Below are 72089 nucleotides of genomic sequence, written 5' to 3'. Positions count from 1 at the left end.
CCTGAAAACACTTTTCAAGTCTGCCTGATCGGAGCATATTTGGTCCATCGGCCATCTGAACAGAGCCTCTGGTCCACATTCACATGTCAAAGGGTTAGGGTCATCAGTCTGTGAGGGTGAACAAACACTTGACCCCAAGTGTAAGTCCAGTTAGCTTGACTTGTGTGTTTGCTGAATACCATGGTTTGGCTTGCTTGAACAGATTTGCCAGAGCCAAAGAAACACCTCAAATGACTGAACCACAAAGTAAAGGTAGGCATTTTGAATGAACACTAGTGGTGGAAGAGTAGTGCAGGGGTTAGCAGTGGCTCTTCACAGCAAGAAGGTCATGGCTTTGAATCCAGAGACAAGCTGAGGATTTTCTGTCTGCACGTTGTCCCTGTGGTTCTCTACAGGTACTTCGACTTCCTCCCACAATCCAAAGACATGCTTGTTTATTATTCTAAATTGGTTGCACGTGTGAATGAGTGTGTAAATAATCCTTTATCCCTCGGTTTTAACCCTGGGACACATCGGAAACCTGTTGAGCGTGTATTCCACCTTGTATCCTGTGACAGCTGGGAAAGCCTCCATTTAAATAAGTCAAAAAGTCCTTGATTTTGCATGTTTCTCCTGTTTTTTTTACCATATAATCTCACACTCTTTATCCAGCTGGCATCTGCTAGTTCTCGGTGGTTCCTTGTTTGTTCTTGTTTTTCTCTTTGTTTTGTTTTGTTTTGTTTTGTTTTTTTTTTGGGGGGGGGGGGAATGTAGAATTTGGACCCAAAAAAAAGTTTTATAAGTGGTTACGTTTTTTTGCTTTTTATTTTTAAATCTCACCAATTCCTACCACAAAGTAAATATAATCATGAAGTTCATTGTGCTCTTTTAGAGTTTTTCTTCAAAAACAAACCATGTTAATAAAGTGTCATCTCTGTAATGAAAATCAAAGAGAGGAGCAGTGGAGTAAAATAAAGAAGAGATCAAAAAGACAAACTGAGGCATGTCCAGAAGCTTAATCACAGTGTGAGCGCAGGCCAGCAGGCGAGTGGCGAGAGGGAACAAGAGAATCAGCCCAAAGTGTAAATACACACAAAACCTTTTATAACTACCAAATAGAACTTCAACATGTAATAAATCAAAAACAGTACAACAGGCTTCTTCTAGAAAGCCATCATCAGCTGGAATATTTGTGCATTAATGATACTTTTGTCATGATCCTGGGCCATGTTGGCCCAGCAGTCTTAGTATTCATGTCTTTTTGTATTTTGTTCCTTATTTGATTTCCCCTTGTGACTTTTATCCCCTGTGTGCCCCTCTATGTATCTGTGAGCCCTCGTCTCCCCTCGTGTTTCATTCCATGTTTCCCCAGCCCACTATGCCCGTGCTCTCTCTCTCCTCCTGTCTGCACCTCTGTGTACTTCCTGTTTTACTTTGACAGCCTCTCGTCAGTATGCGTCATGTTGTGTTCACTCCTGCCCTGTCTCGTTACGATTATCTGTGTTACCTGTGTTCCCCGTGTGCTCCCACTTCCCTCGTTAACCCTCTGTGTATTTGTCATGTCGTCAATGTCTCCTCCCCGAACCTGTGTGGCTTTCTGTGTTCCCTCGGTCTTCTGTTAGTATTCCCAGTTTAGTTCTGTTTCGTTTTAAAGGCCTGCAATAAAGCAGTGATTTTGAGTTCAGTTCCTGTCTCTGTGAGTTTTGCGTTTGGGTCCTCATCTGCCTCCACACAGCCAGTTCACGACAACTGTTTGTTCTTACACTTGGAACAATTTGACTGAACCCTTCACAACAAGGGGGCAGCATCTTACCAGTAGCTGTGCTGGGATATTTTAGGATGTGTGCTGAATTTTGATATGTCTTTTAAACTACCACTGTTTATTCAGGATGATTTTCCTTTTGCCAGGACAGTATTATGCAATAATAATGACTTGTGGGGTTAAACAAAGGTTATGCTGATTTGCTGGGAAATACTCGTATTATATTCAAGTACAGCCCTATTCCAACTCCATCTAATGTCTCTCCAACACAATACACAGACATACTGGTTAAAAGACACAGGCAGTAATTCTTTATGTTCTGTTGGTAGTTTAAACAGTTAAGTATCTTTAATATGAACAAACATGATGTTTTCTCCAGTTTAAGCTGTAAAAATGCCAATGGAGTACTCAGGTGGAAATCAAGGCAATCCTGACTGCTTGTTATTGTCCTGCTCACTGACTATGACTACTTTAACTGTCAGTCAGTCATCACAACAGAGCAGGTGTCCAGTCTGTTTGGTAGCATATCGATCAGATCAGAATATTTACAGTATAGATAAATAACATACAAAATCAAAAGGGTCTAAAAAGTATTTTTGTAGTATTATGCTTTTTTTTTAATGCTTTTTTTCTATTGAAACCCCTTTCTCATGTTAGATCTTTTGCCCTATATTCTCTCTATTCCTTTTTGCACGCAGCTGGTGCATAACCAGAATAACATGACGTCTGTGGTCTAACTGAGTCATCAGGACCCCTATGAGCTTCCGGGAAAACCATAGCTTAGTGAATGACTGTGCTCTCTATTTCCCCACATAAATCTCAGGATGAGACAGCTCCAATCATCCGGCTGAATAACAGGAACACAATGAACAGTGTTAAACTCCAAGATAAGACACAGTGCAGCTCGTTTTATGTCTCCAGTCCTTTGACTTTCAAGTGTGATTACCTGGATATAATATATAATACAGCTCTTGACAAGGCGATGACTTTAATCAAGCTTCAAAGGCAAGGCAAGGCATCATGCTGTGGCACACACACGCACACAAAGAGAATTGGCTGATTGTTTTTCTCTTAAAACATGAAAAATGTGCCAGTCAGAAGGCTTTGCTTAGATGCTTCACATGTTGATTGTCTATGTTTGGGAGTCATTGTGAGCTGGTGCCCGTGTAGTGTTCTAATAAGTGTGTGTGCCCATCTCTACTTTGATCAAATCAAAGTGAAAGTTATGAATGTAGTGTTGTTTTTAATTCCCTATTGTGAAACTTTAAATTAACATTTCATAGTTTCCAAACATTTGTAGCCCTTTTAATCTGCAGGGGTACCATGTGTGCTTCTGTGGACTCAGTGAAGCCACACAGCAGTTTGTGAAATAGTCACAACCTTTAATCAGTTGACTTGTGTTTCTGAATATGATTTTCTTTTTCATGTCCTGAACAAGGTTTTAAATTTCTTCAGACCTGTTTTTACTGATTTCATGTTCACATAATGAAATTAATATTTTCCCTTATTAAAGGGGGGGGGGGGGGGGGGGGGGTCCATATTTGGTGGCTGGAGGGATTGGAGTGACTCATTACAGTTTGAGTCATAAATGTCACAGATTTCGAGACAGAATCTCCCATTTCACCGCATCCCGAAGGTGCTGTGTTGGATTAAAATCTGGGGACTGTGGAGGTCATTTTAGTGCAGTAAACACATTGTCGTGTTTAAGGAACCAATTTGAAATGATTTAAGCTTTGCAACATGGTGATGATGTGTACACTGTGGTCAGGGACATGGTCTGCAATCAATCCCAATGTTCAGCTGATACTAAAGTGAGTCGAGAAAATATATCCCACAATATCATACCACCATCAGCCTGAACCCATCCATGTTTTAATGTTTATGCCATGTCTGTCCCTGTCATCTGATGTTGAAACAGAAATCAAGATTCATCAGACTACCCAATGTTTTTCCAGTCTTCTGTTCTCAAATTTTTGTGAGCATGCACAAACTGTAGCCTCAGTTTCCTGTTTTTTCCTGGCAGTGGTGAACCCAGTGTGGTCTTCTGATGCTGAAGCTCATTGTGGTGCTGAAGTTATTGTTATCTTACTATAAGGTTAAAGCACTCTTGCCATTCTCCTCTGAATTCTAGCATCATCGAAGCATTTTTTTTACAAAGATCTGTCACTCACTGAGCATTTTCTCTTTTTCAGATCATGCTCTTTAAATCCTTGATGTGGTTGTAAGAGAAAATCCAGTAGATCAGCAGTTTCTGAACGACTCAGATTAGCAACCATGCTACTAAATGCATCGAGTTGCTGCCATTTGAGTGGCTGAATAGAAATTTGCATTAGGAATGTAGATTGTTTTTTCGCAACCAGGCTGGTGGAAGGAAAGAGCAATGTACCATGCGCCCTGCTACAATGACGCAATTGTGGTGTCATCCAGTGGTTTGTGAGCCAAGGTTGATTTGTGTGGGTCTGCTTCGGAGCACAGAGTTTCTGTGTTGCTGTCTTGTCCTTTGAGAAGCAGTTTTCATAACCTGGTAGACACTTGATCATGTAGTTATATTGAAGTGTTAACTAAACTAACTTCAATTTCAGTCGGGACACTGGGACTTAAAAACAGTAAAGAATCACCAGGATTTTTTTGATGCCTTAGCTGCATGGGTCTAATTGAACACACATTCTAGCTAACATGCTAATAAAAACTACATCTGAACTCAGACTTTTTGAATGGTTTATACATTGACTGCATAGAAAATGTTATCTGAGATTGCTGCATTAAAATGCAAAAGGTAGCCATGAACAACACGTTCTCATCCCAATGTGTAACATACCGACGCATGTGACAAATCGTCAGTATGTTACGCATTCAGGGGCATGGGAGGCAGTTGCAGTGAACCTATACATGTAAATGTGTTTTACGTTTTGATCATGAATCACTTTGGAAAACACTATGTGATAGGGTTAAGGTTAGGGTTAAGGTTAGTGTTAGGGCTGGAATGGACGGCTGGAGCCTCTGCCCTAAGCGTATGTTCATGCCGCGGACGGCATTCTGTTGGATTCAATTGAGAACACAGAGCATCTTATAAAGATGCAGAAGGGTGCCTTTCGCGTTCCTATGAGACACCGATACAAATCGTCGGTATGTTACACATTATGAAAGAGAATGCACTGCCATGAACCATGAACATGGTCAACAGATTTAGTGAAGTGGCTCAAATTACATTACATGAGACACAGCAGAAAAACAGTTGCTATAGCTGCTTATTCCACCACTCACCTGTCAATCAAAGTAGCCACACCCTTAATTGTGCATAAATTTAAGCTCTACAATTTATTTTTTTTTAAGGTTAATTTTTTTTTAAAGGCACTTACCAGGGGAGTAAAAAAGCCACTCAAATTCCTTTTTTCCAGGCTGCGAAGTTGAGGATTTCAACATTGGACTCTATGGGGACTGACTCTCTTCTGGAACTAGCCTAAAGTGGCCATTAGGAAAACTGCAGTTGTGGAGGAAATGGCTAGGTCGTGCTTTTTGTTCCATACTGAAACATCTGAACAAATACTGAATTAAAATTTGTTGCTTCATAGCTTAATTTGCAAATTTGAATACCAAATATTTGTACTGATTGGCATGAAAACTGCTACAGACATTTACGTCTCTCTCAGGATGAACTGTAATCACTTTGCTGAGCCCCTGACTTTTCATCCAATACCTTTCGTAACATTTCCACCATCCTCAGTTAAACCTTGTGTTAAAGGCTCAACAAATGTCTGCATCATCACAAAGATTAGTGCTGACACTGTGTGTGCATGGGATACTGCTTCTGCCACCATCACATATTTAACTACAGCAGATCCCACCTGTTCCTTAGTGATTTTAATAAAATCCCAAAGGATATTACAAATGCATTTTTAAAGCTGCTGTCACATCCTAATTTGTGTTTTACAGGCATTAGATGCATCAGTGTGTGAAACTCCGGTCACAACATGAATTCAAAGACACAGACTGTTTCTGGTCCCTTGATATAAATGCTTCAGTAGTCTGGTGTCTGACTTTTATTGGATCACCAGTCACTGTGTCCCTGTGGTTATGTGAAACCAGCTCCTGCTCCCAATTACCAAATCCTGCTCCAGAGGCGTGTGCTGCCCATTATTTTCTTGTGGGTGTAGTAACAAAAAGCTGGGTATGCCAGAGAAGACTGATTTTTTTAAAAATCAGAAATTGTCCAATTATGCCAATTAAATCGTAAAAAACACAGACGCTAACCATCTCACCATTGTTGAGTGTCTGCAAGCACGCTGAAAACAGGGAATTAAAAATTTGAGGCTTTTAAAAAAAACGACTTAGAAAGGGTATAATCATTATGTCCTAGACATATTAAATATTTTATTGCTAATGTTCAAATCCTTATTTACAACAACATATTTATTTTTAATGAAAACAAGGAAGCTAATCGAGGCTGAGACAAAATTACTTTAAACTGCTTTTCCCATTCCACAGACAGCAATCCACATCCCACCAAGCAAAATGCACAAGTTCAAATCTGAAAAAGGAAAACCCTCCCTTATCCGCCACTTTATTGGGTACACTTTGCTAGTACTGGTTTGGACCCATCTTTACCTTCAGAGCTTAATTATTCATTCGCCTCTGTCAGCCTCTGTCAGTGCGCCCAGGGTGGCTGTGGCTACAATGTAGCTTGCCATCACCAGTGTGTGAATGTGTGTGTGAATGGGTGGATGACTGGATGTGTAAAGCGCTTTGGGGTCCTTAGGGACTAGTAAAGCGCTATACAAATACAGGCCATTTACCATTTTTACCATTCAGCGAGGAACTGGAAACATTTGCGGTGTCACACAGTTGTTGCAGATTTAAATCTTCAGTTCTAACACAACCCAAAGGTGCTCTATTGGATTGAGATCGGCTGACTCTGAGGACATTTGAGTCCAGTGGACTTATTTTCATGTTCAAGAAACCCCTTTGAGATTATCTAGGCTACAAAGGCATGGTGCATTATCCAAATGGAATGGATGTAGTATAAAGATTGTGGGTATGGACATGGTCAGCAGCGATACTCTGGTAGGCTGCGGCATTTAATGATGTTCAGTTGGTACTATAGGAGCAAAAAGTGTGCCAGGAAAATATTCCCCATATCATTACTCTACCACCAGCAGCCCGAACTGCTAATACAAGGCTGATTGTATTGCTGATTCAGTCCATGTACGCAAAATTAATGCTTCACACTCTTAAAAGACAAAAAAAAAAAAAAGGCAACATTTTGAGGTTGGATGGATTGTTGGTGCTGCTCACACCAGAGACCCAAGTCAGCACATGAAAGATCTTCACACATAGTTCTTTTATTTTCAAATACATTATTGATTACTGCTTTGGTTGGGTTTAAGCATTAAAAGCAATTTGGTTGGGATTAGAAAAAGATGATGGTTTGGGTTCAATTCAAACTATAGGAAACATGCTTCCCATTGAGATACTTTGCCTGATGACTGGGTCATGACCACGGAGAAATACATGGCTTTTCACTGACTACTTATCATTTTCTCAGGGGACTGGGCTGGAGATACAGCACAAGATGATTTCCAATCTTCTGATGAGTTTCCTAATCTTCATTCGATACTTTTAGTTTGAAAGGGGAACCCTCCGCCATGATTCAGATCTAAACTTTTTCAAATACTAGCAGCAGCATGGAGGCAAATATTAGTTGAAACAGCAAAAACCTGTTTCCTTGGAGTCTTTTTTCATCTGTCATCAGTCACACTTGTAACCATGGCTGTAAAGGCCCTGTGTGCTCAGGAAAACACCAAAACACCTGGGTCTGCTTATCAACGAGTGCATACATGCATGCGTGTGATGCCACGGAAGAACACACACGCAGACATTCAGAGGGAATCAAAAGCTGATTCAAAAGTCTGATTGTGTTGCCTTGTGGGAAAGCTTGTGCCCACCTTCACTTTGAAGACAGTGAAAACAAATGTGTAACTCTCAGTTGTGAACGTAATCCGCAGCCTTTGCTGAATAAGCCCGTGTTTACACTACACGGTTCGCAGGTCCAGATGTTTTTCTGTTATTTTAAAGTAGGAAGAAGGCGATTACTGCGAGCTAAGCTTCTGAACTCTACAGTCATCAGGTTTGATTGTTTTGATTAAATCTTATCTTACATGGAACTTTTTCAGTTTGACCCTGGTTACCATGGGAGTTTTCAACGTATGTGAGGCTCTTTTACACTGACCTTGTCTTGCCAGTTAGGGAAAACATGAGATCAATTTTGTTACACTAAGCGCAGCAAAAAATAACAAATTATCAAGTTCCACAAAGGCAACAAGTGTTACACAACATAGAGGAACAAAACCCCGACTACAGCTGCAGCTTTTAGTGAGAGACTGAGACATCCTGGACCGATCTGCTGCCAAACACGCCTCACAAGTAACACACAGCCTTGAAATTCCACCACTTTTGAAACACAGAAGTTAAGAGTGTTGATCGATGCTACAAAATCAGGATTCCTGACATATTTTCAGTCAGCCAATATGTGCTTAATCTAGAGGCTTTCAAATGTGTCTGATGATTTACTGATTACTTATTTTCAAAAGTAATTAATTACTTAGTTACTTAGTTACTTAGTTACTTTTTAAAAACACGATTTACAACCTGAATAGGTGATAAAGCGATAGATCTTTCAGCCCAATTCTACTTTTTCTACATAATCCATCATACAAAATGTAATCAAATGGAAAAGTCTCTTTTTAAAACTTGTTTAATTAGTTTTAACCTTTTAACTTTATGCATCAAGCAAAAATTTAATTATATGCAACATTCTCTGACTGGAAGAAATTTGTTTAATATTTAAACCTATTTTCTGCACATTCCAGCACATAAAATATATATTTTTTGTGTTTACACTCACTCTTTCAAATAGATGCAAGTAAAACACAGCAGAAAATAAATAACATCAAAGACTCAGCGGTCCTGTTGCTCTATTTTCACCTGTAAAGCAGGAGTGGCGTAGGCGGAGGTTTACCCTGGTGCAGGTGTGCCGCAGCGGTCAGTGGAAGAATCCGCGAGTTTTTCTGTGAGTTTCCCATTACGTCGTAGCGCACTCGGTGCTTGCTTGGAAGTTTGGGGGGGGGGGGTTTCGCTTTAAAAAGAAGTTTTCTTCCCACACACAACGGACACTAATGTTTTTGTCACTTTTTATGGAATCAAACTCAAAGTAAGGTCAGTACTTCCAAGCTTTAAACGCTGCACGCTCATACTCTCTCCCGCACTCGATATATGATGCACTGTTGATCTGCACACAGCTGTTTTCACAAACGTCGCACTCGCTTATGTCACTGTCATGAGACATTCTTGCAAAAAAATCACGGTTTTAGTAACGCAGTAACGCAGCGTTCCTACAGGAAAGTAACGGTAATCTAATTACCGTTTTTGCAATAGTAATCCCTTACTTTACTCGTTACCTGAAAAAAGTAATCAGATTACAAGTAACGCGTTACTGCCCATCTCTGGGCGTAGGCATTCAAAAGGGTTTGTGGTTACGACCTACCTGTGGTGTACATTTTAATCCTAGAAAATTTAAGTACACATTACTGTCGACCAAGGCCCACACTCTTATAAATGCTAGCAACAGCATTGGTGACTTGCATAAGCTCTGTTGTAGGATCTACATTGACTCACTGGAGACGTATAATTTGAGCATGAAGGCCCAGTCATGCAGACATAGAGACCAATGAGTGAAGCCCTGGTAACCACTAAAATGAATCACTAGGAGGAGTACAACGCTGCGCTGAAAGTCTGCTTGTGATTGATTTGATCGTTAGCAGGTTGCTTTGATCACCTGCTGTTTGTATGCAAGACGCCGACTTATCAGCTTGCCAGCCGTAGCAAAACAGCAAAGAATACAATGCAAACAGTTGGGCCTTTTAAGCAAAAGTTGCCCCTTTTAAAATATTATTATATTTAAGCAGCAAGACACAAATTTTACTTTGGAGATGAAAGTTATCCAGTTCTGGTTTTCGCTCCATGTTTGCAGACAAGTCAGCATCTTCCATGCAAACTACAGGCAAACGTGGTAATCTGTTACTAACCAGTCCAGTCATGAGGTGGTTTTTGGTGCAACCACTTTCATTTTGCAACACCCAGAACTGCTGTCCAACCACTCACCAACCAGTCAGGAAATACAAATTTTTCCCCAACAACTGGAAGTTGCCACAGGGTCACTGTTCGGTCTCTAGCCCTGAGTGACTGAAGCTCTAAAGGTTTTTCTTTCAGTGTGGTTTGTAGAGGTCCACAGATCAATGGCAATAAAACTAATCATAATGTCAAAAAATTAACCAAGCATTGAAACAATCGAGACAAATTCAGCTTTCTTATCTTTACTTTAGTGTCTGCATAAACTGCAAATTAACAACACACTATTTTACCCCAAATCTCAACTATGAGCAGAAAATCCCAACTCAGCCTGCTGCACATGCTGGAGAGTGTAACCATGCCAGATAACCAGCAAAATGTGGACCCTTAATGATGCTGACGTTTATCTATTTGCATCATTTCTAAGCCACAATAAATAAATAAAAACAATTAAAACAGCAGTTAGCATTATGTGGAGTCATTTTTGATTGTGTTTCAGACTAACATTACACTGGAATATAAGATTAGGAGTAGCAGAAGTATTTGGTTGCTGTCTTATCTTGTCCCCCTTTACAGAAGCCAAATTAAACACGTTGACACGCAGGGGTGTGTCGAGTGTCTTGGGACATTTGATAACATAACCAACTATACTTCCATTTTAACGGCTCATGTTGAAGGTCATGAAGATATGCAAAATATGCCAAGTAAAATAGCAGAGCAGAGATATTTGACTTTTTAAATATCAGAGAACATAACAGTATTATCTGTGGTGCATTTGCATACATCAGATTGTCACACTGTAAAAGGTAAACACAGGACTCCAAGTAGACAAAGCAGACAAAACAGACACACGTGCGAGTCTTTTATTGGACTGAGCATCATCATATCACCATTGGACTGAGAACAAAATCCAAGAACAAGACCTGACACAAGAAACACAAACAAACAAGCAAAACAAAAAACAGGATTATATATGTAAACATAGGGCTGACTGAAGGATGAAAACCAGGATAAGAATGAGACAAAGGTTAAAGTAATTAACACAGGAAAGAAGACTGAGACAGGAAATAAAAAGTAATGCAGAAAAAAGCTGACCTTCAAAGTAAAACAGGAACTAGCCAAAATGTAAATATTAAACACAGAGAGAAGACTCACATTAGACGTGGTTAAAAAACTAAAACATCTATAAGGATTAAATACTGAAACTCATTAAAAGGGCAAAGTAAAGACAGGATTCAAAGAATCGATAATGTTATAACAAAAAAATAGTAAACCTAAGTAGACAAAAAAAGGATTTCTAAAAACAAGTCTAAGTTTTTAACTTTTGTTAGAATGCTATAAACTTTCTGTTGTGTTTGACAGGGGAAGCGCCAGTTTCACACAAAAGGTGTTAATAAGGTGCCTCTGTCGATACCTTTCTCAGTACTTTCCCAGTCTGACAGATTCCTTGCCAGATGAAATAAGTGTGTGTGTGTGTGTGTGTGTGTGTGTGTGTGTGTGTGTGTGTGTGTGTGTGTGTGTGTGTGTGCGCGCATGTGTGTGTGTGTGTGTGTGTGTGTGTGTGTGTGTGTGTGTGTGTGTTTTGATACAACTTGAAACAACTTCTAGGGTTTCACAGCTAAATGTGCAGTTACTGTACATGATGAATGTGATTCTCTGTGTGTTTTACTAATATGTAAATACAGAATAATAATGTTCACTGCAAATAAAAAGGAAGTCACTTATTAAAGGCAAAAATGGGTGAAGCTTTTGCATGTTCGTGTGGTGGTTCATGCTGGGAAAAGTATTTGGTACGAGACCTTCTGTGCTATCTGCTCCTGTGAAATGCTTATCAGGCTTTGAATGAGTCACACCCGTCTGGCTGACGGTGCCAGTGCTTTTTATTTAGTTCACTATATTATAAGACACTGCGCACTCACCAGTCATTTTATTGGGGAGGTTTGTTAACGCAAATATCTGATCAACCACATGGCAGCAATTCTGTGGCAGAAACACAAAGCATGTAGGCATGTAGACATGGTCAAGACAACCTGCTAAAGTTCAAGCCAAGAATCAGAATGGAGAGGAAAGGTGATTTAAGTGTCTTTGTATGGTGCCAGATGGGCTGGTCTGAGTATTTCACAAAGTGCTGATCCGCTGAGATTTTTCCTCACAACCATCTCTCACAAAATATCAGGAAGTGTCACGTCTCCAAGCAAAAAGAGCTATTGTACTTAATGGTTATACTGCTTCAAGGTGATAGCAGGGCAACAGTAATTCAAATAACCATTTGTTACAGCCACGGTATGCAAAAGAGCACTTCTGATCTCTGAAGACCACACCAGGTGCCACTCCTGTCAGGTAAGAACAGGAAACTGAGGCTGGAATTTACACAGACTTGCTAAAACAGGACAACAGAAGATTATCTGGTCAGATGAATCTCAATTTCTGCTGCAAAATTCAGATCAGATCAGAATTTGGTGTAAATGAAATGAAAGCATGGATACATCCTGCCTCGCATGAGCAGTTGAGGGCTGTTGGTGGTGATCTAACAGTGCTGAGGAATATTCAACCTCCAAAACTAAGCATTGTTTAAACACCACAGCCAACCTGAGTGTTGTCGCTAGCAGTGTCGATCTATTTATGACCAACTGTGGTCAAATGTGCTATGTCACGAAGCTCAAGCTAGTTTCTTGAATATCACAATGAGTTCACTGTATTCAAATGGCCTCCACAGTCAACAGATATCAGTTGAACATACTTTTATATTAAAGTGCTTGAAAGCCACATGAAGATGAACTGCCTTGAGTGTTGTTGCTTGAGTCAGCGTTGGCCTGATGAGCAGACCTATCACTGCTCATTTTAGCTGTAAGCTAGCATCTCAAGGCTTCACTAGCTCTGACTGAGTTGCACTGTGGGTAAAGCTCGATTTTTAAGAAGAAAATGTGAAATAAAGATATTTCTACTTTTAATTAGCGTTCACCTACACATGCTGGATCTGACCTGGGGATGCTGAGCAGGGCTGAAAGACAATTCAAGTTTTTTTCTGTCGTCATCAGATTGTAGTAGCTCTTTCCTTTTCACCACACTAATCCAGTAGAAAAAGAAACTTATATCTTTATTATTATTTGCTTTAGTCGTGCTTCTTTTTTATGTACTTCAGCCATGCTGGATCCATAGTGTAGTCATTATATGTTGTGTCTTGAGTTACGTTAAGAACAAAAATATTATTTTCAAGTTGTGCTGGTGATATTAGCTGTTAGCTTTTTAAACGCAGACTGCTGTGAATAAAGCAAACACACTCAGCTGCAGGTGTCCTGGGAGTCACCGACCTCAGGTGTCGAGTCACTCCCAGGGGGTCAAGGCCTGCATTAGCAGTTGCAGCAGATGGCAAACCGCAGACAATGAGTGGATGAGACAGACAAGCCAGGTACAGAAGAGGGAGGAGGTTGGATGGGTTAATCTTCAACTGCTCATCTGTCAGAGGAGTGACTTGAAACCTACTCATACCTGTGTCGGTGAATGAACGGGAAGGACTCCTGTATTTGTCATACAGGGGCTGGATTTACACATACACAATCCTTTTGTTCAAGTTCAAGATTTAATGGATGGGGATCAGAATAAAGCTTTCCAAACCTCTCCAGCATTGACCTGCAGTAAACCCTCCTCTTACGTACTTTCATTGACACAGCAGAGCTTAGCAATTTACCTAAATAGGCTTACTTATCAAACTCTTCTTCCTTCCAAGCTCCACCCTTACTCGTGCTCTTTCTCACCTTTTTGCAAACACTTAGGTTGCTTTGATTTGCTGTCATTCAGCTGGGTCATGCTTGCTGGGCTGTGAGACATCTAAATCACTATGCAAAAATCCTTAACAGAGAGCCGTTCCTGTTTACTTTGCATTGTGCTTCAATCACTAACACAACAGACAGTTGACAAACCGTCAAAAATGAAGATAACTTAAGCATATTAGCTAATTAACTCCCCGGGATAAGCATCATTCAAGTCAGGGAACGATGCTTATCCTGCAAACTGACCAACAATGATTGTCACTGGATCCATTTCTCTTTCTTTCTTCCTGACAGACATTCACCTTGTAATAACGTATCTATAATATGTATATAAATAATGATATGTACATAAACAGTAACTGTGTCTGCATGTATTTTATTTCTGTGTCAAAATTTACGTTAAATACATTAAATAAATTATTTTAGGGGTCTAAAACCTATGGCTCCTGAGACATATTTGGCTCTTTTGGTGAGCTCAAGCAGCTCTCTGTGACTTTGACATAAAACTAGATGAATAAAAATAATTGGTTATAGGGGGGAGTTTTGATATGTGACAGACATAGGTGCATACACATAATGATTTGTCCCGAGTTCTCCAGGCTGGATAAGGATGAAGATAAAACTTGATAATTTCATAAATGGAACAAAAACATGGGTATTCATCTACTTAACATGGCTGTTTTGTTACTGTGGGCTTAGAGTAGTTATTACCTGTGGGTTACTGGGAATTTCTCTACCATTCAGGACAAGTGTGGCTCTTAAGCAAGGAAGAAGAAAACAAGCATGACACCATCATTTTGGTGATTTTATGTAAATATAACCAGTGCAACTGAAAATTTACTATATGTTTTAAATAATAACTTTCCTGGAACAGCTGTTGCACTCCAACCACCGCAGTATTTGTCCTACTGCTTTGTGTCCTCAGCTCAAACAGCACTTACATTTATCATTGTTATCATTATTATTATTATTATTATTATTAATCTCAATGAAAGGGTATATTCTAACGTAAAACAAACTGGCCTTTTCTTGACTTATTCTTGTTTAATAAGTCAACAGTGTTGCTAATCAGGCACTTATGTATCATCTAACGTGCCAGACATAATACTACACATTTACAGTGTTATGGTCGGCACGTTTGCCATGCTATTTAATGAGAAATGTGTCATGCTTACACAAAGGTTCTGTTTTTATCTACTGGCATTCACCAGGCCAGGCATGACATGACAAGTAGATCAGCATTTCTTAGCATTCTTATTAGCATAGTAAGAATTAGATTTTAGCCTCCAGGTTTTGCAGAAACTTCGAATGCATGGAAGATTTCTGCACAGCTCCACACAAAGACTCAGACTTTCTGTTGCAGATGAAGGTGAGATGGGAAAAGATTCCAGCTTTACGCCGACTTTGTTGCTAAACTTAGACACATGTGAGATGCTACATAATTTATTTCGGCTTATGCTGCAAGCTCAAGAAAACTTCCAAACTTAACTGTGTATGTAACATTTACATGTTTTTCTGCACTTATATTATCAAAGGTTTAAGTCCTTATTATATTCCCTAGCTGTTTTTTGTTTTGTTTTTTTAATCCTGCACTATTCATGTTTTCATTAGTTGTGACAGTGCAATATGTCATTAAAACTTTAAAAACGTCCCTCCTCTTTCGGCCCTGTTTTGGTCTCTGAGTTCGTTAGTTGCTGATGGTGGTGTGTTCTTTAAAGAATGACACCGGAGGTCCATTGTGAAACCTGTTAGAATGACAAACCAACCTCTAATGGCCATGTAAATAAGGGCATGTAAGATGTGTGTTGGTGTCACCTTTAGATGTGAAGAGATCCACGCACATATTAGGAAATCTCATCTTCATGCTTAATGTGTTTTTGTTTTTTATGTAAACCATAATCTTTTTCCAATCTCCCAAACAAGTAAATTCGCTGCCTCAGCTTTCACTTTGACTGCATATTTGGTGAAAAAGCGAAAGACCAAGTGAAAGTAAGTGGATTGCAGTTGTTTAGTAGAAAAGTGGGTGTGTTTCTACCACCACTCTCCCCCAAACTACTCCAACCCCACTCCCTATGACTCCCTGATGCAGACTTTCTGTTGTTTGAAAGTGGAAACACTCCTGCAGAATAGGGACAAATGACCTTTAATGCTGTTCCAGTTGGATGACTTGTGTTTCATCACAAGGATGTGTTCATGTCACACAGTGATGCTCCAGGAATGTGTTTCCATGTGGGGATTCAGCCAAAGCAGGCCCTTACTGGTCGACGCTGCATTGCACTGATGACCCTCTGTGGCTCCTGTGTTGCTCCTTCAATTGGCATCCCTGCTGTGATGACAGTGGCTCCATTCAAATAAATGGGATGTCTGCCTTTTTTCTGTAGGGCTGGAAAAGGTGTGAAAAATTCTCAACTTTCTTTTATTGGAGCAGGTCTATTTGTTTCTAGATAAAGTATTTACACTAAAAATGTCTTCCTGCTGCTGCTGTTGAGATAATAGTAAAGTTGTCTCACTTAAAACCAGAATAATAAGCAATCTGCACCAAATTCATTAACTTAAAAAAACTACCACTCAATTTTTAATCTCTCACTAACAACAGAAAAAGTATTCAAGCTGAATTTCACTAAAATAAAAATAAGCATTATAGAGTCATTAAACTCTTGTTTTTTTCCTTTCCATTTAGATAAATCATATTTAATTCAGCTTCCCTTACTGATTTGCTCGGCTCCTCATAGTTTAAAGATCAAAGCAAGATGTCCAGTTCTGCCACCATCTTGAAAGGACTGCAGCACTTTTTTGGAGGTTTTCTGAGGCATGAACTAATTTAACTTTGATTTCAGTGGTTACTGAAACATGAAACATACATTTATAAAGACTGTAGTTGACAAAAACACTGGAAAGGTTGGGTCACTTTTTCCATAAATACGATTTTTAAAAGTGTAAACGTTTAACCACCGTCTTTACTTTTGTGAGATTCCTCTTAGAGCTCATTCAGGATAACTGCCACGTTCCTCTCTCATAATGTCTTAGACAGGGTGACCAGGTCTCCCGCTTTATATTGGACTGCACAGTATTTTTTATCCCTACCCTCCCCCCCGTCCCACATATTGAGACAATGTCCCACATTTTTACTGGCTGAAGTTTAGCAAAGTCAACACTGCGAGTCTCACGGGAAACGTGTGGCTCAAAAGGAGATATATTGAAGATGCATCCTCACTGAAACCCAGTGATGATTACCAGACAGAGTAGCAGCTGAAATAACAGTTTTAGCAGTTACTGTGATAGAAAAAGGGAACGCAAGTGTGCAAAGACCAGAAAAACAAGGCAGTTTCCATTTGTGTTTAAACGAAGTCACAAAATACATTTTTCCTTTTGTATGACTGATGCCAAACTTCCATCTTGCATAGCTAATGTGTCCCACAGAACCATACTCACATTTATGTTGTGGACTCAGATTTGACCCACAGTTCATTCTAAAGCATTAGTGCTTCTAACAAAAACTTTTCAGTTCTGCTGCTATAAAGACAGATATGTAGTGACCACCTGTCATTCCACAATCCATGGATTTATTTGTTAGATTTTTGTATTATATTGAGAATTTTATTCAGCTGTGGTGATGAGCAGTATGGATGAAGTTAGGTAGGAATATCCATGGATTATGACATTCATAGACAACGCTATGATCCACAGTGGGAGGGAGGGATCGAGGACATGTGGAGGTAAGCTCTGGAGAGAAGAGGAATGGAAGTCAGCAGATACCAGAATGCATGAGAATGAGAGGACGACAGGTGTAACAGTGAAGATGCAAGGAGCTGAGGTAGTGAACCTGAGGTCCACATTTCTAAGCAAGACAGTGCACAAGGGGTGAAGAAGAGAGCAGGAAGCAAGCAAGAAGAGGAAGGGTGGAGTGGGTGGAAACAAGTGTCAGGAGTTATTTGTGATGGAAGGATAGCAGAAAAACTGAAAGGGAAGAATTGAAAGATGGTAGTGAGACCTGCTATGTGTGGATTGGAGACACTGACAAAAAGACAGGAGGCCGAGCTGGAGGTGACTCGATTGAAGATGTTAGAGAGTTTTCACTGGGGATGACCAGGATGGACAAGATTAGAAATGAGTGCATTAGAGGTACAGCTCAGGCTGAATGCGTTGGAGACTAAGTTAGACAGCATTTGCAGAGGAGTGTTGGTGGATATATTGGACAATGAATTTTGAGGCCATCCAGAGGGTTGAAGTGAGAGATGAGGATGCTGGGGATAGGGTGAGAAGGAGGCAGATGATCTCCTGCTCCTAAAGAAAGCAGCCAAAAGAAGCTCTCCAGCTCTGTTATTTATTTTTATTTCACTTCTTTTGTTACATTTCAGATAATTGAGTTACTTTGTCTTGTTATTTTTGTTACTATTTTATTTAGTACATCTTAAATACATCTTATGTCAGAACGCTTTAAAAATGGCATTGATAGTTTTACGAACCAGAATAAAACAACAAAAAAGTCTGACAACACTGCTTACACGCATGCATTTTTTTCCTTCATATGTAAAATGGGTAATTATGGTTTTCCCCTTAGCTTTTATTTAATTATTAAGCGTTTAGTTTTGCACATTCAGCCTGTGTATCGCCACCGCTCGGAGCCATCAGTTCACGGCGCTATTGTCACCGAGCGAGGCCCCGCCCTCGGCGTGACGCGGCGGGGAGAGCGCTGAGCCGAGAGAGGAAAGCAGCTTTAATTGCACAGCAGCGAGAAAAGCCAGCGATGGCTTCTCTCAGGCAGGAGCACCAGTACGGGCTCTCCTGTGGAAAAAACAACAAAAACAGCCCCAACAGGACGCTGTACCATGTCAAGCTCACGGACACGGCTATCAGAGCGCTGGAGGCGTACCAGAACCTCAAGGTACCTTTGTGGTTTGTTTGTTTTCTTTTTGTGTGTTTGGATGTGAATTCATGCGTCAAAGTTTCTCTTTTATCTTCTTTCTAAAAATTTCCACTACCTAATTATTGTTAAATTGTTTTTCTGCGTTTATTTAGCTCACGCTTTTAATTTAGTGTGTGTTGAGGTTGTGGCTCCGGCCAGTACAGTTACTTCTGACTGAATCAGTTGGCTTCGTGGCTGGGTAACATACCAGAACTAAACCCAGTGATTGTCAGGAAAGACGAGCCCCTCAGCTGTTTGCTGGGAAACCTTCCTGGTGCTGCTTCAAAGTAAAGCAGAGAGGCAGCACTCTGCATAGTTATCTAATTGACAAGTAGCCTAGTTTGTGTCATAATTGGCTCCAGTGGAGATCATTAACAGCACACAGGCTTTATTGATTGTGTAACTTGTGCTTTAATCTGTTTAAATGTAAGATAAATTATATTTACTGCACTAATTCAGATTGCATAATTCTCCAAAGACACCTATATGCAACTACAATAGCCTCATTTTCTTTTTTCTCATTAGGGGTCTTTATCAAGTGAGCCATCAATATGTTTCAAAGGGAGCCAAGGGGTAAGTGTGATCATATTTATTTGTTTGTTTTCACATGTGCACATAACTGTATTTTTATGCTTCTGGGATTTCAACCCCATTTATTTGTTAACTAAATTGAAAAAGCCTGCATTGTTGTTCTTTAAATGAATAAAATAGCAACATTTCTAAAAACAGGAGCAAATTGCTCCTTAAATTCTGCTGCCGAGCTGTTGTCTCCTTCTGACTCACACTCTCCACCATGCTGCCACCCTCGGAGCGCTCAGATGGGAGCTTATAGCTGGTCTCCTCCAGCAGATAGGAGGCATGCAGGTTACTGGGTCAGGCTGTGGAGAGGCTTTGTTGGGTCAGTGCTGGGGGAAGAAGGAGGGGAGGGAGAAGTGCGCAGTACACTGACAGAGCCAGAGTCAACAGTGGGGAAAGGAGTTATTATGAGTCAAATGAGGAGCATTAATAGATACAAATTAGCCTTGTGCACCTTGTTTCTACTTTGTAAAAATGCAAGTTAATGTTGCATGTGTGTCGCTGGACATCAGGACAGCAGTGCATTAGCAGCTTTCTTTGGCTCGTGAAATTCAGCCATAATCTGCAGTAAGCAGCCTGAAGTATGCGTGTTTTGACTCAAGTCGGGAGCAGCTGTGTCCTTGGGGAATAGTTTCTTTTCAGGCAATGCTAATTGCACAGGCTGGTTGGAAAGAGTTGAACCCCCCCCCCCCCCCCCCCCTTTCCTGTCATGACAAGATGAGCTGAGTGGTCCTGAGCTTTATGAGGGAGTGGGGGGGCAGGGTATGGATAACCTGTAAAACCTGTAAATGTGAATAGTGGTGGAACGTTTGCTGCTTCTAATTTGTGTATGTGTGTGGGGGGTTTTTTTGGGGGTTTTTTTAAGTTTAAGAGTAGTGAAAACAATCTTTTACTTTTCTGACAGTAAGGTGTGGTGCCTGTCGTTTTTGTAACTAGTCCAGGATTTTTCTAACCTGCGTCTGACCTGACTCGAGCTGTCACAGAGGATTGATTCACATGTCGGTACCTCTTTGCAAGAGTTGGAGGTAAAGAAGCGGTCAGTCGGTTCCTGTTTTTGTTTGTGTTGTGCTCTGTACGGACTGCAACTCCCATTAGACAAGGCAATGATACGAGTACGTATGGCAGTAATTTAGAAAACGAATGCTGCAAATCCGAAGCTGATGGCGTGCTGAGAAATGCCTGCAGTTAGAATACAACCAAAGATGATAGTTGGATTCCCTGTTTTATTTTTTTTTATTTTTTTTAATAGAGAAGCTGTTGTGCGTGAAAAGTGAGTTTCATTAATTTGGGTTTGTCCTGTGCTCCATGCACGAGGGAAATGGCAACTGACTTTATATGGAAGTTTTGCTCAACAAGGTGGCGTGTTGGTAGTGATAGAGTACTGTGCAAAAGGCTTAAGCCACCCCTAATTTCTGTTTATTTTGTGAGGAAAATTGGAAATAGGTGCTTTCATCTATTTAAACATGTGGAAACATACATGGAAATATAAACGCAAAATACAGAGTTTGAGAGTCAGTATTTGGTATGACCACCTTTATTCTACAACGTAGTCTTTTCTTGCTACTTGTGCAGTTACCTCAGATTTTTCAAGGACACACTGCACATCATGACGAGAGATGCCAAGGTTTCTACTAACTCTTAACAATGGCTATTAACGCTGCCTAAAGATAAAGTTTAGGATTGGTTCTTTGTTAAGTTGTCTGTTGTGTGCAGACACTTTTCATCCCTTAAGTGCATAAGTTACGTGATTCACAGGGCAGTGTTAAGTGGATTACCAAACCAAAAATAATACAATGAAAAATATTCTTCTGAAAAGATACAAGGACTGGACTTAAAATGAGTGAAAAATCAGACAGTTTCACAAAGAAAAGCTGGAGAACTATTGCTCAAGAGCAAAAAATTGTGAGAAAGTCTGGCTCCTTAGAAGCAAAATATACAGAATTGAGGGGTGGCTCAAGACTTTTACACACTGGTGATTACTATTAGTAATACTACTTGTAGTCTTCGCTATTGTCATTAATATTACTATTGTTGTTATTGTACTGTTATTATTTTTAATATACATTTATAGCAGCTTAAGAACATACTTTACAAAGTGCTTAGACAAGCAAATTCACATGTGTTACTCATAAAAAAAATCCAAATCACAAATATCCATTACTTTGCTAATTATCCTGCATCCAGCACTGGTAGCTTTGTTTTGTTCAAATCAGCTTTGCTCTGATTATACTAATGCTTGGGTATGCACTGGTCTCTGGTCGCTGCATTAGTTACAACAAAGCAGTTTAGGAGAGACTTATGTGTGTCTCATTGCTGTTGACATAAACTCAGACATGATGTGCAACAAAATGCTGACTATAGTTGACTTAACAGCCATGACTGTCATTAACAGTGATTTTCTGAAAGTTAAACTGAGCTCCTTTTAATGTAAGGAATGTGTTGAATACTCTGTCATATCGGGAGATCTGAGTGAGACATTATTTTTTTCCCTGACAGTTCATCTGCGCCTCTGTCATTGTGATGGCTCAGGGATCGGAGAGAATCTGGCACTCCTCCCAAATATACGGCACAGATTTATAAGCGAAACGAATGTTTAGAGGTAATTACAGGAGCTGTAACGCTCTTGATTACAGCGTGAGGCATCATGACTTCAGTATGCATTAGCTCTCCCTGTCTGCCTGGCTCAGACGTTGATAAATGTGGGGATATACGCGTGTGTGTCAGTGGCACACTTTTGCTGAAGTAATAGCTAGGTTAATGACATGAACTCTGACCTGCTAATTTTCCCGTCCCATTACAAGTTGGGAGTCCTACTTTTTCTGTGTGTGCCAGTAATTGAGCAGAGAGATCACACCTTCTGTGTTAAAGCGTGTTTTAGTGATGCAGTGAATGGCACATGTATGCACGCGTTAGTATGTGTGATATAATTTTTTCTGCTTGCTTTGGCCTGGGTGTTGGCAGGATGTTTTTGATTTGGGTTGGTGTGATTGTTTATCCCTTGTGTGGTCTACAGACATGATTTATTCATATCTGACCTCCTCTTTCCTGTCCTGCCCCCCTGTGCCCGGTGTGCTGCAGTCGTTAGCCTGGCAGGACCAGCGTCGATCCCTTAAGGTCCATCTGCATGTGTGCCGTGTGTTTGTTTGTTTCTTTTGCCGGAGTGAATGAAAGGAGAGGATTTTGGCACTTATTTTTCCACAAGTGTGTGTCTGTGCGTGTGTTTAGCCTGCCTATGCTGAGTTCCCGAGAGTCCCCTCTGATTGTGTGCCGTCTCCTCTGATTTGAATAACAATGAGCGGGGGAATGCAGGCGGTGTGTTGTCACCCTGCCTGGATCACCCAAAATGAATCAGGTTTTTCAGACTAATGTGTTACAGTCGGTCCAGATGTGTTGTGGCCTGCCCCGAGGGTTTGTTTGTGCCCAGCGTGATAAAAACTTCCCTGCTGTGGATCTAATGGAGTGGGGAGTAACACAGCAAACAGCTTTCATCTTAACCATTTAGTTATTTAACCATGACCAAAATATAAAAAACATTGATGGTACTTCTGTCACATCATTACTGTGTACTGTATGTGGATTATCTAAACAGTTGCCACAAAGGCACTGAAAAGTATGTGTTCTGCCCAAAAAAGTCATCTTGAGATATGATGAAGTTGCAAACCACTGCAACTAAGCTGGGAAAATCTGTCAGGCATTTTATAAATTATACATATAAATTTATACATTATACAATACTGTATTGTATGTGGCACTGATTATATATTTTTTCCCTACAGTAGAAACAAGCATCATATTTATTGATATGCCTTTATTTAAACAGGAAACGTGGTTGAGGGGTATTTTACAAGGGAGATTAGAGGGGTTGTACTACAAAACAAAATTAATGTGTTAGCGAGCTTAGATTTATGAAGGTGTCTTTCTTTCTACGTGGGTCAATCTCTGTGTTAACTTGTGCTGAACACACAACGTGGTCTGGAGCAGAGTTTTGGTCTAAAATCTAACATCGAAACTAGAGCAGGGCGATATGGCCAAAAATATTTATCTCGATATATATTTGAAAATTTGCGATAACGATATAACTGACTATATAATTGATGCGAGACAAAATACAACTCCACAACTTTACTAACGCAAAAACCCATCTATTTATTTTCACTTAAACAAGCAGCTGTTTTTTATGTGCATTAAAGCTATATAAAGATTTAACAGTGCAAATGCAAATTCCTTGCTGAAACTTTAACCAAAAGACATTTCCAGTTGAAATGGGCTGACATATCCTGAGCATAAACATGTATAATATCCACTAAAGTTAAAAAGAGGTGCCTTGCAACATTAAACTGCAGTGTGCCAAATAAAAAAAGTCAAATACGTATTTTTCGGACCATAAGGTGCACAGGATTACAAGGCACATTAACCGAAACAAAGCAGTCGGATAAATCAAACTTTATTCAACTCATTCTTCTTGCTTCCTCCACTTCTGTACCATTGATTCATTAATGCTGTATTCTATCACAGCTGCTCTATTCCCATGTTGTTGCAGTATATTAATGACTAACCTCATATTGTGGATGGATTCTCTCAGTTGTTCTCCTGACTGAAGTTTGGTCCGTTTACAGCATCCTGCCATGCTATTGCATTTGTCCCTAACCATCAGGAACCTTCACGTTAACTTTTATCGAGTGGAAAAAAAGTTAGCATTCATCCTCCAGCTTTACTGTTTATGTTATGCTAACATAGCTGTGTCGCTAGCACATCATTATATACCACCTAGTCCAACTTCAGTAACCCTACAAATGTCACTGCTATTTAGTTTTCAGTCTTCATTGATGTTGGAAGTGATAGCATAGCTGTACGTTTGAATTATTTCAGAAATCTCTCAGTCAGAACATGCTATATCATGTTTAGGTAACTAGCGAAACTAGCGAGCTAACTTCCGCTAACTTCCTGCTAACTTCTAACTCCGTTAAATGTAATAAATTCTGTTTTCATGGATGCCTGGATGTTAAACTTAATCGTTACACCTGGTAAAGCAGCAATGCTGATCAATTTATTAAAGATGAAAGAATTTAGACAGTTTTTAACTATTAGTGATGCTGCAGTGTTCGTTTGACTTTGGCACCTGAAGTGGACAGAGTTTTGGTCCCAGATTACTCCCAGATTTACGAGCACCTTAGTCCGTCAAATACAGTAATAACGACGGCCCGCTAGCATGCTCTAGCAAAAATAGTGCTTTGTTGTGTATCTGACAGACAAAAGCTAAACCAGTTCCACACCACTGAAGTTGCACCATTTTTACAAACCAATTCTGGTTCATCTGTTTCACTCAACAATCCGCTTTGCCTCTTCTCATTCTCCGTTGCTGCCATGCTTTTCGGCCATGTGCGCATGAAAACAAAGGCACTGCGCATGTGCATTTTACCCATATTCTATTGCGATATTTTATTTTCTTATCGTTGCCCAACATTCTACCGGTATTACCGTGAGCGGTATAATATCGTCCAGCCCTAATCGGAACTTTTCATAATTCTTTTATTTACAGTGTGTTTAAAGTTCTGTGTTCTCTGGGGAAGGAAAAATGTTCATAGCATGAAGCTTTTAAGCTGCAAGCCTCAGTCACACATGTCTGTAGACTAATCGGTAATGACCTCTAGCAACTACAGGTTTCTATTGAAACGTGAGTATTCCTCAACCATTCGGTGAGCGGCTGCTGGAGGTTTTGGAGGAGTTGGTAGGTGAAATTGGCTACAAAGTCTGTGGATAACTTATTTAGCACGTCACAAATCCATAATAGTTCCAGTAAAGTAAAAGTAAAAAATTTTTGCAGTTTTACTACAGTTTACGTTCATTGGCACCATCTTGGGTTGTTCCAGATACAATTCCAGATCCAAATTCCATCTGGGAGCTTAGAACTTCCAACTTATTCAGCAAAACACACTGAGGCAACCTGCTGGCGACTAAAGCAACTGAAAGTACATGTTAGCAGTTTCACCTAGCGACACCAAGCAACAGCTCACCAACCAGTCCAGGAATAGACATTTTCCCTAGCAACCAGAGGTTGGCAGGGGGTCACCAGCCTGTCTCTTGGCCTGTATGACTTACGACTTGCTAAAGCCACTGAAGGAAGCCCAGCTATAAAGTTTCTGCAGCACATACTGCATTGTCAGTGGAATTTACATACTTTCAGTTGGTGATACAGAACATTTGTAGTGTTTTCATGCTTGGCTTTAATCTAGGGCTGAACGATTATGGAAAATAATCTAATTGCGATTTTTTTTGCCCCAATATTGCGATTGCGATGCGATATGCGATTATTTTTTAAGGTCTTTGTCTTCTGTATTATTAAACAAAGACAAGCAATACATCATATAGTATGGCCAATACTATATTACATTAATTTTAAACTGTTCTTTCCTGGAAGACAGACCTCTGTTATGATGACATGAGGTGATGCATGAATTGATGACTGACATTTTTATTTAACTTCTTCAATCACAACAGTATATTTGAACATACACAATAGTTTATTTTTAGCTTACAAACATCTGAGCATAAAGTGCTGACAAGGAACCCTGGTGTAAACATTAAAATGAAAGTCAGTACAATGTGCAGATTGCAGAAATATACATAAAAAAAATCAGTGGCTTTACCACACTCAGTTTTTCGACATCTGTGAACTACTAGACAGTCATTAAATTAAAAAATAATATTAAATAAATAAAACTAATAAATAAAAAATACACACATCTTACTGATCTCTGCAGTCAGTAACATTACACATAAAGTGCAAACATAATAGCAATTGTATAAACACACACACAAACACGCCTTTAAAATTTAAAGGCGTGAAATTGGACGGTCTAGTTCTGATTAGCGTCACCGCTGTCTCGGTGGAGTTTAATAAACTTGGCCGTCTGCTTCTTGCTATCTAAAATATAACCAGACACTGGTGTAAATTCTCGACTGTCTCATACTTCTGTTTAATAAGTTTTCTGTTTGACGTTTAGTCAGCTGTGTGAAAACCAAGGAGGAACCCACCCGGGGGATTAATAAAGTTTTATTTTATCTAATCTAATAACTTTAATCTCAGCCAAACCGATTTACTCACGAACAAACAAAACACTGAAAAAAGCCCAACAATAACATTTTTAGGTTGTCTAAGTGACTTATATATTACGTTTAACCCGAGCAGCGAAACTCCGCGGTGATCTGAAAATGATGTGCCGGGAGTTGTGCCGTTCTCGGCCGCATCAGTAACCCTCGAGCTCCCGGCTAGCTGTCGAGCTGGTGGGTAGCAGACGCCTCTGAAAACGTCGAAGCACTTTTGCAAATATGGGATATCTTGATAAACCGAGCAGATATTTGATGTTTACATAACTACTTTCTCGCCTGAAAATATGTTAAAAGTTTATTTTGTGACCCTGAAAGATTAGTATGAGTAATTTTAAAACTTAGTAGCGGCCGCCATTGCTGGAAACTGGAGTTTGGCTGGGCCGCGCTATGAATTCTGGGATATGGTAGTAATTTGGACAGCCTTCGGCGCGTCGCTGTGACGTAATCGGTCTACAAATGCGGCCTCAGGAGGTGCAGCCCATGAATTTGGACATGTCCAGAGTATAATCGCAGCCTTTGCGGTTAGAAAATTGCACTTGATCATGTCGCGATATTATCGCAAATGCGATATATCGTTCAGCCCTACTTTAATCTCCAACTCCAAGAACAGCAGCTAACAGAGGTTAGGTTAGAAAATTGATCAGTTACGTTTATGGCTATTTATCACCAGTGATACCTATTTAAGCAATAAAATTTCCCTTTGATCTGACGACATATTAAAGTGGTTTGAATATCTAATTTATTAGGATGATCACCCTAAGTAACCTGACTGACTATATTAATGTTTAAATCCAAAGGTCGATGTGTAGCTGTTGTCTTGGGTGGGGAATCAAATAATGTGCCAGGCGCACCTTTTAATGTGAGCATGTCCAGATCCTGAAGCAGAAAGTCTGAGTTAACAGAGAAAGTCGATTACCACCGTTGTGATACCAGTTATCTGACTGAGCTTTTAAGTTTAGTTAAGGGAGCTGAGATGAATGAAGTCTGGCTGTCTTGAGCTTGCTTTGTAGTACATTGTCTGTCCAAGCTAGCACCCATGCCAACTTAAAGCATATTTTTTTAAATGCAACAAATACAACATAAAATACAAGATATACAAAATGCATATGAAATCTAAACACCCACAACAACAAAATACCAGGCCTCTCAAGAAAAATGACTGCACACCTCCTTCAGCATGTTTAGAAAATGCTGTCTTCTGAGGGGGAAAAAAAATCAGTGCTCTTTCTTGTGAATATTCTTATGTGCTGACCAGATTATTTATGTGTTGGTGAGGTTTTTTTGTTTTGATTTATTTTAATAAAAAATGCGGGCGTTCCTCTGAGATTCATTAGCTCTGGAAAAGCGTCCTCTGTCCAATCAAGCAGCTCGGAGATCCAGAGCACATTTTGGTTCACTTATCCCGATTCCTGTCTAATTCCCTTATGTGAAAACTTCACACACAAGTTAATGAGGTGTAAAGGGCCACTTGTCTCTCCCCGCCCCTGCACACGTGCATCATGGTACGTTGGGTAACATACCCTTCAGGGGAGGATCCTGCTTAGTTTGGAGGGTGGAAGGAGTGACATTTTGTCAGGAACAGTGACCCACAATTTGTTGAAGTTGGCAGTCTGGCCCTCGGGCACCTGCCAGAGATGTATCGTTCTTGGCATTATAGGGGGGAGAAACCTCGAGGGATTCTTGTGGCGCAGCACCACTTCCTCCTTTTCCTTCATATCAGCCTCTTCCGCCCCAGTGCTGGAGCTTGCAGGTCTGGCAGCAGCTCTGCCCCTCTGTGAAACTGCAAATGAAAAGGAATGGAGGGTGATTACAGGCTGGGGCTTGATTACATGCACTGTCTCCCACTCATGGCAGCCACATTAATCACGCAGTGTCGGCATGTGGAACTCGGCAAGAGAGAAGACACAGTATAGCTCCAAGCATTGACTGATTGACTGTGGGATCATAAACGCACGCCTGCATAAAAACACTCAAAATCACTGGTTTCTCTCTTTGTATGTTTCTCTTCGGCTCTGCCACCCCCTGCCCCCTCTCCTCCAAGCAGCCTGAAACACAGACACACATTGTGTTTTGTATCTCTGTCCTCCATTGTGGAGGGGACTTGTCTTAAATGGCATGTGTCAACTTGTGGCCCTGGGAACGATTCGGCCCTTTTGTTTGCGATGAGATGATGAGAAGTAGTGTTTACTGAAGTGTGGTGAGGATGAGGGTGGTGGTTGGCTGGCTGTCTGAGCGTGTGTGTGTGTCTGTCTTTAAACCAGTGGTGGAGATGTTTGGCTGATAGCTACACTTTGGCCTTTCTCCCCCTTCACCCTTATGAGTGGCAGTAATGCTGATTACGCCCCGGTGAGACGAGCTGGAGCTGAGCCTCTTTGCTCATGCTGGATTAGCACAGACACACATGCACAGTTTGCATTAGCAACCAGTTCAGAGTGACTTGCCTCCTGCTGATAACAGACAGTGGTGGTGGCGACAGGTTTCACTCCCTCCTCCACCTTCTCCTCCTCCTATCAACCAGAAAGGGAAGCAGTGCCATGGCATCTCACTCTGGAGCCGGGGAGGCCAGGACAAAAGACGGCCTGTTTTCAGAAGGCCATTACTCAGGCTGCAGAGGATGTGGAAACAATAGCCTGCATGAGATCTACACCCAGACCCCACATTCAACCAAAAGCTAGCAGGAAACATAAGCCCTGTGCACCGACAGCAGTCTCTCACAGTTTTTGTTCAATTGACTTTATAGTTTGATAAAGCCAGGAAAATGAGCCTTTCCCGTCCTGCACCTTCAACATGTGGAGACATTTATGACAGTAGAGAGTGAACTGTGGCTCATTAAGATACAGTCACCACAGAGGCTGACAGACTCAACTTTTACTGTGTCAAAAACCCAGCAGCTGATTCTTTTCCTTCAGGAACAGCTGTGGGTTGCATGGGGACTATTTTTCAGGTAGAAATTAAAAATCTTGTGTGTGCAAGTGAGTGGCTTTGTCTGGGATGAAAGTTGTTCAGTTTTGAAACTCTGTCTAATTAAAATGGAGGTTTTGCAAGATTGTGCAAGCTTTACAAACTAAGATTCAATGTTTAGATATGCTGGAAAGAAGCTGTCCAATGTCTGCAAACATTGTCAGTGTCCCTGGTGCATCAGCTTGTTTTTGAGGTTTGAAATCTTGCAAATGCGGACTTGTGAGGATGTACATTTGCACTCATTCTGCTCTCGGAGCAGTATGTAAAGACAGCCACTTTTCAAAGATCTGCCCACACACTTCTGAGCTTCCAAGTCATGCAATTTATGGCAGCGTTATCTCTCAGCTGTGGTCTAAAACTCAGAAACAGACGGTGTGGGGAAAAATAAAAAGCTGGCATTGTGGAGGCAGGGGTACTTACTCATAAACTATTGTTTGCCTTCAGCTGAAGTACAGTGTATTTACTGCGTTAGGTGGGATCAACCTCGAAGGATAACTCATTTTGAATAAAATTAGGGTGTAGCTCGTTGTATACCTAACTATGGTGGGTAAGAGTTATTGCTAGGGTTTTTTTTAAGAATTAAACAAAAAAAGATTGCATGGATGCTTTAGTGATCAAGCAAGTCTGAATCTGTAAACTGGACCGAGCCAGACAGCGCACGGAGCCATAAATCCCGCTCACGTGCCCGTCATTGGTGAAACAGTCTGTCAGTCGCACCTAACCCAGTCATTATGATGTGCTTAGACTATAGTTACACATGCACTGAAGCCGTGAACTTCTCTAGACATTACTCATCATCTGTATGCAACAATGCAAAAGTCTGATTAGATGAATAGACCTTAACCTGCCAGTTCTTAACCTCCCACCCTTTAATGTCCAGTGAAACACGTGTAAGGATAGCACGGGTGACTGCAGCCATCCTACTATGAATACTTTCCGAGGTAAAGGGCTCTTGGAGTATGTAGGGTTGGGTTGACAACATTTCATTTAAAATAAATCAGAACTGCGTCACAACACCACCGTAGTTCACCTGCTATGTCAGCTTGCTGCTATGTGGCAGGTCTGGCTTCAAAAGTGAGTCGAACCCCACAGACTGAAAAAGCCCGACTGTACAGCGTTAAAAGGCACGTTTACATCCCAGTTTAAGGAACAGCTTTAGCCTCTATAGATTACTCTATAGGGGGGTTTAATGGATTTTATGACTAATGACTTGTTTTATAGTAGAGACCAGGCAAAAGCTTTGCGCTTCAGTTTTGGTGAATTAAATTGTAGTGGGGGGGTTATTTTCAGTCTTGTTTTCCGCAGTAATTAGCAGATATCTATCTGTATGTTACACCCAGCTGTTGGACTGTTGTGCTCACTGGATTGTGCTGCAGTTTGCGAATGCGGTTTTTTAACCAAGCCTGCCAATGTTGGTGTTTGCACTCCACGCTTCGTTTAAAATAACGGAGACTTGAAAATCTGTAGTACAAAACCAGTGAGTGCCATCACGGAGGCCACGTACATCTTTTATACTGCCTGTGGCCTAAACCACACGAAGCATGTAGCTTGAATGCTTTTGAAGTGGATTATTTCCTGCTGTGTGCTACGTGCAAGATGTCTCTCTTTATTCTCCTTGTTTGTTTCCCGTCACATGAACCTGAAAATACAACTGCTGTCTCATTATCTGACAGTATTTTGTCCTAAAACTCATTAAACAAATTTAATTCTTGCCAGGATTTGACCATCTGTACATGAAGTTGCATTATAGATTATAATGGGATAGTGAGTAGCACAATACTCTTCAGCAACAAGTTGCAGCTTGTATGGAGGTGTACAAATGCAAAATTTTGTGTAAACATAAAATATGTACTTCTATTTATTTATTTTTTTCGTTTGTTTGCACAGATGTGGCATTCAGCTCAACATTCAAGAAACCGAGAGAAATCCAAGTATAGATTTCCCAAGCCTTAAACTGCTGCTGCGTTCCCTTACACAGTCCAAGGGGGTGAAAGTTTAAATGTCTGCTCATTTATTCGGCCTAATATGTAACATGATAAATATGGAAAGATCATGATTAAAACTGTTGGAGGCCTGAGGGAATGGATTTGTGTGTGCAATAAAGGGAGTGACCTACTCTTGGTGCAGAAACTGAGATCCGGAAAATTACATTAAAGTGAACACTGCAGTTAAACTCGGTGCTCATTTATCACTGCGTGGCAATGTTGGGTTTCTTATTTGATGGGCTGGTGTGATCACACAGGTGTCTTTATTTAATTAGGCAGATTTAGATTTGATTGACTGATGTCTCTTTCCTATGAGCTTGCACATTTTAGTTGGGAAAATGGCACCTTTTACGACCATTTTAACCTGATTTTAAATCGTTAACAGTTGAAGAACACGGATGAAACGGAAAAGCTCAAAGGAAACGAATGGTGAAACCTATGACAATGATGAGACACAGACTGACATTTGGACTTTGTACCACAGACCCGATTTAGGAGAGGCATAATATTTGATGGTGGGGGAATTAGTGAAAAGGCAGAAACTGGAACAAGGCTGCCCAACTGTCTAACTTACAATAAAAAAGAATGATGAGTTCTGTTATCTCTCGATTTGGGATAACAGAAACATTTGTCAGATTCAGGCTCTGCTTGCTTTGCCTCTTTGCCTTGTGGCCTCTGGGGTCACCGAGCATTACTGAGGTCAGAAGTCTCTTTCAAAGCAATTTTTATTACAAAAATTTCTTAAGACGAGACCTTTGTTAATATTTGTAGAATACCTAACCGTCCTGATTACTTGCGCCCTGTTTGGTTAATCTGGTTTTCTTTTTGCCTCATTTAAAAAGCACAAAGATCAGAAGCAACCCCACAGATTCTTTGGATATTTCACTTCAGAGGAAGACAATAAATATTTCATTATTCACGGTCAGTTGAACTCTTAAAGTGCCCAGTCCTTTTGTTCGAGTGCCTCTCTGGGTTTGATTTGCAGTGTTTGTCTCTCAAGAGAATACGCTTGGCTTTGGCATGGGCCCCAGTGGCTGGGAACAAGAGTGATTGTTGTAGTTTGGACGGTGGGGATCTAGATGTCTGCCTGTGGAGCAGCCAGCTACTGCTCCTACGTGCACTGCGTGACGGGGCATCTGTGACAGCTGTAGTCTTGTGACGGCACGCAGCACAACAGTCCATAAATTATTGAAAGTTACTGTGAAAACATCCTGTAATGATGAACTCCTGACTGAAGAAGCGGCAGCATCCAAAAGTGGATGCTCTTGGCAATTACAGACTTCTAATTTTCACCTAGAAGTGCCTTACATTTGCAAAGTTTTATGTGTGAACTCAGCTGTAAGCTGACAAAAACATATGCTGCTAAAAAAAGAAAAGTTAATGTGCAGATTTTTAGTTTGTTTTTTGTTTTTTTAAAAATACCACCAGTATAATTTCTTCTGTCCTGTGAAGTGTGGTGCTTAGTCACCTTCCTGCTGTCACATATCACCCATGAATGCTTATCAGGCTTCACGTGAAAGTCAGATTACATTGGAAGTCATATTCAAATCAAGCAGCACGACTCATCACCATCTAACTCACATGAACACCATGTTTCTGTGTTTATTTTGAGTTTTTATTATGCAATAAGACAGAAAATGTTTTCTGTTGATAAAATATATTGAAATGGCAAAACTACAAATTTAGTTCCGGGTGGTTAGGACTGTCACCTCGCAGCGAGAGGGCCCTGGGCTTGAATCCACTTTGGGGCTTTCTGTGTGCAGTTTGCATGTTCTCTCCAGGTGCTCCAACTTCCTCCCAAAGTCCAAAGACATGCATATTAGGTGATTCTAAGGTGGTTGAGTTTCAGGTTGAATATGCAGATCGCAGTGGGTTGGAGAATGTTCTCCACAGGTCAAGAAAGTAGCTTAAATCGGTCGTTCAGGGGTTTTGTGTGCTAATTAGCGAGGAGGTGATCTGGTCTCCCCTCCTGCAGTGAGGGCTGTCTATGTATTCACAGAGTGGTACTTTAACTTTATGACTTTAAATACTTCATTATTTCATTATGTCATTTGCATATATGGGCTTTTAAGAGTCAGGTGATTAAATTACGATCAAACAAAATGTATCATGAACTAACACAATTAGCAGAACGATGTTTGCGTCTTGTTTTCTTGGTGAATCCAACGTTACATTGGTCTCTAAGCTGACAGAGATCTGCTGTGTGATGCCCTGTCTGAAGGACTGTTGATCAGAGGTTTCCTTGAGTTGGGGGCTTTGACTCTACAACTGTAGGATCTATGACATAATGGTTTGCTGTTAAGCTGAAGCTCGTGGGTGGGGCCAATGTTTAGAGATGTAAACGTGTCTCATGATAACACAGTCAGAAGACTTTATTTATCCCCAAGGGGCAAATAAGAGACTGACCTTGCCGACCGTACATACAATACACAAACATCACATTGGGGAGACCGGTCAGGCTAGGTAGCTGGCCGGTCAGCCGCACGAGCAGCGACCCGGAACTGAACAACAATGGAAAATGCACAACATGAGAAAAGACGAGGAGAAAAAAAGAACTCCCCCCAGACTGAGCTTCAACAGGGAGATCCATTTTTTTCCCAGTCAGCAGCCCATTGGAGGCAGACTTTAAACCCTTTCCTCTTTGTGGGATGTTGATTTCTTTTTTTCCTTATTGATTCTTCCTTGTCTTCTTCAGTCAACACTAGCAGCTCAGTAATGTACGGGCTTATGACTGACTTAGATTTAGGCGCTGAATCATTGTAGAGGCTTCAACCTAACTTTCATGAATGGCCAACGCTATTACCAGCTTTGATGCTTTTACGTGGTGTTTTATATGTTAATTATCTTCTGGCAATGTCCCGATGTTTCATATGTGGTACCACCCACATACAATTAAAACGTGGGGACTTTTTCCATCTTTGAATGCTTCTCTTTGTTGTGGTTAGCATTTTAAATTTTCAAAGAATATTCAGGCAATCATTTGTCCCTCTGGGTTTTCGACTCCTTCGTACATTATCTCACATCCATTCTGAAAGTTTTTGCATCTCCCTCTAGAAATTTGCTGACAGCAGTGAGTTATTATATTGAAGCTATGATGATTATTTTGTCACTGATTAAATCCAAAACCTGCAGTGAAAAAGTAGCTGCACAGGAGTATTAGACAGTACTGAACAGGCCAATCAAAACAGCTCTGAGCTGTGTTAACCCTATGTGTAGTTACATTTCCAGGGAGGTGCACATCAGGTTACGGCATAAGTTATGTTGTAGTGTTTCTGGGGTGTTTTTGGTTACGAATGACCAAAGTCATACATTTAACACAAGTATAAATTTCCTGTTACGTGTGCTAATATTTAGCATAGTATTTTCTGTGTTCTTAAGTTTAGTTAAGCTTGTTAGCACGCTAACAGAGTACCTCTGAAGGTTTAATTTAAGACTTTAATACCAATAATACAATTTTACTTTTTCATGTTAAGAGTGACAAAGAAGTACAGATATCAGATTTACAGTATCAGAATTACTAATGTTTGTATTTGTTTGACTAATGTTTAGCTATCGTGTGTAATAGATAGAATAGATGCTATCCACATCCAGATGTTATCCAGAAGTCCCTAACTAGAGTTGCAGGAGGTGATGCAGAGAATCAGAATCGCATTTATTGGTCAAATATATGTGCAAACACATAGTAGGATTTTGGTTCTGGTCGACGGTGTCTCTCAAGCACAGCAATGTAAAACACACAATATATGAGCGACAAAAGAAGAAATAAACAATATACAGTGGGGCAAAAAAATATTTAGTCATCCACCGATTGTGCAAGTTCCCCCACTTAAAATGATGACAGAGGTCAGTAATTTGCACCAGAGGTACACTTCAACTGTGAGAGACAGAATGTGAAAAAAAAATCCATGAATCCACATGGTAGGATTTGTAAAGAATTTATTCGTAAATTAGGGTGGAAAATAAGTATTTGGTCACCTCAAACAAGGAAAATCTCTGGCTCTCACAGACCTGTAACGTCTTCTGGAAGAAGCTTTTCTGTCCCCCACTCGTTACCTGTATGAATGGCACCTGTTTGAACTCATCATCTGTATAAAAGACACCTGTCCACAGCCTCAAACAGTCAGACTCCAAACTCCGCCATGGCCAAGACCAAAGAGCTTTCGAAGGACACCAGGAAAAGTATTGTAGACCTGCACCAGACTGGGAAGAGTGAATCTACAATAGGCAAGCAGCTTGGTGTGAAAAAATCAACTGTGGGAGCAATCATCAGAAAATGGAAGACATACAAGACCACTGATAATCTCCCTCGATCTGGGGCTCCACGCAAGATCTCATCCCGTGGGGTCAAAATGATCATGAGAACGATGAGCAAAGATCCCAGAACCACACGGGGGGACCTGGTGAATGACCTGCAGAGAGCTGGGACCAAAGTAACAAAGGTCACCATCAGTAACACACTACAACGGCAGGGAATCAAATCCCGCAGTGCCAGACGTGTTCCGCTGCTGAAGCCAGTGCATGTCCAGGCCCGTCTGAAGTTTGCCAGAGAGCACATGGATGATACAGCAGAGGATTGGGAGAATGTCATGTGGTCAGATGAAACCAAAGTAGAACTTTTTGGTATAAACTCAACTCGTCGTGTTTGGAGGAAGAAGAATACTGAGTTGCATCCCAAGAACACCATACCTACTGTGAAGCATGGGGGTGGAAACATCATGCTATGGGGCTGTTTTTCTGCCAAGGGGACAGGACGACTGATCCGTGTTAAGGACAGAATGAATGGGGCCATGTATCGTGAGATTTTGAGCCAAAACCTCCTTCCATCAGTGAGAACTCTGAAGATGAAACGAGGCTGGGTCTTCCAACATGACAATGATCCAAAACACACTGCCCGGGCAACAAAGGAGTGGCTCCGTAAGAAGCATTTGAAAGTCCTGGAGTGGCCTAGCCAGTCTCCATGTCATGGTCCTGGGCCGTGTTGGCCCAGTATTCTTAGTTTCCATGTATTTTTGTATATTCGTTCCTTATTTAGACCATGTTTTCTGAGTTGCCCTGTTGTGTTGTTCCCTAAGTGTTTTCCCTTCATGGCTTTTACCCCCTGTGTGCCCCTCTGTGTATCTGTGAGCCCTCGTCTCTCCTTATGTTTTATTCCATGTTTCCCCTGCCCTTTATGTCTAAGTTCTCCCCGTGCTCTCTCTCCCCCCTGTGTGCCCTCTATGTATTTATGAGCCCTCGTCTCCCTTTGTGGTTGTTTCATGTTTCCCCAGCCCGTTATGTCTGTGTTTTCCCCGTGCTCTCTCTCCTCCTGTCTGAACCTCTGTGCCTGTACCCGTCAGTGTTATGTTCACCCCGCCCTGTCTCGTTATGGTTATCTGTGTCAGCTGTGTTCCCCGTGTGTTCCCACTTTCCTCGTTAACCCTCTGTGTATTTCTGTCTGCGTCTTCCTCTGTTCGGCGTCGCGTTCTCCCTCATGCCGTGTGTGGTTCTCCCCGTGTCTTCCAGTATATGTTACTTTAGCTTTTCCCAGTTTAGTGTAGTTTTGTATTGCTTTTTGTATCATCGTTATTGTTTATCACTTATCAGCAATAAAGCTGCATTTTGAGTTTATCCCCCGTGTGTGTGAGTTTGCAATTTGGGTCCTCATCCTGCCTGCCACACGGCCGAATCATGACAGAAGAACGCGACCACGATATGGACCCAGCAATTCACAACCCCTCCGCTGACCTCCGGGAGGATCTGATTTATACAGTGGAGTACCACTGTCAGGAGTGGGTGGTGCTGCCCGAGGGTGAGTACCGGGAGACCGTAGCCGTCCGCCTACAGCGGATGGTGTCCGGACTCCCGTGGCTATTCGGCGCGCTCCACCCCCACATCCAGGACTTCCTCGTCTCCACTGTAGGCGTCCTCCCGGAGCGGTCGCTCCTGTACGAAGAGCCGGAGGATGTTCAGCCCGGCCCGCTGACGGATTCGCGGCCCGGCTCGTCTCCTCCCCCTTCCCGGAGAAAACGGCGTTCACGTCGTCGCCGTTCCCGAGCAGCGGAGCAGTTTTCACCCCTGGGAGAGAGTGACCGTGTGTCACACTCTCAGCCCGAGCCTTCGGATCCCGGACTTCTTAACCCGTGCACAACTGTGAGTGGCTCTGTTTTTTTAACACCGGGCTCGGATAATTCTGTCCCCTTTTGTTTGGACTCCGGAGACACTGTACAACGACGCACCACCCCACAGCCGGACACTCGGACTTCCAATTCACCTGCTGTGGTGAGTGAGGACTCTGTGTCTTTTCCAGACATAGTGACTGTTCGCTCAGGGGCTGTGTTTTGTGTGGCGGATGTCGACGCGAGCTGCTTATCGCCGGCGCAGCCACCCTCAGTTCAGTTAGCTTCCTCGCAGCCACCCTCAGTTCAGTTAGCTCCCTCGCAGCCACCCTCAGTTCAGTTAGCTCCCTCGCAGCCACCCTCAGTTCAGTCAGCTACCCTCCTGGAAGCCCCCGCTGCCTGGTATTCTCAGCATCAGCATCTTTTCCCGTCAAGATTTATCGCTAAATCATTCGATCCTCCCTTGAGAGAGAGACTGCATCCTCGCTGCCTTCACCCCAGTACACCAGTGTCACCCCCGGTTCAGTCCCCAGTAGCTCCAGTGCCGCCTGTAGCGCAGGCCCCAGTAGCTCCAGTGCCGCCTGTAGCGCAGGCCCCAGTAGCTCCAGTGCCGCCTGTAGCGCAGGCTCCAGTAGCTCCTGTAGCCCAGTCCCCGATAGCAGTACGGTCCGCTGGTCAGCCTAACATTCAGCCGGGGGTCTCAAATCTCTCTGGCTCTGCATCAACTCCTGCTGGGAGCTCGGATGAGCTCATCCAGGACTCCGCGGCTCCCACGCCGCCTTCTACCTCGTCAGCTGGAGGGTCCGAGGGGCCCGTTCAGCCTCCTGTCTCCGCTGGAGGGTCCGAGGGGCCCGTTCAGCCTCCTGTCTCCGCTGGAGGGTCCGAGGGGCCCGTTCAGCCACCTTCCTCGTCAGCTGGGGGTTCGGGAGAACCGCACCAGCCTCATGCCACGTCAGCTGGAGGGTCCGAGGGGCCCGTTCAGCCTCCTGTCTCCGCTGGAGGGCCCGAGGGGCCCGTCCAGCACCATGCCACATCAGCTGGAGGGCCCGAGGAGCCCATCCAGCCACCTTCTGCTACGCCTAGTCCAGCCTGTGCTTCGCCCGCTGCAGCCTCAGAGCCTTCGCCCGCTGCAGCCGCCTCAGAGCCTTCGCCCGCTGCAGCCGCCTCAGAGCCTTCGCCCGCTGCAGCAGCCTCAGAGCCTTCGCCCGCTGCAGCAGCCTCAGAGCCTTCGTCAGCTGCAGCAGCCTCCGAGCCTTCGTCAGCTGCAGCAGCCTCCGAGCCTTCGTCAGCTGCAGCAGCCTCTGAGTCTTCAGCCTGTGCTTCGTCTGGTCCTGTGCCCACCGGGCCATGGCCAGCACGCCTGACACTGGAGAGCCGCCGCTGCCTTCCGCGCGGCCGGCCCCCTGAACTGCTCCGTCGTCTCCTCTGCCGCCGCCGCTGCCTTCCGCGCGGCCGGCCCCCTGAACTGCTCCGTCGTCTCCTTCGCCGCCGCCGCTGCCTTCCGCACGGCCGGCCTCCGGACCAGCTCTGCCACCTGTGCTACCCGCCTGGTCGGCCCCCCGACCGTGTGACCCGTGAACTCTTGTGCCTGTGGGCTCTGGGTCGGCCCCCTGAACTTTATTTTGACTATGGTCATGTGCTCCTGTGTTTTCTGTTGTTTGTTTTGTTTCCCGTTCTGGTCCCTCCGTCCTGGTCCCCCGCCTCCCGCCCTGGGTGGGTTGTTTTCTGTTTTTGTTTTTGTTTCTCGGGTTTGGGCTGTCGGGAGCCAGCCCTTAAGGGGGGGGTGATGTCATGGTCCTGGGCCGTGTTGGCCCAGTATTCTTAGTTTCCATGTATTTTTGTATATTCGTTCCTTATTTAGACCATGTTTTCTGAGTTGCCCTGTTGTGTTGTTCCCTAAGTGTTTTCCCTTCATGGCTTTTACCCCCTGTGTGCCCCTCTGTGTATCTGTGAGCCCTCGTCTCTCCTTATGTTTTATTCCATGTTTCCCCTGCCCTTTATGTCTAAGTTCTCCCCGTGCTCTCTCTCCCCCCTGTGTGCCCTCTATGTATTTATGAGCCCTCGTCTCCCTTTGTGGTTGTTTCATGTTTCCCCAGCCCGTTATGTCTGTGTTTTCCCCGTGCTCTCTCTCCTCCTGTCTGAACCTCTGTGCCTGTACCCGTCAGTGTTATGTTCACCCCGCCCTGTCTCGTTATGGTTATCTGTGTCAGCTGTGTTCCCCGTGTGTTCCCACTTTCCTCGTTAACCCTCTGTGTATTTCTGTCTGCGTCTTCCTCTGTTCGGCGTCGCGTTCTCCCTCATGCCGTGTGTGGTTCTCCCCGTGTCTTCCAGTATATGTTACTTTAGCTTTTCCCAGTTTAGTGTAGTTTTGTATTGCTTTTTGTATCATCGTTATTGTTTATCACTTATCAGCAATAAAGCTGCATTTTGAGTTTATCCCCCGTGTGTGTGAGTTTGCAATTTGGGTCCTCATCCTGCCTGCCACACGGCCGAATCATGACACTCCAGACCTCAACCCCATAGAAAATCTGTGGCGGGAGTTGAAAGTCCGTGTTGCTCGGCGACAGCCCCAAAACATCACTGCTCTCGAGAAGATCTGCATGGAGGAATGGGCCAAAATACCAGCTACTGTGTGTGCAAACCTGGTAAAGACCTATAGTAAACGTTTGACCTCTGTTATTGCCAACAAAGGTTATGTTACAAAGTATTGAGTTGTATTTTTGTTATTGACCAAATACTTATTTTCCACCCTGATTTACGAATAAATTCTTTACAAATCCTACCATGTGGATTCATGGATTTTTTTTTTCACATTCTGTCTCTCACAGTTGAAGTGTACCTCTGGTGCAAATTACTGACCTCTGTCATCATTTTAGGTGGGGGAACTTGCACAATCGGTGGCTGACTAAATACTTTTTTGCCCCACTGTACATGAGTGGATCATGATGAGACAGGTCATGGTCCCCAACACACTATAATACACTATAATAATCTAGTGTGCTCTGAGTCTTACTCTGAGTCTTACTGGGCAGCACAGTTTGTTTGTTTGTTCAGTTACTTTTTTGTAATTGTGATTTTACTTTTAGATGTAAATATAATAATTATATTTCTCAAAACAGTTTATGAGTGCTTTTCTGTTTGATCAACTAATAGATTTTTTTTTTTTCCCTTGCTTGTCTCAGACTGTTTCTCTGCTTTTTCAGATGAAACATGAGCTCTTATTTAATGGCTGCTTCTCTGGTTTTGCAGCTTAAGTGGTTGTTGCGTGAAATAAGCTGTAGGTGTAAAATGATTTGGACTGACAGAGATGCACTAAGCGTTAGTGATTGCAGTGACATCTGTATGTAAATCAGCATTTTTATTTGTGTGCCTAATGTGGTTGTTTAACTTGCAAGACTTTAAACTTTATTGCTGTTCTGTTCTGTTCTGTTTTGTTTTTTTGCTTTGAAGAAAATGCAGGCATCGCCTTATGAATCATTAACAGAAATGTCTTATGGTGGGGGGGGAATGCTTTTGGTCTTCTCCCCTGTGTAATCAACATGTTTTTGTATTCCATTTTCTTATAAACAATGAGACATCCAGTGTTAACTTGCAGGACTATCTCAGAAAAACATTACACAGTTCAGCAAAGGCTGAATTAGAAACACAACTTTTTCAGGAACTGAGATCCACCTGTGTAGCTACATGTAAACTGCTCTGTCCCATCCGAGTTAAGCTAAATATAGGTTGTATAAATTCCTGTGATGAAAGCCTGCAAGTAGAGACATGTGCAGCAGGCTGATAAGAAAAGAGACCCAACGTCTGTTCTTTGTTGCACACTTGCAAAACATCTGAGGTGACTTAAAGGCAAATACACAGAGGTAATGGGCCACACAGCTGAATGAGAGTAGATCAGAATTCCCTATAACAGTATTAGTTTTGTTCGGTTTAATAGCCTATGAGGCTCTTGTTGTTTCTTTAAAGTGGTACACACGTAAAACATAGCATATGTCTTCATTCTAGATATGTAGAGACTTTTGATTTTTAAAAACTGATATATAAACAATATATTATCATCAGTTCCTCACCTTCAGCTCTTCACATGAGACCATATTATACTTGCTAATTTATCCAAAATGCACTCAACATTTGTATCTCTGTATATAGAGGGGGCAAGCAATAGAAACTGTTTTCCACCCAGGTGAAACATAAAGGAGTTAATCTTTTGTTGAGCTAATCGAAGCTTTAAATTAAAAACATGAGCAGTTAATATCAAATAGTGGTGGGGGAAAAGCAAGAAACAAGAAAAATGGTTTAAAAATGTCAGAATTGCCAAAAATAAGTTACTGCTTTTACAAAGTGTGGCAGTCTGACACTTCGGTGACGTTCAAAATAAACAATTTGATCATCCATTAATTGGGATAAATAAATGGTTCTTAATATTTTGAACTTTGAGCTTAAATGCATTGAGATGCTGCCATGTGATTGGCTGCTTGGATATTTGCATTAATGCGCATTTGAACATGTGCAAAGTGAAAAAGTGTCAATAAAGGCAGAGATGTGAGAATGTGAGTTTAATGGAAAACTGAGGGATCTCATACCAGCGTGATCATTTTTGGCTCCTAAAGTTGTGTAATTGCTGCCATTTAAATGTAAATATATACCTAATGAAAACAAAGTAATTTCTAACAGGGCATGCATACCAATCATAAGTTCTATTTTAGAGTCTGATTCTTTTTTTAGATTATATTCAGCTTAAGTAACTTAGAAACTACATTCTGTGGTATGTGTTTGTGCCGTTCAGTGCTAATGCCCAAGCCCGAGCATCTGTGTCACGTCCACACTTGGAGCTGGAAAAATCTGAGCAGGGACTGCACATTGTGTTCTGAATGAAACCAGAGTCATGTAGTGAGGAGACAGAAAAGGAGAAAACAGAGGAAATCCCCCGTGATATCTGCACTTTAAGCTGCTTCCCAACCCAAAAGGACGCCACAGCTGCCAGCAGCATGAAGAATGGGCCGATATGAAACTGCTGATCCCCCCCGGCCACTGTTAGGAGACTGCGATGACAATGTGGATGTCTTCTGAACTCTGAGACTCAACTCAGTCACTGTATTTCCTGTAGCTGATGAAGTGGCCTTTACTCACTCATATGCCCCCTCAAAAAAAAAAAAAAAAACTTCTACAAATTTCCCATAAATGAAAGTAAATATTTCAGGACTTTGCTCACAGACCTACAATTACATCTTTTTCTGTGGTCAAATCAACGTTGATCCTAACTTTTTTCTCATGCTCCCTTTTCCGTGTGTGTGTGTGTGTGTGTGTGTGTGTGTGTGTGTGCACTCACATGCATTGGTCTGCCCTGGAGGTTACAGCCTTGGCTCTGCTGCGCTCCACTGAGTCTGCCAGGAGATCTTATGGACGCCTCAGTGGAGCGGACTCTTAAAAACACTGCTTACCCAAGGAGATTTATTTAAAGTTACAGAGCAGTACAAAGTGTCTAAAACCTCTGAGAGAAACTGTGTGTGATTCATTGTACATGCGAGACTGTGTTGAAATGCTACGAAAACAAAACAAAAAAATGAAGCGAGTGATGTTTGTGTTTTTTCTAAAAGGTGTGTAAACCTTGTCATTTTAATGCAGTATTTCTCCACAGCTCATTTGTCATAGTCCAAGCGTTTGTTCTCAAGCAACTGTAGTGTTTTTGTTTTTTTGTTTTTATTCATCTCCCACATTTTACCCCAGAGATAATCATCACATTGCGTTGGCAGATTTCTTCTCTAACAGACTTTGACATGTCGCCTGGTTTCAGTATGCGTTTTCCAACCTGTGTGCAGTAGGACACTACTGTGCACACATGAGTGTGATTTTTAGGGGGGAACAAACAGTATGAAGGTGCTAATGAAATTGCTCTGTTTGTTGTTTATAAAAATGAATTGCACTTTTGAAGAGCTACACATGCTTGAGGAACGAAATCTGTAAATAGAACCATAGCACCGCCTACAAAATTAAATTAAATAAAATTCAGTAAAGTTCAGTAAAAAAACGACTTGCGTTCCAGATCCAACAGGAAGCCCACCATGTTGATTTTGCTGAATTTTGCACCATTTTTGCCAATTTAATATGGGGGTGCTCAAAGGAGCGAGAGCTGTTACTTCCAGTTTGAATTTTAATTGTTTTAATGACTTATCATTGTGTGTAACGTAATGTAGAAACTAAGCACTTTGAATCACCTTGCTGTTGAATTGTGCTATATAAATAAACTTGCCTTGCCTTACTTTGAGCCGCTCCATTATTTGCATAAGGGGTCGCCACAGCAGGTAGCAACAAATATTGTTATTTTAATTTATTTTTTTAATGTCAGGTCCTCTTCCTGACCCAACCCCAAAGGGATTTGGCGTACTGTCATGTTTCCAATTTCAGTCACTGAATGTTTGAGTTTAATGTAAGCTCTACAGTGAATAAATGAAATTCTAATTTGTGTTGTGGTGGTGGAACAAGATAAAGGAACCTTTTCCTCAAGATCACCATGTGGCAGTACGTTGGTTGTCCGTAGTTTCTACACAGAACCACATCCTATCATGTGGCTGAGTACTGCTAAAAAGGAGTCAGTTGAGGTGGTTCTGTGATCTGGTTAGGATGTCTCCTGGGCACCTCCCTTTGGAGGTTTTAGCTTAGCCCCTGTCGCACAGGAGAAGTCAAAATACACAAAGCACCAATTTTCTGTGTGCTATTTTTAATGTTTTTATTTATCCTCCTCCCATCCTCCTCATGGTAAACTTCACAGTTGTTCCCTTTCCTGTAGAAACCATGCTATCTGCATGTGTCTGCTCTGCTGTGCTGGGCAGCCAGTGCACAGTATAGGGGTTTTTTTTTGTTTGTTTTGTTTTGTTTTGTTTTTTGGGGTGGGGGGGGGTTCACTTTTGCACACAAACCAAAGTCTCAGTCTGCTTTTTGTCCATTTAACATCCTGTTGGGTAAAATTGTTGATGAAATAAAGTAAATTCCCTTTGGTGGTATTATGCATTATTGTGCATGTTACTTAGTCTTATTTCTGTGGCATTGTGTTGTGAAAATAAAAACTTCACAGATTTATGGTGATTGCAGAAACCTTGACTTTGGATGGTCCCGTGTTCTTGGCTTAAATGCATCTGGCATCAGCTTGCCTAAAATTGTGCTGAGTAGATAATTGCTTTTCCCTGCAATGAGTTGACAGTTTGAAATATGATCAAAAACGCTTAATCTCTTAGGAAAATGATAAGTTAAAGCAACTAGCTGGCAGTCAAATGAAACAATAAAACCATTCTTTTACTTTGCGGGGTAATGCGCTCACACAATATTTACATAAGCTGTTTTAAGGACAAAATCAGCTGGCAGGAAAACCTGGAATACATTTATTATCGTTTTGTGGGTGCGTTTAACACGCTTATGCAACTTGGTCATTCATTCGACTTTGTTATTATTTGCATCTGCTAAAATAAAAATCTTTTCCTCTGTTTTCTCCACAGTACATCAAGATCCCAGCTCCCACTTCAGAGTCTCCTTCTGCCCTCCGTGTCTTTTCCTTTTACTTGTCCAGCGACAGCAAAGACCAGCCACAGGCCAGCTTTGACTGCATCCATCAGTATGTGTCGAGGTATGAATCCGAAACTTGTTTTCACAAGTCGAGTACTATTATCGCCACTGAATCAAGATCCAACTTTGAGCACCATGGAAGACTAATCAAAAATCCCTTTTTCCCCGTTACATTAATCAGCAAAGAATTTTGGCAAATATTTTCAATAAAAAAAAAGAACTCTTTGTTAAAACTTCAAACTTGGCTATTCTTCTCTGGATAAGCGCAGCCAAAAGTTCTCGCTCAATATGCCTGACCGAATTTGCCAGAACACACACACACACAACCCCAGTGAACCACCTGCAGACTTAAAATATGCTGCTAACATTTATGTTGGTTATTATCACTTATTAAGACCAAATAGATGTACACACAAACTTCATACCCACATACCAGCCAATCACATGGCCACAGCTCAGTACATTTAGGCATGTAAACTGAAGTTCAAACAGACCACCAGAATGGGGAAGAAAGCTGATTTAAGCGCAACTATCTTTAGGATTTACAGAGACTGGTCAGAAAAATAAAATATGCAGAGATCGGCAATTCTCTGGATGAAAATGCTTGTTGAGGTCAGAGGAGAATGATTAGACTGCTTTGGGTTGATATGAAGGCAACAACTCAAATAATCACTTATTACAACAAAAGTATGCAAAAGAGCTTCTCTGTAAGGACAACTTATCCAACTTTTAACCCTCTTATCAGCTAAGAACAAGAAACTAAAAGAAAAATAAAGGATTGCAAAAATGTTTAAACCAAGATCCATCTTGCATTGCATCAACAATTTAGGCTGGTTGGGTGAAGGCCAGCCTCAGATTCAGTCTGGAAGATTTATAATACTGTTTTTTGCTGAATCCACATTTTCAGCCCCCTTCAGTCTGATAGCTGGTTGCCTGCATACATGGCTACTGGCATCCACGTATTGTCTGAAGGTTGCGGCCCAAAAATGTTCCAAATGTAGAAGAAAATGCAAACAAAGTACACCACTACCCACTTCCAGTGGGTCATAAATGGTTATGAAGAAGGATTGCGTATTGCTTGTGCATCATTTGTGGAGAATTTTGCAAAGTACACTTTTGAGCTTCCAGATGTGTAAGTGGTCTGATCCTCTTGTAGTGGCTCATAACCTCAGAAGACACTGTCTCCCTATGCTCGCAAATCAGAAGAGACTGTTTGCTTGCATCTTACCGTACAGACCATGGGGCACTTGTAATTTCCTGTAAATTTCTGGGCCGAACCTCTCATTACTGAGACCCGCGTTGCTTTATTTATGGAGTGGATATGCTTGGAAACTAAAGGTTATGCTCTGTTGCGGCTTCTTGGTGCCAGATGGCTAATTGTGGCCTGAACTTTAACTAGCTTTCATTTCAGCCAGTTACTGCAGCCAAGAGAAACGGCACATCAGCATGACAGCAATATCTTGCTCCCGTTGCCCCCTGCATTTGTTTTGATATTTGGAGGACAGAGTGAAAGAGTGGCCATTGGTCACTTATGTTATTGTGTAGTGAAAATGTCTCAAATTAGCAGGAATTGCTACTTTTTTTTTTTTTTTTTTTTGTTCTGTTTTTGTTTGTTTGTTGGATTTTGGCAGCTCTGTAAATCTCTGATTTATTTGCTCCATTAATGGAGCTCAGGTTCTTATTTTAACTTTTTACTTTTGGCCAAGATGATTCTTGTTTTGCAAGCATGCCGACAGGAGCCAAGTTAATCCTGGCGGTTTTTCTACATGGTCTGTCCTGCTCTGAACCCGGATATATAGCCTTTCTCACATGTCACAGGCTGCAGAGCTAAATCTAGACAGTGACATAACATACAGCAACCACAGGTTTAGCCAGATTCCGCCACAAAGTCACTTTCTGCTGCAAAGGTTCTGCGCTGCCATCCTGCTTTGAGATAACTTAAAGGATGTTTTTAAAAAGCAGCAGAATGCCGTGAAGTTCAACAGCTGGCTGTTTTTTATTTTGTAGTGACGGCCGCGAACAGCTGGAAGGTCAGGGCAGCATCCAGGACAAGATCACTGTGTGTGCCACCGATGATTCCTACCAGATGACCCGCGAGAGGATGTCGCAGGTGGAGAAGGACAGTTGGAGCCGCTCTGCCATTGAGATCAAACCTGGAGCAACACATCCAAGTAAGATTAAGCAAAAGGCTTCTGTGGCAGGAAAACCGAAATCGAAGATGATACATCTGCAGATTTTCATGTGGAAGGGCCAAATAGCTTTTTAGTTGGAGAGGGATCAGCAATTTGGATGTGGATACAAAAGAGGCTGTATAAAAACCCAAATAGAAATATAATAGCACCAATAAAAGTAAAAGGAATATTTGCCTTGAAAAATATTCCTTTATTTATTGCTTGAAGCTAAAAACCAGATACTTTCCTGTTTTTGATGTGCGATGAAACCACATGCGTAGGCCGTATTTTTGGTTATACCAAGACAAAAGCTAAGCCTTTTCTCCGATATTTAATGTTTGTCATTGTTCAAAGTCAGAAACTGTCTTTAAACTTTAATTTCAGGGAGTTTCGATTCACTGCCAGGCCCTTACCATTAATACAACTGAAAAGTATAGTTAATGGAGCCATGTCTCTAAAACAAAGATTATTGCAGAATGAGAGCTGTATGGGACGTGCAGGTTTTACTAACTATGACCTGAAAGCTACCTTCTGTGTTTTTTCCCTGTTCGCTAAACTTTGCTGCGGTTATGCAAAACTTTTTCTTGGCTCTGTCCTGGACCCCCATGTCAGTGCTGAAGCTCCAGGGAAGCTGCAACTGTAGTTGGTTTAAACCAGATTACTGCATGGATTGTGTAACATCAGATCTTAAGGTGAACATGACAAAGCAGTATAAATTGTAACTCTCACAGAATTTATTAGGAAGAAAGCCAAACCCTATCAAGCACGTATCTGGCACACCATAAATCCCCATGACATTATAACATAATTCTCCTTATTTTCATCATGATAAATGACTAACAGAAGTACATATGCATGAAGTTATCTGTTGGACTTACTTTTTCTTTTCCTGTCACTGACCTGCAAAGCGCAGATTAACCCGTAATGGGATTAGCACAGATCTCACTGCCTTAAGATTCTTTTCTCCTTGTACCTTCCTGAGCCTTGTTCTGCTGGAGATTCCTTCCTGTAAAAAGGGAGCTCTTTCTTCCCACAGTCGCCAGCTTGCATAGGAGATTGTCTGATTGCTGGGGTTCTCTCTCTCTAACCTCAGGAATCCACCAGGCGTGGCTGTGTTACATTCTGACCCCAGTAAGACGGTGCTTGTAATTCCACAGGATGACCCACAAAGTATTTCAGAATTGTCCCAGAAGTGTATCCCTGCTTAAAATTGCATAGTTGTATTTTCTTGTCTTTTTCCCCTTGTTTCCTTTTTTTCTTTTCTTTTCTTTTTTCTTTTAATAAAATATGAATTAAGCTACATAGAGCAGGTAAGGAGTAAAGACAGGAAATCAGACAAAGAATGATGATAGATAATCTGGCCAATTTTAAAACATAAAAGACCCCTGGCAGACTAAATTGTGATTCAAAGCCATGCAAAGAACAGAACAAAACTGCACTGCAATCCGATCTCAAAGGCATGCACCTGGTGTTTTCCTTGTGCTATATTGTATGTAGACTGAATTCAATTACTGCATCAACTGGAGAAAACTGTTGTTCTCAGAACTACATTTTTAGCTCCTAACACAGAAAAGGTTATCAGGTTATAGGTTTACCAGCATAAGAGGACCTTTTGAGAGATGTAGGTGTACTGTGATTGGTATAGTAGCAATACAAATAGTATTAACCTTGGTAAAACATGAGTCAAGTAACCAATAACTCTTAACTATAGCCAAAAAAATAAACATGCAACATGCAAACACCAACACTAAAATCCATTCTGTCTATAACTGGACGGCAAAATATAAAACAATGTCAAGTAAACACTTGTGAAGCTGATTAGCGCAATCCACAAGAAGGCAAAAAATATTGAGAAAACTCAAGAGGCTAAAACAGCAATACAAGAAAAACAAAGTTAATGTTGCATTCCTGGCCACTGGCTGGTTAATACAGTGATTCAGCTTTTCTATAAGCAATATGAATGCAAACAGATGGAAAGAAAGGAGAGTATGAAGTTCAACGAGGAGCTCTTCAGGTAGTTCTCAAAACTGCTTGATGCAAAACAGGCTTCTGTTTTGCCACCTGCAATAAAATGTGAAATATCCTGCTTTTTATAAGCCCGCTCCTTGAGGCATACAAAGTATTTATAATTAGATGTTGATTTGATTCATTAACATAATGTGTGTATCTTTTGAGGTAATGTCATCTAAGTTAATCCATCCTAAATCACAGGCGGACTGATGCATCATCGTAGATCTTGTTCTTTTACTTTGTGTTCAGGTAAATGTGTCAAGTACCAGAAGAGGCCAGGCCCACTCCCTGCCTCAGATAGCAGCTTCTCCAAGTACTCTGTCAATAACCGGAGGAATGGCAGTATGGCGACCTCAATGCAGAAGCCCCTGAAGGATCGCATCGTCCACCTGCTGGCTCTCAAACCCTACAGAAAACCAGAGCTGCTGCTGTGGCTGGAAAGAGAAAGAGCAAGCCCCAAAGATAAGGCCGAGCTGGGTGCCATACTGGAGGAGGTACTTAGAAACACTGTTTGTAGACAAAATGTACAAAAGCTGAAGCAATTGCATCCATGCAGAGGCCACAGAGTGTAACAAAAGATGGATTTAGCCACTGCAGTGTCATCATGTTGGTTTTCTGGATCCAAAAGGGGATTTCTGGGTAAGAAAGCTGCACCCATTAACTCTGTGGATGCACTGTTCAGACAAAGATATAATTTGTAGTACAATACTAGTATAATACAAGTTGACTCACCATAACTGAAGTATAAACGTGGATAATGCGTACCACACAGGAGGCCATACTGTTTGTTCATTAAAATGCTCTAAAAAGCTCCAACAGCAGGGTTTAGAGTTCCCTCTGACCACCACCAGGCGGCAACGGGTGAAGTGTCTTGCCCAAGGACACAACAACCGAGACTGTCCAAGCCGGGGCTCGAACCGGCAACCTTCCAATTACAAGGCGAACTCCCAGCTCTTGAGCCACGATCGCCCGGACAGCTGGTGGTTTCAATAACCAGTAAACAATGATGCGGTGGTTACTTCCATCTTTTATATACAGTGTATGGTTTTTACTTAAAGCCATCATGACCTTGAAAATGCATAACTCCAACAGATTGTCCCAAAGGGGGAAAATGAGTGTAGAAACAAACATTTCTTTCCCTTAATCATCATGTAAACATGTTTGCACCGGTTGCTGCTTGGCACACACGCATGCCTAGCGCAGCATCTCATGCATATATTTTTTTTCAAATGTAGACTTTGTACATTATACTCCCTGAACATCCTTAAACACCCCTAATTGTCATTATATAAAACTTTAAAAAACACGCTATGGTTTTGCACATTATACCAAGACAACAGTGATTTACATTTCCAGCCAAGCAAATGTGCTTGTGTTGGCTCTGTTTTTGCACATTATATATGGCCATTGCCTGACATTCAACTAATATCACATTGTGAAAATCAAGTATGTGTTTCCCTACTATATTTAATATTAAAAAAAAAACAATACATTTTGACACTGTCAGAGTGTCTGAAAGGCACTTAAAAGCTCTGAACAACACAGATCTGTGGTAATGTGTGTGCTGACAGAGACCAGCACCGTTTGTGCTTTAATCAAAGCCGGGATCTAATTTTAAGAAGTTTCTTTTGCTTTCCTGTAAATATTTTTGAGTTATTCCTAAGTGATGTTTGTTTGTGTGTTTTGCAGGCCTTCTGCTAGTTGATGTCTGTACACGCATGTGGTTCTTGTCTCACTGCATAGGAGTAATTAGGTCGCTGCTGTAATTGTGTCTTCAGAGATTGTTTGCTATTGGGCAGACTCCTCTGTCTGGAGGCTTCAGAAAGATAGACGTCTTTAGAGAATGTGAGGGGAAAAAATCTGGGACGCTCGGATGGAAACGGAAACGCTGAGAAGGTGTTGTTGCTTTTCAGGAATGTGGATGTTTCGGGTTTAGCACATAATGGATCCAGGTGGTGGCGGCTTTTGTGTTTTTAAGTTTCTGAGTAGTCTTTTTATTTATTTTTCTACCATTTCATATTTTATTATCCCAATCGAAACAAGTTTGCAAGAAGCCCAACTTACTGACAAATTAGTAGGCGGAATATAAGACACGTTGATATCGATTGCTATTACATATGTGAGGACATGTTAAAAATAAAAAAAAGAGGTTTGGTATATTTTAAGGATTAAAAAATACCACAAAGATAATTTTTAACCCTTTTTGATGTTTTTGTTGTAATCTGTGGACTGGATTTGTATGAATCCAGTCGGCATTCATTGCTAATGGCTTCTCAATCACAAGTCAATACCAGTTGACCACATCCTGGATTATACGGTACTCCTTTTTTTTCCTTTTTCCTTTTTTTTGACAGCTAGAATGACTAAAATATGTAAAATGGACTTAATGTTTCATCCGATATGATTCAAAATGAGTGATTGAACCCATAAATCCACGAGGAAAGCATTTAGAGGTCAGCACTGAGATTCTGTATGACTAAAAGTGTTTTTGCAACCACAGCTATCATGAATCCAAGGTTAAGGCACTTATGACTTGGCTACTCTTGTGACCAAGAAAAAACCCTCATCTTTTATTCCAATCATCTGCATGGTGCTTTCTGTCACTGCAGTGGGTGTGTTTGAATGGCAGAATCCTGTCGCCACAACAGATTGAAGGCAGCAGCTTTGTATTCTCTGCAAAAGGCTTAAAAGAAATAAAGGTGTTGGCTACTTTTCCTGAGAATGGATGTTCCTCACTTTTACATGACTGATCAGATGAAAGAAGTGTGTCTGAGAGGTTTGTTACATGAGGACATTAAATGAGGCATATGCCTGGTCAGAAAGAGCTCCAACCTTCCTAACAGTAACAGCCAGAGTCTGTATGACTGAGATTTTTAGCCAAAATACAATGACTTAAATTCTGTCTTAATTAAGAAGTAGAAATGTGTGCGTCATCCAGGAAAAAATAACCTCTTATTCCCTACTTTCTAACCACTTTCTGGCAAACAAATTTGATGACTAACTGTTGAACATATGGCAATATTTAACTGCTATTGAAGCAGATGCTTTCCTCTGGGGCCGGTGGAGACTAAAAACGGAGCTAAAAAAACGGTGAATGTCACATTAAAATTCACCGTTTGGCATGGAGTAACTAATAAATAACATTTTTTCTAACTTTAATAGGAATTTGAATTAACATTGTGTGTTGTGTGATATTTCTTTAGGTGGCCAAATTGAACCCCAAAGACAGCAGCTACTCACTGAGAGATGACTTCTACAGGCATGTGCAGAGAGACTGGCCAGGCTACAACGAGGAGGAGAAGCAGCTTGTCAGCCGGCTGCTGGCCAGGTGGGCTAGAGGCAGGGGGTCCCAGATGGATGCAAGTTATGCGCTCTCATTAAACAGCTTGTTTTTGTGTAACGTGCTGTACGTAAACGTGCCCTTTCACTTTTATGCCTGATATATCTTATGTATTAATTCCCCAGTGGTACTGGTGTTAGCTCATAAATAACAAGATGATGACTGAATCATTGAAACTTCATTTTGCACTTGTTATTCGCCGCATTAGAAAAGTAAGGTCTCCTGCACATCATCTTTCACTCCGACGTGTTTCTGTATAGGTGCTAGTCAGCCCTCAGAGGCAGACCGTGTGTGTCCTTGCTATACAGAGAATCTTTTCCACCTTTAAGCTCGGCCATATTCGGGCTTCTGTAAACCAGCAAGACTAGGTGTTTATGAAATTCCCAAAGGTGCTTTGGTTGTGTCTGATTGCTTTTTTTCTCTCTTTCTGTTTGATAGGAAGTTGCAGCCACATATTGGCAACCAGTCGCGAAATCCTCAACCAAACCCATCAGTACTAAGGACGTCAGAGGATCAAAGCATAGCAAAAAATCTTGCAGTGGTAAATGGCTGTATTGTTCTCCATTTACCTTTCAGTATGTGTGAAAGTGGTTGATGTGGTTTTGAACGGATGTTGCTTCTTTACGTCAGTGTAAATGTGTGCCCTTTGCCCTCTAGTCTTTACCTTTGTCTGCTGGAATTAAAGTTTATTCATGAAGTTTGTATGAAAATGTTTCAGAGATGTATTTTTTGTTTTTCCCTGTCTGTTTCCCTAGAAACGCCCTGTGCCTTTTGACTCACAGGAAAGACTAGCAGCTAAGAGACAAAAACTCACAGACCAGAGGTTACAACAGCAGCCAGCTGTAAACGGACTCTTAAACAATAAAGGAGGACACAATGATGCAACTCCTTCCCTTAACCCAAGTTTCCACACAAAGACTGAGTTTCAAAGGACAGATAACCATACTGATAACCAAAATGGTTTACCAGGGAGCCATAATTCCTTTCCTCTAATGCACAAACTATCTAGCACTTCTGACACGCCTGTTTCAGAGACCAGGGAGCAAGAACCCAAAGTAAGCAGCCTCCAGCCAACCCAGCGTGACTCCAACTGCGCTCAGCCACAGCTCGCCAACAGCCAGCACAGAAAGAAGAAATCGAAAAAGCACAAGGACAAGGAGCGCGAGAAATTTAAAGACGACCATAGGACTGACTGGTTAAAGACGAATAATGAGCTTGAGAAGAATCCAGACAAACTTGACAGTAAGGCCTTCTTTCCCCTGTGTATTAAAAAAAACAAAACTAAAAAACATCTTGTAATGTTTTCCAGATCATTAAGTCAGTGATTGTAGTTTTGCTTTTTCATCCAACATTCCCCCAAATTCCTGTCAGCTGGATTTAAATGCCCCTTCTTCATTGCTGCCTCTCGTGTTAAATTAAACTACTTCGTTTATTTTGGCACTGGCGCTGTTTCGTCCATTTAAACCCAACTGGATAATCGTATTAGCAAAAAGTTAAACAGATGTACCTAATAAATGGGCAGGTGAGTGCATGTGAAGTCCCCCCTTTGCAACCCAGTGCTGTATCAGCACAGTATTATCTCATGACTGTATGTGCTTCCTGAAGCTCCCCCTCTTGAGTCCTCAGTGTGTTATGTGGCTGACTGACTCAACAACAGCTTGGGTCTCTAAGCCTAGAGGTCTCCTGACACCCACAGGCTCTTAGCTAGTCTGAACAGAGGCAGAGATGAACACACACACAGACACACTGTGGCTTTTAGCAAAATAAAAAACATATTGCTTAATATTCAGACAATGGCAAAGATCCACATGGATGACTGTACTGATTCGACTGCAGCTAATGATATTTTCTTTTTCTTACGTTCTTGCTCCAGATCCTGACATAACAAATACTGTGGTTTCTGAAGAGAAGCCAGATTATGTGCTGTAAGTCTGAACATGTTTTCAAGTTATTTTTTGATGACCTGCTAGAATCTTTTGCTTTTGTTTAGGCAAGGCAAGGCAAGGCAAGTTTATTTGTATAGCACAATTCAACAACAAGGTGATTCAATGAAGTAGATGACAAGGATTCAAGAACAAACTGTGTAGGATGACATTGTAGGCTTGTGCTACCATCTCGTGGCAGAAAGAGGTACTACACAAGAAGTAAACGAAATTAGGGAAATGGGCAGTTTAGAAATTTGCACAAAAAATATTGTGATTGTATCTCTAGGAAAGAATTCATATGGAAGAGAGTCTCTTGAAGGCTCAATGTTGCATAAGATTATTTCTATCTTCTGTGGTGGTCTTTACATTATCACACACTATGTTTCTGTGTCTACTTATAGAAAATACAGCCCCATAACAAGTTTAGAGCAACGTGAGCAGTACCAGGAGGATTTCTGCGCTGAGTATGATGAGTACAAAGACCTCCATTCCCGGATTGCCACCATAACTCACATGTTCATTCAGCTGGGCTCTAAAATCAAGAGCCTGTCCCCTGGTACTCAAGAATATAAGGTACATGATATATGCAGATATGCAAGTGCTCAGTTTGGACTGTTAGTCTCTATGTGGAAACTAATATTAACAACTTTGTGTTTTGTACCATTTAGACAATGGAAGACCAAATACTAGAAAAGTACAACAAGTATCGCAAGGTAAGTCAGACACATTGAAGTCGTTTTTCTTGTAGTTCACATATTTGAGATTTATTTCAGATTTATCACCTATTGCTCCTCTTTTTTTGTGCTCTTATAGTCTTAAATGTACATTTCAATGCTTAAATAGCTTGATTTTTTTAAGCAATTAAATTCTGTGAAAGCTGCTTTTATTAAACAGCGAGTAGTTAACCTAAACTAAACAAAGACAATCTTTAAGATTGATCCTCAATATGTTAGTGGTTGAGAAAGAAATCGTTTTATTTATTGTTAATTGTTTATTTTTTATTTATTTGAGAGAATGTGGATTGTATGGTGTAGGCTGGCACTAGTTTAAGAAGGTTTTTTGCAGTTGCTCTATTTAGGATTTCCACCTGTCTACTATGTAAGTTTTGTAGGCGTGAACATAGAGGAAAACCATGTAAAACTCTTTTAATAATACACCTTTTTTTTTTTTTTTTGTCTCCACAGAAGTTCCCCGGTTACCGGGAAGAAAAGAAACACTGCGAGTATCTCCACGAAAAACTTTCATATATCAAGCAGCTCATCATGGACTATGACGTCTCTAAAGCTTCCTCGTAGCAGATTTTCATATATGCATACACAAACAGAGTGTCAAACAAAGAGTTTTTATATGGTGAAAAGGTTTTACGGTATATGAAAAAGGCAGACACTATTGCAGACCACAAATGATGCCGTGAGCGTTGATGATATTAAATCTATAGCAGATTTCTGTTGTGGTCTTTTAGTTGTGTAGTTATGACTTCTTAAAAGATATCTCATGGATTTAAGAAGTCAGAGGGAGAGGCAAAGAGAGAGTCTTGGCACTAATGAGGACTGTGAACCTCACTTTGCCAAGACAGATACATTTCCTAAAACCTTCTGTCAGCCAGACTCGGTGTCAGACATTTGAATTGAAATATATCAAAGGTAGAAGTGACTTTAACTTATTCCCTTTGTTTTTGAGACTTGCTCAGTCAAACATTGCCTCAGGCGGTTTTTCACTCTCTCTTTTTTTTAACATTTAAAGATTTAAATAAGCAGCATAAAAGAGACACTACAGTTCAGGTTCTTATCAAAGCACCCTAATTTGCGATTAATGACAGAAGCTGTGCACTGCAAAGAAAAAGAGAAAATGAAATGATTCAAATAATTTTTTTTTCAGATTTATCCTTCATGTCTTATTATGCAAAGTGGGTGAGATTTTTTCCCCTCTCTTTTTCCACCTGCAGTGCTTCAGGCATTTATCTTGGAGGAAGGGATGCTTTAGAGTTCTGCATTATGTTTGTTCTGTACTGGAAATAAGTGGAATAATTGTCACCCTGTGGCAAAACAAAAAGTCATGTAAGATAATGACATTTTGCGATGCAGCCTGTAAGAGGTTCCTGCTGTTTAGCTGGAGTCAGCTGGTTTCTTACTTTTTATGAAGTATGCGATCTTCACATCTCACACACTAAATTGATTCGGGCTCATTTTGAAAGCTGCTGAATCCAATTAGCAAAAATTTGTTCTCAATTACCTGGTTAAACATGTTAAGAGCTTCAGGTTCACATGAAACTTACTGCAATAAGTCGATATGTGCCGTATTTATTAAGTATTTATTAAGTACACTCCCTTTCTTTTGCTAAACTGACCAAAATGCTCAGACGTCATTAATAAGCAAGCAGCAAGTCTAGTTTAAAGTATTTAAACCTACTGGAAAGAAGTGTCTTTGTCTCTTTTTACATAGAACTACTGATGTATTTATTTTGAAATGATTTTCCTCATTCCTGTGTCGCTGGTCTCCACAGATCGTGGTAGCCGGTCTTGGTAGATCGAAGTGTTTGTATCCATCAAGAGGGGGAGAGGTTGTAGATGAAAGTATCATAACTTACTGTGTGTTTTGTCTCTGCAGCCCCAAAGGACTCTAAATATTAAAAGATTAATATAGCTACAGAAGGCCTCGGTAGCAGTGAATAGACACGTCACCTAACTCTCCAGCTATGTTTGAAACCATTCACTTGTACACTATAAAAATAGATTAAAAAAGAATGAGGCACATAGCAAACCTGTTACTTTAAAATTCAGTGCTGCTGTGAACATTTTTTAGATCACAATGGCAAAAACTACTTTATTTTTTTCATGAATTGGCACATTGATGTGGCAAGGATATTGGAAAGTTGTGGGGTCAGTTATGATCCTGGAAATCTGTGCAAGGTTTCCAACATCATGGGGTTTGATTTATTGTAATTTTCCACTTCTAAGTACTACATCGTTGTGTTTCGTAGTGAGCCATGGCTCATAGAGACAAAGCAACAAGGTTTACTGCAGCAGAAGCCTTGATGCAATTAAAAGCAGCTCAGTTAGATGAAAACAGTTAAATGAACAGAACAGTTTGCATTCATTTTAGTAGGCACACTTGTTCAACTCATTTTTAAAGACCAAATCAGCCAATCACATGGCAGCAACTCAATGCATTTAGGCATGTAGACAAGACCTGCTGAAGTTCAAACCAAGCATCAGAATGGGGAAGAAAGGTGATTAAGTGCCTTTGAAGTTGGCGCGGTTGTTTGTGCTAGAATCCCAGCTGGTCTGTGCATTTCAGAAACTGCTGACCTGCTGGGATTTTTCCCACACCACCAACTCCATGGTTTACAGACAATGGTCCAAAAAAAGAGACAATATCCAGTGAGCTGCTGTTCTCTGGGCGAAAATGCTTTGTTGATGTCACAGGAGAATAACCAGACTGATTCAGGCTGACAGGAAGGCAACAGTAACCACTTCTTAAAACTGAGGTATGCAGTTTGAACATTGCAGCAGAATGCCACACTGGTTGGAACTCCTGTCAACTAAGAACAGGCTACAGTTTCGGCACACTCACCAAAATTGGGGAAAAAAGACTGAAGAAATGTTACTCAGTCTGAGGAGTGTTCATTTCAGCTGTTACACTGGGGATAGAATTTGGCATTTTCTCGGCACACTTTGGCCCCTTACCACACGAGCATCATTTAAATAATGATAAACGACCATTAGGATAAGGTGACCTGTCACGACGTTCAAATCATCTCAAACTGGTTTTTCAACACGACAATGAGTTCACTATACTCAAATGAGCTCCACAGCCACTACATTACAATTGAATAGAGCACCTTTGAGATACAGTGGTTTAAGAACTCCACATTGTGGATGTGCAGGTGATGAATCTGCAACAGCTGTGTGAAGCTGTTGCACACAGCAACAGCTTGTGCAACAAGCTGAGGAATGTTTTCAGCACCTTGTTGAATATGTGCTGTTCCGAAGGCAAACGGGGGTCCAGCCCATGCTAGCCAGATATACCTAATGAAGTGTCCGCGTAGGTACAATGAACATAAATGCCGTCATTAAAGAAGTATTCCCGTGTAAATTGGATAATTAACCCCACAGTCATTTTACTTATGAGAAAAGTTCACCTTTATGAGGGTTGATGTTCATATTGTGTTGCTTTTTTTGGCTTATTAGAAAATAAAAGTAGTTAACTGAGGATGTTTTATAGTGTACAGTGACGGGTTTCAAGAAGCTGCCACTATATTGGTAAAATGTGTGCATTTGCTAACTTACTATATGTTGTAGTATTTAGGTATTTTAAGCTTGGAGAGCTGAGTCTCAACTTTTAATCAGTGCCTATTCAGAGTGTATTTGTCCATTGTGGCTGCAGCTTTTGTATTGAATGTCATTACACAGTCATTGACATAGAAGCCTTAAGGATACTTATATAGTCTTCAAACTGCCAATATCAAGATGCTCATTATCCATACACACACTCATCTGTTATCTGCCTTATTACTACTGTTTGCTGTTTAAAACTGTTTAAATGATTGCCAACAGTGGCTTTCTGTATTCTTAATGTAATTTAACGTTCTCTGTTTCCTGTGATGACATTGCTTACTCATTTGTTGCATTTGTAATCATTCTGGTACATTTTTGCTTTATTCATCACTGAGGTAAATGTGCAGGCATTCACCATTAAGAATAACACTTATATATTTCTAATGCTGCCGATATTCCTGTTGACACCCTGTTTTACTTTCTGAGCACACAGAGTAGTTTGATTTGAAAATTTGCCTTTTAGTGATTTCGGCCATATTTCAAGCACAAAAAGCCCAATCTTAAAAGTAACAATTGACGAACAAGTGGTAATTATGAAAATATTTATAGAAAGAAAGGAATAGATGTGTCAGATTATTGATGGAAAACCATAATTATTTTTGGATTGTTGTGATTAAGAGGGTATGATTATATTTGGGCGATTGAGCAGGATAAAAGTATCACCAACAATGAAGACCCGGAGAGGAGCGTATGCATTATGAACTGCATTTTACAGTTGTGTACTTTCTCTTCTTCTATTGTGCAAATTTCAAACAAATAAAACCATCAAAGAGATCTATAACCACAGACATTTTTCTTTGTAGATCGCTCTTATTTTTTTGTGCACACAGCAATCATGTTTTCTTTATGCACGCAGGCACCCTCATACACAGGTATAAGTAGAAGCCAAGAAATTATTGTATAAGACATTTTATATTTTTCTGTTTTATAAAGGGCTAACAACAATGTTGTCAGTTTGTGATAAAAATCAATTTGCAGATGATTATCCTGCAGCAAGAGAGTTTTCCTTTGTCAAAAGTGTAAGAACTGCAAACTTTAAAACTTAAAGTGTCAAATGTAAAGGATGGGCTAAATCAAGATCTTTAAAATTCAAGCTTTTAGATCCTGAATAATAATATGTTTTGTTTCCTTAATTGTTAAAGCGAAGGCCAGCTGGCTATAAAATCCTGTCAGTTAACACAGTGCAATACCATATCATTATAATGCTTCACATGCATGAAACAGTCCTATTAATTTTGCATTTTGGTATACTTGGAGGGTAACTGTAAACTGTATAATAAAGATGGTCATAGCATGCGTTTTGAAAGCCACATTCATTTTATTATAATTGCTTCATTTTTGCCTGTTTAGCTGGAAGTTACCATATTTGAGAATGTAGGTTAAGTCATCAGCTAACACTAGTAACTGTGGTTAGCAAGCTGCATTGATAAACTGTACAGATGCAGTGCCTGAATACACACATCTGCTACTTACTGCAAAGATACAGACTAACTCTGGTATCCAGATGGATGAGATCTGAAAACATTCACAGAGTTGCAAGGCGGCACTTGAGGCACAAAACACTATTATATACTGTTAACTACCATGTTATAAAAGGAGAACAACAGAAGACCATCAGCTTGTCCCTATGTTGACCTCATCCCAGTATCATTCTCCAACTTGCAATGAAAAACACAGACCAGTTCAGTTAAGTTTTGGCTGCTTATTCATGTGTGCTGGGTTCAGCGGGTTGAGTAGTTGCAAGGCTGACATGCTTGAAGAGTTCTATTAAAATGATAGCACAAAAGAAATACTGTTTATGACTGCTGCTGTGATTTTGTGTTATATAAATAAAATTGGGAGCGACCACCAGAGAAACTGCACTCGTTGGTATTATAATTGGTTTGAATTTTTAGCTGCAGAGGTTGCTGCTTAGTGCAAAAAAGTGTCTTTAATGTGTGTAAAATTTTTCTATACATCATACAGATGTTGGCACTTGCAGTAGGCAAAGATTGGTCCACTCGTCTAACAGGAGAGTGGGAACAGATAAATATGCATATGCTATAAGTAAAGTATGATTTTGAGAAACAGAAACCCTTAAACCACATGGAATAACATTCAAAGATAAATGAGAAAGAGAGAGTCCTCCTCAGTATGTCATTTATAAATACAGGTATGTCTCTCCATCTGTTACTGTTACATCATGTAGAGCTATCACAGTAACAATCGTAATCATAGTCATAATAAAATATCTATATTTATAAATGGCATACTAAAGCAGGGCAATGTCTATAAATGCTAAATTAAGTACTCTATAATACCTTACCAATACTTTAATAATGCTTAATAGTGTGAAATTATTAAAAAAGTGCTACCAAATATAAAAAAAATATACCTTCTGCTTTACAGAAAGTGCACATAAGAATAATATTTTATCAGTCATTTATCACAAGAGTAGAACATGCACTTTCTTCAGACATAGATTAGATCGCAGGGCTGCAGATCTCACTGTGACCGTTCTTCTGTAGCATCCACGCCGGTGTGTAGCTCCTCCTGACACAAAGCAGCTTTAAACCGCGGTCGGGGTGGAGCCAGTCGGTTGTCATAGCGACCGTGAAACATCAAGCCCGTTCAGAGTTCACAAAGCTGAGGTAAGACCAACATATCCATTTTCAGTGCTTTTCCACTCTGGTCTAAAATTACACTTACACTAAAATACTTTTGTTTGTGATCTAATAGTTGTTTTACAAGCTGCCCCTTTTTTGTCCTGAGTTAAACAGCTTTATATGACGATTTTTTATCTGTGGTGTCAGCTCATTGTTAGCCTCCAGGCTAACCAGCAGTGATGGGAGTGTAGTGTTGTGGATAGTTTTGTGTTGTGTGTCAGAACAATGAGGTGACTGCTGTCTCCAGATAGAAAAAGGAGTGATACACCTGCTGCTGTCAGACCTACAGGATTTAGGCTGTGATGTTCTCCTTTATAGTGGACAGAAATTATTTTTGTGTGGCATCTTATTGAAAAATGAACAGCTGATTGTTCTGTAAATAGTTTGAAATGGTTATTTAGAAAATCAAGGTAAAAGGTAAATAGATGCAAATAACTTTATTGTTTGCAAAACTTGTGCATAGGATTTTAAAATTGACCATTTATATTTGCATTTAAAGTTATGAAATATGATTCATTATACATGTTTGTGGTTGTTACAGTAAAAAATATAACTTTTTCTACTCTGATTTTATGTTTTTTGTGTGATTTTAGATCATTGTGTTAATACAGTATGTCAAAATGAAAACATAACTGTAAATTCAGACACGTGAGGTTGTGCTGAAAAGGAAGATACCAAACAAGGAAAGGTAAATAGTTTTTAAAGGTAAAATTTAGAGAAAACATCAAAAGTAGTTAAAAATGGCTGCAGTTACAACCTGGACCCCACAGGGTTAAACGTTTTTTTGTTTTTGTTTTTTAAAGTAACGCAATAGTTACTTTTCAAGTAATTAATTACTTTTAGAAAATTGTAACTCAGTTACTAACTCAGTTACTTTTTTGAAGAAGTAACTAGTAACTATAATTAATTACTTTTCAAAGTAACTTGCCCAACACTGCTAACCAGTGACCTCACTGAACTCTTTTTCAGCCACATCTAGGCCATATGAATCAGTCTGTGTGTAAAGTTGTAAACTCTATGCTCTAAAGTATTTAGTGAACGACATCAAGTGTTACGAAAAGGGCTAATCTGATTCATTTTGTTATTTTATTTATTTCCAATAAATACTTTCAGCGGCATATAAATAGTATCAGCTTTTTCCACTGTGACATTTAAGGCTATTTCAGTTCCTGCATAGTAACGACCATATTCTACATGTTTTTGGAATACTTTATACTGAATTAACTTCAGGGCTTTTTCTAGCTAATAAAGGGGCAGATGAGTAAAATCTATATATAGTTAAAGCAGTGAGTCTGTGTTGTCTTATTTCACAGACATCTATTTCTTTCTAAAAAAAAAAAAATTTCTGTTGTGGAGGTAAACAAAGACGACATGAGAGCTCTCGATTCTCTCTCCAGGTTTATTCTTCATCACAAGAAAAGAAATGGAATCAGCCCATAACGCAAAGACATCCAGGGATGAGACACCTACTTTGGAACTTACTGGTATGATGCAGGTACAAAGATCTTGACATGTAAAGTTTTAAGTTTAACTATCTCATGCATTAATTATGAGGGCCTCAGTCACGATTTTTTCCTTAGATTTTTATTCCTCTTTAAGCACAAAAAGAAAAACAACCCAAAAATGCAATTGAAATTTTGTTCATGAACTCATTTTTCAGGGAGTTACAAACATGTCCACTCATTTGGACACCATGCATTTGATTCCTAAACCAAAGAAATATGTATTTAACAAACCAATAATAGAACATGATTTACTTTGTGAAAACTGTCAATAAGACATTTTGAAAGCTCATAATCTGATGTTTTCTCACATTTTTATATCCATGTAGCATCATGGCATCTGTTGGCACTTTTTTTTTTTTTTTTTTGTAAGGAGATGGCAGTTACTGTGAATGTACAGCAGGTGATTAGTAATAAACAGCCAGACAATGACTCTGACAATCTCATTCAATCTTGCAGATTGCACCTTCTGTGGAAAGTGGTACCACACGGTATATGTGGACTTCCCTTGTGCAGAAGGCGACTACAAATGTTGTGGGTGCTAAATAAACAGAAAAAAGTGATCCCTGTTGTCTTTGCTTACTGATTGTTTTTAGTGTTGACAATCCACATTGCTGGCATTGCATCTTTCAACATGTTTGTGGGCAGATTTGGATGTACCAGGGGTAAGTGCAGCCACTCAGCCTCTACTCACTGTGATCATAGCAGCAGGTGCAGATGTGTCACAAGTTAATCTAGTAGTGGGCTATGGTCATGTGTTAGTGGTGGGAACAGTCATATCCACTCACTCTCACTGGCTGTTTATTACTAATCACTGTGTAACTGCTGTGAATTCACAGTAACTGCCGTCTCCTTACAAATGTTCATTAGATTAACCACACTTATACAGACTGTATATAACTCCAGCCATGTTGATGAATTGCCTATATTGGCTGGAAATATTCATTTTCAGGGAAAAGACACAGACAGACTATGCTAGCGACATGTGATGTTACAACACTAATGAAATATTGATGTGTCATATTTGTCCAAGGCGTATTTCATTGTTATGGAAAAAGAGAATATCAAAATCATGATGACCAATTGGAGTGGTGATTTCTATGACTTTGTGTATATAATTTGGAATTTTGTACAAATGTAGGCCAATAAGGAATATATGATATCATTTCATTCTTTTCAAAGGTTTATTTGCATGACGCACAAACAGACACAATTGAAAGGTACAAATGTGCATGACACGAATTCAAACGTGGTGCAGATGTGTGTCACAGGTTGATCTGGCTGTAGGCTGTGGCACTTGGCCAGAGGTGGCGCTGGTTGACTCGACTCCATGTTAGTGCACAAAGTAAACAGCACGCTGTAGTTGTGAAGCAAAAACGCTGAATTCGGAGAAATAAACCGTGCGAGGGGAACGATGACGACGACAAGAGTCTCCCGATCGTTTACTCTTTGTGTCCTGTGAACAACAACGGCGTGGTGTTACTTGTTTGCTGTTTTCGCGATCGCGTCGCGCATGAGGATATCACCAGGTAAACTCGCCACATTTTTAAGCATTTTGTTGTTCAACAGCATCAAGACTGACGGAGTGTGTTTGAGACAACCTCACAAATGTCACAGATGACACATTTGGCCTTTTTTTGCTGGTTTGTCGGTAGCAGCTCCTGAAACGCAAGACTGACACACATCTGTTCGACCAACGCCAGTTGATCTAAACGCCAGTAGATCTGGAACACCGGTCGTGACCGGCCGGTGCGCCAAAAGAAGGCACCTGGACATTTGCAGGACTTTGTGTGGGGTAATGGGGTCGTCGGGGACGACTGACCCCTTAGTTGGGGGCAATGTAGCGGGTCAGGGCTGTTCGCGGTTCTGTTTGTACAGTTATGTTTTGTTTATGTTGCCATAGTGACGGGTGACGCCCTCTCGCTGCGACGGTGTGTCCTTCCGGGGTCAGAGGGCGCCCTATGTGTTGTTGTTGTTGTGCTGTTGCCGCGCTGAGCAGTTAGCTAGCGGCAGTGTTCTTCTGCAGATGTCAATAAACGGCTGTGCTCCCTGGCTAGCTCACGGGAAGCAAGACCAAACAACACCTCCGTCTCCTCCTTGTCTGAGCTCGCCACATTGGTGTCAGAAGTGGGATGATGGTGGCACCCCATGTTCTGACCCGAGTGAATTTTCCCCCGCCGGTCGTGACCGGCCGGTGCGCCAAAAGAAGGCACCTGGACATTTGCAGGACTTTGTGTGGGGTAATGGGGTCGTCGGGGACGACTGACCCCTTAGTTGGGGGCTATGTAGCGGGTCAGGGCTGTTCGGGGTTCTGTTTGTACAGTTATGTTTTGTTTATGTTGCCATAGTGACGGGTGACGCCCTCTCGCTGCGACGGTGTGCTGTTGCCGCGCTGAGCAGTTAGCTAGCGGCAGTGTTCTTCTGCAGATGTCAATAAACGGCTGTGCTCCCAGGCTAGCTCACGGGAAGCAAGACCAAACGACACCTCCGTCTCCACCTTGTCTGAGCTCGCCACAATATTAAACATATCAGGTCCGCATAAGGAGAATCATGTGCTAACGGCTGTCTAAATGACTCGGGTAAAGTTTGTAGCATGCATGCTTGTTGTTTTTGTCTGCTTCCACTTGTCTTTGCACTAGGATGATGTCGGTGTAAATGTGCAGTCATATTCGTTGTGTTCCCACTAGTGCTGTCAGCGTTAATCTCGTTGAAATGACGTTAACGCCACAACACGGCAAATCTCCGTGCGTGGGGCTAGACGGCCAACACGTTAACGAGCTAACTGCGCTAACACACTAGTGCGCGGCACATCCAACATACTGTTTTACTTTAGTCCATGACGCGCTTACCTTCAGGGTCATACGTCACATGAAAACCAAAATACTTCCAAACGCCAGATCTGAATGAGGGTGGGGGAGGTTCAATTTTCCATGTTGCAAGGAGAGCTTAACTTCTGTCTTGCTAGCTTGCCCTGCGCTCTTCTGACGATGCTGTCTGTGTTGAGCGCTCAGTGGATCTGCGCTCGACAGTGCAGCCTAGGCGTAGTCAAACGCAGATTCACTGAGCGCTCAACACAGACAGCATCGTCAGAAGGAAAGTTGATAAAATAAATTACAAATTTTGTATTGTTCATACATATGCGTACTGAACCGAAAGCACTGTATCGAACGGTTCAATATCGATACGAGTATCGTTGCACCCCTAATTGAAACCTGTGGGAAGATTGTAGAAATACAACTTACAGGTGTGAGTAAGTATTTTTGAGCATTTGTTATGAGATTTCATTTCACTGGTGATTCTACGTGCAATTTCACATACTTGTGATTAATGAAATTCATGAAGTTATTGTTTCAAAATAGCGGCCGATATAAGGTGTTTAGTGGTGAGACTTGCTTCTATAAATACTTATTTCCCTCATTTGTCAGCTCCCAGGAAACACCAACTGCTTGACTTGCTCAGACGACGGCAGGTATCTCTGTCTGGGCCACTCCGGGGGCTTGTCTGTGTGGTGTGCGTCATCTCTGAATCGTGTTGCAGGGTGGCTGCAGGACAGGCTGGAAATGACATCTATCCAGATGACCAGTATGTCTAAGACCATGTATCTGCTTGGCACTGTTGATGATATGGGTGAGTTATGGTCCACCAGGCTTTCCTTGGGTTGCTTCTGCTGTTTATAACAATTATCTGCCATAAAAATATATCAGACAGCTGGAAGTTTATAGATTAGCAAACGCACACTGACATTTGGCCGTGCAATGCCCTGGCAAGCTGTCCAAGATGCACCCCGCCCTCTCACCCTATGACAGATAGGACAGGCTCCTGTCACTATTCTTTTTATTGGCCGCTTTTACACACAATCAGACTTTGCTGCTGCCTCTGGTTAGGAATCTGTGCAGTAGGCACATTTTCTCTAAGAAGGGATGTTTGGTTTCCAAGAGCCTTGTTGGGTTACTTGGCACAATCTTAGCATAACTTAACTCCACCCAAAAAACTGTTCATTTTTAAGTCATAAAAAATATTATTCTTGCAGTCAGTCTGAGCCACTGTTAGGTTAATCAGGGCATCTGATGTAATTAATGTAGTAAATGTTATTTAATTCATGCCTTTTTGTGCATTTAATGCTCCATTTTAATTGTACATTTTGTGAACCACTGCCTTAGACAGTAATGCTTTTTGAAGTGTGTAAACAGGTTCTATATTATTAAATGTTATTCATCATACTGACATCATTGCTATCATCTACAGGTGTTGCGAGAGTCTTTGGTCATCATTCAGACTCGATACACCTCCTCTGCGTTACTAACATTATGGTGTGTATTGTCACATTTTACTAAATGACTTATATACAGTGGGGCAAAAAAGTATTTAGTCAGCCACCGATTGTGCAAGTTCCCCCACCTAAAATGATGACAGAGGTCAGTAATTTGCACCAGAGGTACACTTCAACTGTGAGAGACAGAATGTGAAAAAAAAATCCATGAATCCACATGGTAGGATTTGTAAAGAATTTATTCGTAAATCAGGGTGGAAAATAAGTATTTGGTCAATAACAAAAATACAACTCAATACTTTGTAACATAACCTTTGTTGGCAATAACAGAGGTCAAACGTTTACTATAGGTCTTTACCAGGTTTGCACACACAGTAGCTGGTATTTTGGCCCATTCCTCCATGCAGATCTTCTCGAGAGCAGTGATGTTTTGGGGCTGTCGCCGAGCAACACGGACTTTCAACTCCCGCCACAGATTTTCTATGGGGTTGAGGTCTGGAGACTGGCTAGGCCACTCCAGGACTTTCAAATGCTTCTTACGGAGCCACTCCTTTGTTGCCCGGGCAGTGTGTTTTGGATCATTGTCATGTTGGAAGACCCAGCCTCGTTTCATCTTCAAAGTTCTCACTGATGGAAGGAGGTTTTGGCTCAAAATCTCACGATACATGGCCCCATTCATTCTGTCCTTAACACGGATCAGTCGTCCTGTCCCCTTGGCAGAAAAACAGCCCCATAGCATGATGTTTCCACCCCCATGCTTCACAGTAGGTATGGTGTTCTTGGGATGCAACTCAGTATTCTTCTTCCTCCAAACACGACGAGTTGAGTTTATACCAAAAAGTTCTACTTTGGTTTCATCTGACCACATGACATTCTCCCAATCCTCTGCTGTATCATCCATGTGCTCTCTGGCAAACTTCAGACGGGCCTGGACATGCACTGGCTTCAGCAGCGGAACACGTCTGGCACTGCGGGATTTGATTCCCTGCCGTTGTAGTGTGTTACTGATGGTGACCTTTGTTACTTTGGTCCCAGCTCTCTGCAGGTCATTCACCAGGTCCCCCCGTGTGGTTCTGGGATCTTTGCTCACCGTTCTCATGATCATTTTGACCCCACGGGATGAGATCTTGCGTGGAGCCCCAGATCGAGGGAGATTATCAGTGGTCTTGTATGTCTTCCATTTTCTGATGATTGCTCCCACAGTTGATTTTTTCACACCAAGCTGCTTGCCTATTGTAGATTCACTCTTCCCAGTCTGGTGCAGGTCTACAATACTTTTCCTGGTGTCCTTCGAAAGCTCTTTGGTCTTGGCCATGGCGGAGTTTGGAGTCTGACTGTTTGAGGCTGTGGACAGGTGTCTTTTATACAGATGATGAGTTCAAACAGGTGCCATTCATACAGGTAACGAGTGGGGGACAGAAAAGCTTCTTACAGAAGACGTTACAGGTCTGTGAGAGCCAGAGATTTTCCTTGTTTGAGGTGACCAAATACTTATTTTCCACCCTAATTTACGAATAAATTCTTTACAAATCCTACCATGTGGATTCATGGATTTTTTTTTCACATTCTGTCTCTCACAGTTGAAGTGTACCTCTGGTGCAAATTACTGACCTCTGTCATCATTTTAGGTGGGGAAACTTGCACAATCGGTGGCTGACTAAATACTTTTTTGCCCCACTGTAACTGGGACAGGGTGTGGTTTTCACTTAGAATTTTTCTGTTTTTAATTATTAAAAAAAAAAAGAAACAAATCAATTATTTGAATAACAGGAAGATATCAACAAAAGGAGCATTTGTTTGTCATTTGAACTGTTTGAAGGGGGAAATTATGGAGCTGCATCACTCAGTTGTAAGTATGAACTTCTATTTTAGTTTTTATGATGGGATTTAGTTACAGAGTTTGCAATCAAATGCAAAATTTTATTCATTTTACGTATCCTATCAGGCGGCGGAGCTGTTTGGCTTGAGGTCTACCAGTTTCCTTCAGCAGCATGGCTGAAAGAGTTGGAGAATGCACAGGTAATGAGTCACAGTTTAAACTGAAATAAGAATGTGTTTTGGGTACCGAACTCTGGGAAGGAGTGCTAAGACCAAAGATTTTGAAGTCCTGGTTACATCCCGGTCTCTCTTTGTACTTTATGCCATTTTTTTTCATATTAGACTTATGTTACCATCATTTTTTTTCAGGTTTTCCCATCCTTTTGGTTGTTTTTCTAGATTTTACCTCTAAACCTGAAATGCTTGGGGTATTGTCATCATCCAGCTGGGCAAGTAGCATTAACACCCAGCTAGGATTTTCATATTTAATACCTTAGGCATATCTACTAAAAATCTTAGACAAGTTCAAATATCCATGACGTTGACCTCAAGGCCAAGGTCAGAAGTCCAATTTTCGGAAAATTTTGTGAACATGACAATTCAAGAAAGATGATACAAGGACTGTCAAATTAATATGATAAGTGTATGTATTAAAAATCTCAGTTTGAATCTCAGTCACCTCGACCTCAATGTGAGGGTCAGAGGTCAGGTTTTCTGAAAACCTTCTGAATGCAGAAGGTTGCAATAAGGAAGTTACCTAGGATTTTCAAATGTATGCAATGGATGACAATGAATCCACTTTTTTTTTTAACAGATTTGGCCTTTTAAAGGCATGTGGTCCTAAACTTTTGATCAGTTGTAAAACAGCCTGTTTCAGTTTAAGTATTGTTTTCAATAAATTGCATGCTCAAAAAAGATGTTTTGTCTCACTCTCATTTCTTCTTGTTGCATGTTGAAGCTCTATTTGGAACCTTGTTAAGATCCAACCATGCAGAATATGATTTTTTGCCATTTTGCAAGTAGTCTTTTGATCGAGACTATATATTGCATGTGACTGAATCACACATTAAATAAACAGTTTTTTTGTTTTTTTTAATCCTCAGAACCCAAACTCATCTGAATGGTCACCAGTTACTGTAATGATTCAAATCAGGCCACCAAAAATCCCAACAGGTATAACTTTTCTGTTAGAGCAGAAGCATTACATTTACACTGTGCTACAATTTAACCAAACATGCAGAGATGTATGTGGGTCTATCAGTTTTTATGTATTGTATCTCTTGTTTTTATGATTGAAATAAAAATGCAGCCAAGCAACTGACCTTCATGTTTCTGCTTTTTGGCAGAGAAGGCACTCAGTAGTCCACCTGAGACGTCGCAGCCAACAGACTTTCTGATGCACTGTTTGGCTCTGGACATAATCAGGAGCAGCAGCCATCGTTTGGAGAAGCCGCCCTTCAGTACAGATGAAGGAAAAAGAAAGGAAATGAATGAAAGCCCAAGGTGTGATAAAGTTCATGCCAATACAATCAGCATTCCAAAGCTAAGCTGCTTTCATTGGTTGCTCTGTTTTGTTTTGGTCAGTCTGTCTGTCTAAAATAAATCCTACGGGGCATCTCTAAAATATCACCATGGCTGAATTCTCCAAAGCTTTTCTTGATTGGGAGTTCACAGATATTCTGCAGATTGTCTGTCTGTATTAGATAATAATTATAGGCTCATTTTGTTTATATTTGTAAATGTCATCCTGCTCGCTCACCTCAAAATTAAAAAATCTGCCCACTTTGCATCGCCAGCAGATATTTTGCTCGTAGTCGTTTGAAGTCGTCGAATGTTGTTGACTTTTAGTGGTGTGTAGTTGCCACATTGGTGCTCCTCACTTCCTGTGTGGTTGCCCTCTAAGACCTCATGTGGTTAACTAAAGAAAACTAGAATGACACTAACAGACTCATTCAGAAATGCAAAGAATCACTAATCAAACCAGTCACTACATTATCAGCAAATCCAGTATTAAAGACATAAGATGAGTTAGTTCTACATCTTAATATAACGAGTAAATAAAACTCACCTTTGGGTACTCCAGCATTTGTAATCTGTCTGTCTGCAAACAATTATCTCTCTTTTGTTACATATTAGTTACTGAATCTTTTCCAGACATTGCACGTGGCACTTTCTTCTGCCCTGTGGTCCTGGTGACAGCAAAGCAGAGTTTCAGCCAGGTTTGTAGCATTAAGTGTTATTGCTTAATTGCTTAACAGTAATTTAAATATGTCAAACCCATTTGGAAGTTTCCACAATAATGATCCTTCTGTCTTTCTGACCTTATATGTATGATTGATGAACTGATTGAAAGTCACAAGGGTATCCTCCTGCTTTGGATTGTATTCGTTATGCATTCAACAGTCAGAGATCCATTAAAGACATATTCAAGTCTGTATGCAGACCATGCTCCTGTTAATGTCATTTTCACTGTCTGACCTTTTCTTAGGATTACTTGTCGCTGTTGCTGTGTGGTGGAGTGGCAGCTGTAATCTTCTTCAGTATTTCCTAAAAAAACCACCAAAGAGCAGCCCAAGTATGATATTTTATTAATTAAGAGATAAGTCTAGATACTAAGAACAAAAGCTTTAAAAAGTGCTGATATTACAGCATACTTTTCTTTACACCAGTGAGATTATTTTAACGTTTTGGAATGGCCTTCTGTTTGATGCAGATGTGGACCCGATGCCAGATGTATTGTGGCCAAATGCAATGGAAATCCTCTGCTCAGCTGTTAGTAAATGCAACCGTTACATCGCTCTTGGGCTCAGTGATGCCTTGGTGTGTGTCTGGGACAGGCGATCCGGTAAGTAAATCCTACGGGGCAGCTCTAAAATGTCACCATGGTTGAATTCTCCATAGCTTTCTTTGATTGGGAGTTTAGTGAGTTTCTGCAGACATCCTTGTTTTCCGTTAAAATGAAATCTGGAAAATAGAACATGTGAACATCAGTTCACATTCTATTTTGCTTCTCCATTTCATAGAATGTTTAGAATGTCTAGAATAGGAAATCACTTTGACCCCCCAGAAGGAATGAATGCTAAAGGTGAGCCCTGTATCAAAACTTCTCATATGAGTTCCTTTGACAAGCAACTTATCCCAAGTGGTGATATGACCGCTGAAAGTTTACTCAAATGCAATTTTGGAAGATTTCTCCAGTAAATTATCAGGGTACCAATTCTTTTTCCTGTTTCTCTACCTCAATATTAA

General features: G+C 41.0%; 2 protein-coding genes across 6 annotated transcripts in view; both read left to right on the top strand.

Moving 5' to 3' along the window:
* Positions 1 to 18345: 18345 nt before the first annotated feature.
* On the top strand, positions 18346 to 59386 carry LOC146718423 (RNA polymerase II elongation factor ELL-like). Its single transcript, XM_085451322.1, has 12 exons — positions 18346 to 18520; positions 19067 to 19114; positions 44756 to 44883; positions 46830 to 46993; positions 49253 to 49497; positions 52207 to 52331; positions 52782 to 52884; positions 53099 to 53585; positions 54217 to 54268; positions 54670 to 54841; positions 54937 to 54981; positions 55453 to 59386. The coding sequence occupies exons 1-12, from the start codon at positions 18383 to 18385 to the stop codon at positions 55561 to 55563; spliced, it is 1818 nt and encodes a 605-aa protein (XP_085307448.1). The 5' UTR covers positions 18346 to 18382; the 3' UTR covers positions 55564 to 59386.
* Positions 59387 to 61156: 1770 nt separating this feature from the next.
* The window catches only part of wdr93 (WD repeat domain 93), a 13542-nt gene continuing 2609 nt past the window's right edge, over positions 61157 to 72089 (top strand). The window contains exons 1-12 of one of the 5 annotated variants that reach the window (XM_085451287.1): positions 61192 to 61235; positions 61844 to 61938; positions 62648 to 62745; positions 66178 to 66379; positions 66998 to 67062; positions 68793 to 68871; positions 68968 to 69041; positions 69944 to 70013; positions 70187 to 70343; positions 70995 to 71059; positions 71329 to 71415; positions 71554 to 71685. In XM_085451287.1, coding sequence (XP_085307413.1) covers positions 62674 to 62745; positions 66178 to 66379; positions 66998 to 67062; positions 68793 to 68871; positions 68968 to 69041; positions 69944 to 70013; positions 70187 to 70343; positions 70995 to 71059; positions 71329 to 71415; positions 71554 to 71685 — 1003 coding nt within the window. In that variant the 5' untranslated portion in view covers positions 61192 to 61235; positions 61844 to 61938; positions 62648 to 62673. Of the gene's footprint in view, positions 61236 to 61843; positions 61939 to 62647; positions 62746 to 65142; positions 65332 to 66177; positions 66380 to 66997; positions 67063 to 68792; positions 68872 to 68967; positions 69042 to 69943; positions 70014 to 70186; positions 70344 to 70994; positions 71060 to 71328; positions 71416 to 71553; positions 71686 to 72089 lie in introns of those variants that run through there. The other 4 variants (XM_085451279.1, XM_085451311.1, XM_085451296.1 and 1 more) reach the window with 4 other exon arrangements.

This window comes from Copadichromis virginalis, linkage group LG1 (assembly GCF_057382275.1).
Source record: "Copadichromis virginalis isolate Kocher_CV1m ecotype Utaka linkage group LG1, C_Virginalis_male_GT1.1, whole genome shotgun sequence".
In the NCBI taxonomy this organism is placed as follows: Eukaryota; Metazoa; Chordata; class Actinopteri; order Cichliformes; family Cichlidae; genus Copadichromis; species Copadichromis virginalis.
The sequence above is the reverse complement of the archived record's forward strand: the minus strand, read 5'-3'. Positions and strand labels throughout refer to the sequence as shown.

What these genes read in the sequence shown, in the direction of transcription:
- LOC146718423 (XM_085451322.1), top strand. Translation starts at nt 18,383, where the DNA reads ATGGCTTCTCTCAGGCAGGAGCACCAGTACGGGCTCTCCTGTGGAAAA. An exon ending in GTCAGCCGGCTGCTGGCCAG is followed by an intron (nt 52,332 to 52,781) that starts GTGGGCTAGAGG and finishes TCTGTTTGATAG; the next exon opens with GAAGTTGCAGCCACATATTG. An exon ending in TAGCAAAAAATCTTGCAGTG is followed by an intron (nt 52,885 to 53,098) that starts GTAAATGGCTGT and finishes CTGTTTCCCTAG; the next exon opens with AAACGCCCTGTGCCTTTTGA.